The sequence below is a fragment of the Humulus lupulus genome, chromosome 1 (genome assembly GCF_963169125.1).
Source record: "Humulus lupulus chromosome 1, drHumLupu1.1, whole genome shotgun sequence".
In the NCBI taxonomy this organism is placed as follows: Eukaryota; Viridiplantae; Streptophyta; class Magnoliopsida; order Rosales; family Cannabaceae; genus Humulus; species Humulus lupulus.
The window spans coordinates 151,924,728-151,996,816 of record NC_084793.1 but is presented as its reverse complement, the minus strand read 5'-3'; the positions used below and the strand labels follow the sequence as shown (position 1 = coordinate 151,996,816).

Sequence of the window (72,089 nt, the reverse complement as noted above, 5' to 3'; positions counted from 1 at the left end):
TCTTAGGGATTGACTTTTAGATTGAGATAGATTTTATCGATATCTTAGTTGTATCCAAGATTGTGCTTGCTTATTTGTGTCATACATGTTAAGAATTAGGCCCCCGACCTGGCTATGTCCAGGGTTTTTAATAAACTTAATAGCATTATACCTGTTAGAAATCAGGCCTCAGACCTGGTTCTCTCTAGGGTTTTTAATAAACCTAATAGCATTATACCTGTTAGAGTTCAGGCCTCAGACCTGGTTATATCCAGGGTTTTTAATAAACTTAATAGCATTATACCTGTGAGAGATTAGGCCTCGGACATGGTTATATCCAGGGTTTTAGTGATTTCTCAAACTTAGTTCACGTTAGGTTTATTGAAAACTCGAGCTTTAAAAAGCCGTTGAATAATAAATTTCTCCAAACTCCTAAGTTTTTAATTCTTATCTGAGTAAGCTGAACTTTCTCAAAAACTCTCCTCGGTTATGTGCCCCCCAAGGAACAAGAACGTATAAACGTTCTTTGTTGCTTTTAAAATGTGAGTTCGTAATAATAAAATAAAGAAGTAGTTCTTTAATAATCCAAATATTATTGAATTAAAGTGGATTTTATAAACAAGCCTGACATAAACGGTAATACTATTGATAATGCTTTTTTAAATGGAGGGCATTCTAGGTCCGTGGCACTATTTCTCTATTTAGTCAGGCTAGCTTGAAATCCTTCATGGAGGACCTCTACGATCTGATACAGTCCTTCCCAGTTCGACCTAACACACCATCCTTGGGATCTTTATTCCCCAAAAAGACCCTTCAGGGAACCGGATTGCCTAATCTGAGTTTGCGTCCCTTGACCTTTGAATTGAAATAACGAGTGATCTTTTCTTTATAATGGGTGAGATGTAACTACGATGCCTCTCTTTTCTCGTTTATCAGATCGTTGGATGCACTAAGTAGCTCGTTGTTATGATCTTGATCAAATGTCCTTTGTCGTTGAGTAGTCACCATTGCCTCAATTAGAAGCATAGCCTCACTTCTAAAGGTTAGGGAAGAGGGGGTATGTCCAGAGGAGGTTCTATGCGAGGTCTGGTAGGCCCAGAGTACTTGTGAGAGTTGCTTGGGTCATAATCCCTTGGCTTCGTCTAATATTTTCTTCAGGCTTGCCTTCAGGGTCTTATTTATAGCCTCGACCTGCCCACTTGCTTGTGGGTATGCTATCGACGAGAAACTCTTGGTTATGCCATATTTTTCACACAAGTCTATGAAGAGATCACCATCGAACCGCATTCCGTTATCTGACATGATCCTTTTAGGGAGTCTAAATTGACATATGATATTCTTCATAATGAAATCCAGGACTCTCTTTGAGGTGATGGTAGCCAAAGGTTCAGCCTCTACCCACTTCTTGAAATAATCCACTACTGAATACTGAACCCCTCCTTTTCCCATTGGCAGGGAACCTATCAATTCAATTCCCCATGGATGAAATCCTTGTTTGCTCAACTGGAGTAGCTCGGGAAACTATGGTAAAATACTGGCATTTTTCGCACTTTTGCACATATAAGATCGAGTCATTTGTTAAATTAGGCAAAAAATAGTCATGTCTCAGTACCTTTAGAGCTAGGTTTTTCACCCCAGCATGGTCTCCATAGAAGCCTTCGTGTATTTCTTGTAAAATAGTTTTTGCTTCTTCAGGCAGAACACATCGCTGGAGGGGCAACAAATGACCTCGCCAATATATGATTCCCTCAACAATTACATACCGTAGAGCTCGATAAAGTAGTGTTCTCGCATCTTTCCTATCATTAGGTAGCTTTCCAATCGTGAGCTACTCCATTATAGGAGTCATCCAGGTCGGTATTATGTCAATCATTTTGACCTCCACCGTTTCTCTCATTACACACTGGCTTTCTAAGAACTCCACTAGAACTACATTCAATGTTTCGGCCTTTTTGGTGGTAGCAAGTCGAGCTAGAGCATCAGCAATGGAATTCTTCTCATAGGGTATATGCTCAACAGAGCTAAACTCAAACTCAGACAACTCGCCCTTTACCTTAGCCAGGTATGCCACCATCTTGATGCCTCCAGCCTGGTACTCCCCTAATATCTGATTTACCACGAGTTGGGAATCACTTTAGCATTGGATGGCTTTCGCCTTTAGCTCTTTCGCCACCCTTAGCCCTGCCAATAAGGTCTCATACTCTGCTTCATTATTGGATGATTCAAACCCGAACCTGAGAGTTGTAAGGAACAGATGCCCTTTAGGTGAAATTAAGATTATCCCAGCTCCCAATCCATTCTCATTTGACGATCCATCAATGAATATTTTCCATAATTCCTGTACTGGCTCCCTTATCAGCTCGTTCTGAAAACCAGTGCATTCAGCCAAAAATTCAGTAAGGGCTTGTCTCTTAATTGCTGTTCGTGGCACGTATAATTTCTCGAACTGGCTAAGTTCGATGGCCCATTTTAATAGACGTCCTAAAGTTTCAGGCTTTTGTAACACCTGCCTTAGGGGTTGGTCGGTTAAGACGATAATAGAATGAGACTGGAAATACGGCCTGAGCTTTCTAGAAGCCAAAATGAGATAGAATGTCAACTTCTCTATCAGTGGGTACCGTGATTCAGCTTCGAGAGGCCTCTTGCTTACGTAGTATATGGGTTTCTGCGCCCGGATTTCTTCTCGAACTAACACGGCATTGATTTCATTCTCTATCATGGCTAGGTAAAGAAACAGACACTCTCCAGACGTCGACTTTGATAGTACGGGGGGTTCAGCTAGATGCATTTTTCAGATCGTGAAATACCTATTCACATTCTTCGGTCCACTCAAATTTCATATTTCCCGTGAGCAAGTTGTAGAATGGTAGACACTTGTCAGTGGATTTTGAAATGAAGTTGTTTAGAGTCGCCATCTTTCAAGTCAGAATTTTTACTTCTTTACGCGACCTGGGCGAAGGCATTTCTTGTAGCAACCTGATTTTTTTTTAATTCGCTTCTATCCCTTTTGTGTTGAATATAAACCCCAGAAACATTCCTGACGCAACTCCAAAAGTGAACTCTTGGGGATTCAGCTTCATGTCATACTTTCTCAATATTCCAAAACATTCTTCCTGGTTAGATACATGGTTATTGGCAGTCTTTAGTTTGGTAATCATATCATTGACATACACCTCCATGTTTCTCCCGATTTGGTTAGCAAACATCTTGTTGACCAACCGTTGGTATGTAGCCCCGGCGTTTTTTTAGCCCGAATGGCATAACTTTTTAGAAATATACATTATGCTCGGTCATGAAACTGGTATTCTCTTGGTCTGCAGGGTTGATCGCGATCTGGTTATATCCATAATACATATCCAAGAAAGACATGAGCTCGTGACCGGCCATGGCATTTACCAACTTATCAATTCTTGGTAGTGGGAAACAGTCCTTGGGACAATCCTTGTTGAGGTTGGAGAAATTGCTACAAGTTCTCCACTTCCTATTTGGCTTCGGGTGTAGCACGGGGTTAGCAACCCAAATCAGGTATTTTGCTTACCTCATAAACTCGAATTTTAGTAGGCGAGGTATGTCTTCTTCTAACGCTTCAACTCGTACTGTCCCCAAGAGTTTCTATTTAAGAAGACTTTATCTCCGACTTTGAATTCCACATCTCGTCGCTTGGCATCTGCATAACTCTTTTGTCGACTCTGAGCAGCGATGACTGCTGAGTTGTAGTACTTTTTGTGAAACAACTCCACAAATCTAGCCCAAGTCATGGTGGCGGCGTCATGAGTCTGTTGTACCAAATCCCACTAGATTCTAGCATCCTTCTTCAAAATAGAAGAAACGCAAGATATACGATCCACGTTTCCGAGGTTCAAGTGTGCTAGAATAGGCTCTACATTCCTGAGCCATTCTTCTGCCTCGAAGGGGTCGGTTGTCCCTTTAAAATATGGAGCGCACTACTTATGGAAACGCTTGTAGACTGGCTCTATGTGTTGAGCTGGATAAGGCGCATAGTTTTCTATCATCCATCCCCCATATGGATATCCTACTTGCTGGGGTGCTTGAGCCACTGTCTGAGGCTGCAGCTAGGGTTGAGGTCGCAGTTGCGGCTATAGCTAAGGCTGTTGTCGTTGTTGCTACAATAGTTCTTCTACTTGTTGTCGTAGTAAGATAATTTCATCAGTGTTGTCAACCGAATGTGGTACATCTCTATTAGTAGAAACATTGGTAGCACGTGTTCCCCTTCTTCGAACTGGAGGGGCTTCATGATTCTTGTTGGCGGTGCTGGAGGCATTATCGTTCATGCATGCAGATCTTCGTAGCGACATCTTTAGCAAAGTTCTAACAGTTAAGAAAACATGTTAGAACTTACCCTAATAGGTTCTAAGGCAAAACTTAGTCTAAGCAAAAATAACTCGAACCTATTAGTTATGATTTCTTATGAAAAATTATGTAAGCCTTCTTTATAAATTAGGGTGTGTTTCTATACTTAGACTATTAAGCCGTCTTTATTATTTTCTAAGTCTGTTTCTAACCATCCTATATGACTTAATTCTCAGGCTTGAAACTCATCGCAGTTCCAAAGTTAACCATATTGAGGGAGGGTTGGGATCAGTAAAATCGTTCCCACTACTATGGCCCCCTAAACTCTCAATACAAAACCCAGTCCATTGATTTGTATCCACCCTCACTTAACTCAGTCATTATTCATTAAATCTATTCTACATTTATTATGATTGTAAAAAAAATCAAACTCATACATGCCATTAAAAAATGACAACTTTATTCATTTGGAAAAAGATTTTCACTAATTACAATCACAAATTCAAATTAAATAAGGATATTATACTGATAATAACTAGGGTAAATCTCTAAAAATTAGGATCTTCAACATCGAACCCTTCATCTAACATATCATTATATATTTCTTCATAATCATCATTATCATGAGCCTCGAAACTACCTCGAGGAATATTCATTAAGATATTATGCTTTTGTTCATTAGAGAATTGAAACTCAAACCTATAGGTAAACCTAAGTATGAGAAAATAATATCTCATGGCTACCGGTAGATCATCATCATCATCATCATCCATAGTCTCCCAGAATTCTTCAAATTTTGAAACTACAGAAGGAAAATCCTTATAAAGCCTAATTACTAGGACATATTGTTTCATGGCTCTCATCATAATTTGTTTAGTGGTTTGAAGGTGAACTATCTCCTTGTGAAATAGGATCAATCTTTGAGTGATTCTTTCTAACACTCCTATTGCATCCCTTAGTTCTCTAATCATTTTCAATGCCTTAATGGCTTGGATATCATGATATGTCAAAGCTCCATTCATTTTTAAATGAAAACATAATGACTGAAACATTAGCTATTAGCATAAACATAATAATCATAACATAAACACTTACATTGGCGATCAGATTCAGAGCTTTTGCGTGTGTATCAAAGAGAACATCATGCATAAGAATTGTGGCTCTGGTACCAACTGTAATGCCCCAAATAATTCTAAGACCTCAGACAATTAAAACTACTAAGACATAGCTACTTTTTTGGAATACATGCATATAATAATAGAACTTTATTATAAAAATAAAAAATACGGGATCCCATTGTTATTACATAAAAATCATAAAGAAAACTTAAACCTTTATTGTAATTGTTCAAATACTAAATGCAAAAATACATGAATACATAATTAAAAAGACTTTGAAACAAAAAAGCCATCCTTGATCTTTCTCATCAGTCCATTCAATCAGTTCTCGCCCAATACACATGCCAAAGCTGCTATGAATCTGTCCCACCTTCCAAGCTTATTTTCCTACACTATCTAACATAAAAAGGAATGATCCTAATTCCTAGCAAGGAAAATCTACTCAAACATATCATAAAACATAAGACTAAAAACATATTTTGTAAAACATATGACATATAAACGTAAATCATAAAGACATAGGACTACAATATTAATGGTCATTAACTCATTACCGTAGTATTTAATATAATCAATCTAGGTCCTCTTGCTACTATTCGAGGTAGGTTAAATCATAACTCTAATCTACGATAATGATAAAAATCTTGGGATTTATTTGTTATCTAAGCAACTATATTTCCCAAGTGACTACCACATAAAACATATACATACATATATACATAGCTCATAAACATAACATAGCATATAAACATATCATAACACATGCAAGATAACCTATTTTCCTTACCAAAAACTGGGATATTGGAGACAAGAACGGGATGGAAAACTCCAAAAACCAAACAGTAAGAATCATAAGTTTCTAAAGAAATGAAGATGAAGAGAAGATCTAAACCATCAAGAAAGAAACTTATTGAAAACCTTAAATTTCAAGAAACTCAAACACATAACCAAAAGGTCATAATAACAAGTTAGGATCTAAAAGAAAATGAAAGAATAGAAAGAACTATAATGAACTAAACATGACGATAAAGAATACCTTGGATAGACTAGAACATTGATCTACACCTCAATACTGAAATATCACTCTATCTTACTTCTCAAGTGTTTATATAAGCTTAGATCGAAAAGCTTTTAATCCCTAAACCCTAGTGTTTTTTTCTCTAGAATAAACTTAGCATCTTGGAGGCTCTGAAGAATGCTTGAATGATGAATGAAATGGCTGAGTGCAATGTTCTATTTATAGAGTTCAAGGAGTGAAACTAACCCTTTTCTAAAAAGAATAAATAAATAAATATTAATAGAATAAATTTGAGTTTTATGTTCAACAGATGCCCAGAACTCGGTCAAAAATGTTCAAGAGCAAATCTAAGTTGTTGAGGGTTGTTTCTAGTTCAGTTTCCACAAAGTTTTAAAAATACCATAAATAGCCGATATATCACCCTTATAGGCAATATATCACCTACCCCTATGTCCTGAGCCTTCGTGGTTTCATTCGTTCGAAGTCGATGTATTTTCCATATCAACCTTAGGCGATATGTAGAGTCCAAGAACTTTACTTAGCTAATTATTTAGTAGTATTATAGTATGTGTAGTATTATCTTGGTAACTGTGGATTTTTGGTTCAGACCGGGAATTATTTGGACGCTCATAGTAGTACTTATAGATTTTCTAAGTTTAACCTATAGTTTAAGAATATTAAGTTTAACCTAAGGTTTGATTATATGACTGATATTAAGAATAATATTTATTATACTATAAGGTTTAGATGAGGACCAATAGGATTTTAAGCACATGTTATGAATGGGTGATTAAAGATTAAGTATTTTGAGGATTAAATTTAATAAGGAGTAAAGTTTGAATGCAATAGGGTCAGTCAGCAGCTTTGAATACGTTGAGGGCTTAGTCAAGGCTGTTTCCTCCATTCAAACTTAGCTAAAAATGTGTAATTTCGTGTTTAATTAATCAGCGTGTGCCGATATATCGCAGCTATAGGGGGCGATATATCGCAGCACGTAGATACGGAAAACACGAAACGATGCACGGTCGCCTCGGGCATACTGGTCCAGGCGATATATCGCCTACAGGGGGCGATATATCGCCTCCTTCAGCATAATTCAAATGTTTTTTAATTCTTTTTCCTTTCAGCCATTCAACTTCTTCATAAGTCCAACATCTTTTGAACGAGTCTTCAGCCTCTACTGAACGATTATTCAAATTATTTTCACCTAAAAAGCTATTATTTTTATTCAAGTAAAATTTAGATCTTTTCATTCCTAAACTCTATAAATAGGACCTAGTACCCAGCCATTATTCACCTTTTACTCTAAGTTCAGAAGCTGCAAGTGCTAGGAGAGTGTGAGAGTTAAACACTTGGGTGGGGAAATCATAAGCTTAATCATCTTAAGCTTATCAAACACTTTGGGAAGTAAGATTTCATAGTATTTCGGTTCGAGGGTTAGATTGATCTACAAGTCCTCAAGGCATTCAACACACTCTAGTTCATTGGTTTTATGTTATGTTTCCCTTCTCTTAGTCTTCTACTCAGTCTTCTAACCTCATTCTTATTTTGGTTAGGGAATCTAAGTTCTTGAGCACATAAGTTTTGGTAAGTGTGACTTTCAATGGTTTAGTCTTTCCATTCCTTTCATTTCATCTCTTTTTCTTCATTAGACTCACCCTGTTATATATGGTTTTAGGAGTGTTCCAAAAAGTCCCAACGCTGTCCTCTTATCCCGGTAACTTTGGTAAGGAAAATATGATAGAATCTATATGTTTTATGCTTGTGTTATCTTATGTGATATGTTATGAAATATGTTATAAATATGTTATGAAATGTGTGTGTTTGTAGGCTTGGGCATATGGCCCATATGACTAACAAGACCCCAAAAAGATTATGGGCATATGACCTACTTAGCTAGTAGGACCCCACTAATCTCATGGGCATATGACTTGTTTAGTCTATGGGACCCCAAGTAATAATGGCCATTATAATAAGTGTATGTAATAAGTGTTATGATATGTCTTTATGTTTATTATGAAATTTTATGTTTATGACTATGTGTTAGATTTTCCTTGCTGGGCATTAGGCTCATTGCTTTTTGTTTTATGTGCAGGAAAATAGCTTTAGAGGCGATAAGATTCGTGGACGCTTATAGAATGTGTATCGATGGTGAATGGAGGCAAGAAGTCGAGAGTTCGATTTCTCGAGGATGTAGTCTTGTTTTACTTTTTTTATGGTTTTACATGTATTTTCTGCACTTTCTATGTAACTCCTTTTTACATTAAGTTATGTTTTGTTTTAAAGACAATGGGTACCCATATCCTACTTATTTTTATGAAAGTAACTTTTGTCTTTACAAGTTTCTAATAAATTTATGGTATTTTCGCAAATGTAAGTCTTATTAAGGTTTGTATGTATAGTTTCATTAATGGTCTAAAAGTCTAGAGAAGTGGGTCATTACACGATATATCGGCCCTTATAAATGCGATATATCGGGATATGCTGATATATCAAACACATTTTTGCACTCTTTCAGCATACTTGAAGTTTCTTGAAACAATTTTGACTAGGTAACACGTAATCCTAACAGTTGAGGGAAGGTTCTAGACCTTCTAGATCTATCTTTTATTAATTTAAAATGCTTAAATCCTTAATAAACATGCATGTGACAAGTGTCATGTTATTATTCTATATAAACCTTAGGTTATAATAAATATCATTTCTATAACTAGCTATATTAATCATTATGTTAAAACTAATATTTCTAAACTATAGGTTAAACTTGTAAAATCCATAACTATCTCTATGAGTTTCCAACTAAATCCTGGCTTGAACCAATAACCAAAAAAACTAGAATACTAAGCTACTACTACTATTATCTAGCTAAGTAAATTCTGAGACACTACATCTTCTCCTCCTCCAGGCGAGCAGCGCACTTGGCGAGTTCAGCTTGTTTTACCTGCTCAGGAAGATAATCGAATTTTTCATCTGGGTTGTTCTTCCAGAACATGTAAAAGTAGGTAAATGTCGCTCCTCAGAACTTCTCCAAGTTTTGGGAACTTTTCTCTTTGAGCAGCTTCACTCGATCCTCCAGGTTGTTGGCCTCCTTCATGCTTACCTCCAAATCTTCTTACAGCTTGACTGCCTCCTTATAATTTGTCTAGGAGGCTTCCTTGAATTTTTCCTTAGCCAGAATAGCCTTAGCCAGATCTTCTTGGCTCTTCTTTAGCTCCTCAGTTAAAACAACAACTTTGTCTTCAACTGCCTTAACATTGGCCTCCCATGCCTTGATCTCCTCGATATGCTTTATGTTGACCTCCTTGGCACAGCGCCAACTGTTGTTCATGGTCAAAATACCCTGCGAACAGTGGAAAGATGAAGTTGTCAAATCTAATCAAAAGAAAGGACCTAGATGGGTCTCAACAAAGGGAGAAAAGCAAAAGCCTCTTAGCTGCTACGATGCTTGACTATCTTTTGAAGTTTATCGTTTGTTGAGCAATAGGCATTGCTCAACAACTCTTTCGCCAAAGCCGTCTGGTCGTTGGAGGGCTCTATGAGAGGAGGAGGAGGAGGTGTAGTTGTTCTGGAAGGAGTAAATGTTGGAGGGTCTTCTGGTCGAGCCTTTTTCCTTGAAGGTTCCCCGCTAGCATCTCCAAAAAATTTCCTGCTCAATTTCTTTGAGCTAGCCAGTTTGCTTCCAAAGGTATAGATGTCAAACACATCATCAGTCTGCATAACTACAAGAAAAACAAACAAGCAGATATGTCAAGAAATAATTTTGCATGATAAGGAGACATACTAAAAGAAATTCTAAGTAATATACCCGAATTACAATTACTGGTCACTACATTATCTAAGGAACTACTACTACACTCACTATCTGTCTTGAAGAAGTCCAAGCTAAAACTACTAGTCATAAAATTAAAGTTATCATCCCTATCGAATAGATGATAAGGGATGGACAGTTTATCTAAGAGTAAAATATCTATATTGTTCTCGTCAGAGGATTCGAGTATAGGACCAACATATTCATGTAATTTTTGTTTTCCTCCCATATGGGGGAGGAATATTAGTTGGTCGAGTGTTGGGGTTGGGCTCTCGAATGGTCACTCCCGTTGGTCGACGCCTTTGGGGCTATGACACACCCTATTGCTGCTCAGGGTTTTCTTGTTCTTCAATGCCCTCTCCAGTGGCACTTCCCATAGTGGATTCCCTCACTTCTTTGTGAGGTTCTCAATGGCCGACCAGCCTCAAATTGTTCTCCGTGGCCAGCTCCTTGACACTTTTTTCTATATTCGTCATGCTGGCCAGGGTTGTAGGTCTTATCTCCATTTCTGGAGTAGAGTTCGGTCGGTTTTATGGACCTAGGCATAATGCAAACCGACTAAGACCAAGAAAAAGATGCAAAATTACTATAAGAATGTCGAACAAAGATTAAAGATTTTACCACCTCACGTGAAAGCCAAGTTGTTTGCAACCAGGTCGGTCGTGAGGAAGTACTCTTGAAAGTATTTTCCCATGTTTGATTTATAGGTTATTTCACTGAGGAATGTGCAACCAGATTCCTGGTGATAGAAGTGGAAGATCCCTGCGTTGCTTTGGTTGGGGTTGGATTTGAGATCGAAAAGATAGTTGATCTCATGAGGGGGTAGGCATAGGCCATTTTTTGTAATTATACAGAATATAGAGTGTTGAAAGTACTTTATATCTATTCGGAGTTATTTGGAATGGGGCAACCTTGAAATAATAGGCCACCTCTTTGAAAAAGTCGTGCAAGGGCAAGATTGTCCCTGCTTCTATGTGATACCGCGACCAGGCGCTGTAGGCACCTCCGAGCACGCTTGCCCTCTGGTCGAGTGTTGGCATGTATAAGGTAATACCAGGAAGCCCATATTTCTTGGGGTACTTAGCCACCATCTTGGTCGATATGACGCTCGGAAGAGCGATGTACCAAGATACTTCTTCTAGGGGGCCTTCATGAGGACGGGCCTTAGGTTGTATTTCTGGTGGTGTAACGTTGAAGGGTTATGGGTCATTTGAAGGACCCTCAGTATTGGCTACTCGCTGGCTGGTAGGTGACTCTGTGGCTTTTCTTTTTCTTTGGGTTGTATGTTTAACATGACCCATGTTTGGTTTTTTTTTGGAAGTTCTTGTAGAAGGTTGGTCATAGGAATTAAGGGTGGTGTCTGAGTCTCTGGAAAAGGCATAGAAGGTTGTTCTTGATCCACGAACAGCAGAGCGAGAAGATCGTTGTCTATTGGTCTCTCACCACCCCATAGATCATGCATGAATATCTGAGAAGAGTAAATGGGAAGTGAGAATTTACAACCAATAGATAGAAGAAAAATAAAAGTAAGGATAGCGGTGCTCGTGTATAAAAGTTAAGCTTTTATACGACCAGCATTATTCTGATAAAAACACAATAAACATCCAAGCATGTTGGAAAAATGGATCAAAATCGAATATGAAAAGTTTTTTCAGAAAAACGTTTCAACTCTGAAAATAGGCGGTAAATACCCAAATCAAATTTTCACTTCGATTTTGGACTCGAAATCAATTTAAATGTAACCCATACTCCTTCTACACATTGTTTTATACATTATATTGCCTAAAATCTCTATTATAGCATAGTTATTCTATGTATTTTTACCTAAACTTGATTCACCCAAAAACTTACCAAGAACAGTGTAAACCAATTACGAAAGTAGGTAAATCAAAGCAAAAATGCATAAAGATTGCTACAAAAATAAGAGTAGGGAGTTGCAAACTTACTTGAAGTATTGATTGTGGAATAAATCACTATGGTTTTGTTCGAAGTTACTCGAGGATACCTCAAATCGCACTGGACTCTCTAGGTTTCTTGGAGGTTTTCTCTGAAGAATTCTTGAAGAGAGAAAAGGTTTGGGTAAAAAATTAAAAGGGGTGAAGGGACTTATATTTATACTGCTCAGGGCATTAATGAAAAGTAATGATGGGAATAGGGTTTCGATATATGGTAAATCACAATAACCATCTAAAGGTGTCTGGGGAACCGAAAGAACAATGATTACTTACCTTTTCAAGAAAGTAAGTACGGAAAAATGTGATGGGTCAGCTTGATTGCTGGTCAAATAAATTTATTAAATGTTGATCGCATTAAAATAAACTTGGGAGCAAATGTTTTCCTAAAATATTTGCATGATGATGTAGAGTCCCAGAATGTTTACTTAGCTAGCTAGCCTAAAATATTTGCATGACGATGTAGTAGTTAGCAGTATGTTAGTTACCGTGGATTTTGGTTCAAGTCGGGACTTAGTTGGAAACTCATAGCAATAGTTATGGATTTTATAAGTTTAACCTATAGTTTAAGAATATTAATTATAACATAAGGTTTGATTAATATTACTGGTCATAGAAATATATTTTCTTGGGAATTGTGCCCTGAAAGCATATGTAGTAGACATTGTTTTATGAAATAAATAAATGAATTGAATTTGTTATGCATTTATTTTATGGACTATATTATTCTGTGATAATATTATGTAAATATCAGAAAAATTCCTAAGTTCATATATGTGATCTCAAACACGTATTGGTACCAGAGGATTGTGTTTGAGATAAATGAACTTGAATAGTTCGCAGTAAAATAAAGTTATGGAATCTTTAGATTAATTACTGCAAGTACGGTCCACTAGTATTATGAATACATGTGATCTAGATCCGGATCACTGGTGTGGTAGGACACTGTAGTGGAGGTGCTTTATATATTAGAGAATATATAGAACTGTACCATATATGTTTATTAATACTTAGTTAAATGCCGTTTCGAAGTATTAATTAAATATATCAACTGATGATCATATACAAATAAATCTTAATTCTGAAGTTACTATGAACTCCTGTTTATGTTATATGAGTTCTTTGATTCACTCGTTAGGTCTATTAGAATGATCAGGCTAGAAACATTTGTTTTGGGAACTCATTAATGTAGATGGCTAGAGACATAGTATACATATATGGAATCTATGCCTTCTCGCACGAGATTGAATGATGGTTCTCTTAAGGGTTTACTTTTGGGACTAAAAGGTTATTGAGCTCAAATTCATAATTTACTTATGAATTAACCTTCACTAGTAAAGTCAATAGTACTTAAGGAAACAAGAGATAATTAAAAGTGTAAGACAATAATTTTATTCCCAATTAATTATGAACCATTATTAGAGGGTCAATTTGTATGCAATGATTATATCAATGGACGCTTTATAATTATAAAGTACTCACTAAATGAAATGTCTATAATTACAAGAGTGCAGCCTCATATTTATAGTGGAATAATCATGAGATTAATAAATTAAGATTATTTAATTAAAGAGTTCAATTAATAATCTCAAATTTATTAGAGCTTGGAATTATAGGTCCATAGGTCCCCATAGCGGCTCTGTCAACACTATTCGATGTAAGAGTTGATATGAAGAGAAAAATAGTTTAAAGACATTTTTAAGAAGAAATTTGTTCTTCACGCCAAATATGCAATTATATGATAATAGTGATTAATTAATTAATTACAAATTAGTTGTAGTTAACAAAATTAATTAATATTTAATTATTGTATATTTTTTGAAATTAAATTAATTTTGAAATTTAATTAAATAATTAATTAATTATAATTTTTGAAATTATAATAAATTAAATATTTATTTTCGAAAATATTGGATATAATTAATAGATAGAATTAATTAAATGTCTTTATTTGAGTGAGAGATAATAATCTGATAAGTTCAAATTGGACTTGAATTTAAAAGATTAATGTTTATTCAAATAATTAATTATTTTTGATAATTAGTTAAAAAGATATTTAATTTACATTTTAATACAAATTTGACACTACAAGAAAAAAATGCTTTTACTAACACCAAAAATGTGTTATCAAAACATACCATAACACTTTTTGATGTGTCAAGACCGACTATGTTATCATAGGTCAGGGTACTTTACATAATACTTTATCATTGTTATACAGATGTGTTATTATACTGTCAACGATAACACACTTTCTATGTTATTTTAATAAATAGATAAGTGTTTAATTATATTATTTATAAATTTGTGTTATACTACACTTTAGTATAACACATTGTTTGTGTTATATAATGAAGTTTGCATAACAAAATTCTTTACATAAAAAGTGTTATTGTAATAGATATTATAACACAATTTTCGTATTATTTTAATATTTAGATAAGTTTAAATTCTCATTATATATTCATTTATATAACACTAATAATTTATTCTATTATATTTTAATTTTTTTTTATATAATTAAAATTAGCTTTCTAATATATACTAGCATCATCAAATGAACTTGATTTTCAAATAACAAAAAGTAAAAACATTCAACATTGTATTAACAATCCACAAATTAGTTTAAAACATTCAACAATGTCATCAACAACAAAATGTTCTTTAAGTATTCAAATAGTCTTAAATATTCAACATATTGAAAAGTTACTACTTTCAGCACAAAATATTCTACAGCTGCCCAACACAAAGCCTTCAAAATTAAGTATCATTTTCTATTTCGCTTGTCACATCTACAAAATAAACAAAGAAATATTTTATTGTTATTATCTAGCATCACAAATTACTTCAAGAAAAATGCTATGGAAATTATTTCCAAGAGAGGACACCACATACAAAATAATGAATTCACAATATTTTGATCCTAAATTATTATAAATTCACTCTTTATCAACATAACTCAAGAAAAATTAAAATTTAAGCATGTCATGTTGTTGAAAACATCTTCTCCAATATAAAATATCATCCAACAATGCCTACATGAGTGCAAGCATCATCTTAAGTCCAGCCATTATTCAGAAAGGAAAGTAGATATAGCATGGTGTTGTGTCTATCAAGAAATCAAAATGATCTATTTTTATTGCCTAAACTAATTAAAGTTCCAACTGTAGCTTTTAAAGAAAAAACAACAAGAACTCAACTTCTGATGACACGCATTATATGCAAGTACCAACAGACTTTGGAGGAAAACAGGATATCAAACCTTATGATCTGTCATTGTGAAAAAATAAATAATAAGGAACTAATTGCTACTATTTATAGAACTTAAGGACTTGATAGCTTTTTTTTAAGGGCTGAATTGTCAAACATTAAGAAACTCATTATGCATTTAGAGTTATTAAGCAAACTTTGCCAAAATGAAACAAAAACAGATGCAGTGTCATCTGTTCTTGGCTGCTTTAACAACAGTACTAAAACATTGTGCACCACACACACAAATAATCATAGCAGAGAATAGTGATTATTAATAGGGTCCTATTGAATATATTTTAGTTAACAGTTAAAAGAGCAAAGACAATGATGTCGTGGTGGATATGAAAACTGAGAATAATAAGAAGAAAAATATATTCTTCAATGCTTGATGCTTTGAACTATGAACTTATAATGTCTCTTGTGTGGTGTTTCTTGAATCTGTGAGCTAAAATGAGAATTCATAACCAAACAAAATCTAAAATTCCTTATCAAAATGTTTGACAAACACAAATCTTTAGTTAAGAAGAGGAAGGAAATTAGTATGTAAAACTATTACCTTTTTCATCAGTCTCTTTTTTCCATGTGTCTACCAAAGTGAGCAACGAGCAGCTTCCATTTCCTTTATCTAACCATCTATTTTCGCTTGAATTAACTCACAAATGGGTGAGAAATACAGTTTTTTCCTGCTATGATAACCATTAACAGCCATAAAATCTGAGTTATTGAAAATAATTAGCTTGGCAACAAGAAAATGAAGAAATAGTAGTGAAAGTAATGTAGCACTTTCTTGTAGTTATTGAAAACCATTTCAAGCAATAGCAGTGAAAGTAACTAACATATATATTAACATCAAAAGAAAATAATTAGATTAGCTTGCACTAAAAAAGCTTCCGCTCTTATCAATAATATTTAAAACCAAGCTAATTAGAAAAAACAAAACAAATTCCAAACACTATGTCAGATAAGTAATTTTCTAATTAAGTTCATATTAAAAACCCTTAGTATAATTAAAGTCTTCCTTAGTACGTACTATATATATATTTAAATTTATATATACAGAAATATAAAATAAGATTTTATAGGCATATTATATGCATATGTAGTCTATGGCATGCATGCTGTGTGCTCTTGTACCATTATGGTTAATCAAATTAAGAGAGAAATTCCTACATTCATGGATCTTCTTTCTTGTAAATATCTAAAAAAATCAACAAATGTTATACGAAATCATCAATTATAGCTGTATTAATGAAGCGAGATAACCCCATATATCAGAGATAAAATTATGGGATTGACATTATCCTAGCAATCAGGCCTGTATATCTATATCATCAATTGACCACCAATGAAATTAAGAGTGCCTTATCTTGAAAATCATAGATTTTGGTGTAGCTTTCCAAATTTTGTAGTTAGGTTCTATAAATAATGGCCTAAAGATAAAATCGAAGCTTAGTTGATATGGAATGAATGGCCTAAAGATAAAAAGAAAAGAAGGCTTGAGATTACCATATGATTATTGTAGGAAAACAAATTATAGATGCATGTTCCACCTTGGATTTTCTGTCAGCTAACTCAATCAGAGCCATTTTGATGTTGTCATCTACTAGCTTTGATGTTGTTATGTACTAGCTTTGATGTAGTAATTATAAAATATATAGAAGTGTCAAAGAATTTTAGAAATTTACTGACCAAAAGCAAGTTGTAGTTTCATATAACATTTAACATTTAAATAACAAAATTTATATGTAAAAAAGTGAAATAGAGAACCATATCCAAGAAAAACTAAGAACCATATCCATTATCATTAATTGTTGTATAATTATATAAATATAAATATTAAGTTTAAGCAAATAAGACTCAACGCATTTCCTTATCATGGTAATATATAAAAAAAATTAATGAAAAACTTAAATGAATCATTTTGCAAAAGCGAGATAATGGTAAAAAATGTCAAAGAAGGTTTGGTTTACATTTCTTAATGAGAGTACAAGTTATTGAAAAATGAAATATATGTGTAAGAGTTATTTAAAGACCCCAGAGAAACTAATTTAGTTTGAACAAAGGACCAGATAAGGATTACATTAATCCACACAATACTAACACAACACTACCCATGCCGCAATAATGGATGAAAATAAAAAACTTCATATACAGTAATAACATAACAAAGATATCCTAGAAATATGTGAAATATATGAGACACAATCAAAATAATATAAGGTATCCTAATCTTAGCTAGCCAATGAAATATATGAGACGTAATCAAAATAATAGAAGTTATCATAATCTTAATAGTTCATGTTTAAATGTTAGACACATCAGATACATAAGTGTTTTTGTTGCTTTACTATAAATCATATAATATTTTGAAAGTGGACAACTAAAAAGAACCAAACAAACTTGAGTTATGATCAACATCTACAAGCTAAACAGTGAAACAATAGCCACTAAGAAAGAAAGAAAAATAATCAATGGAATAGATTTCAGAATTGCAGCAGTACAAAAATTTCTCTAAATAAAAGAAAAATAGGAGAGAAATTATCTTGATGTTACATTTGTTGCTAATAGAGATGAAACATATGTACCTTTCATTGCCAAAGATGCATAGACCATAACATGACTCAATCTCTCTGCTTCTTGTCATTGTTCTTTTCTCAACAAACCATAATCTTCCAATCATCAGTCTGAAAAAAGAAAAGTGATATACTCTCTAGAAGAACAAAAAGAACTTTAAAGCAAGGTAAAAAAACGGAGCTGAAATGAAATGACTAAAAATCAATCAAAAGAAAATAGAGTTATACACAGTTATCCATGTATATTATATATATATATATAAATGCATTATCATATAAAAGTGGATAATGATTATAGAGAGAAGAATGAACCTAGCATTTGAGAAGATGATGAATAGATGAGAAAGACAAAAGAAGAAAAACAAGTAGAATGGCTACCTCAAAATCAGCCCCATCCCCAAACGCAAACTAAAAAAAATGCAAATCTCAGCTACACAAGACCAAAAAACAAATATCAGCCATAGATTGGATAAAATAGATATTGACTTTAATTAAAATGTTGATTTAGGAAAGAAAAAATCCCTAACATTTACTAAATACAAAACAATGAGAGATTTACTTACCAAAAAAGGGAAAGCAATTCACACAGGGAAAAGGTGGTTGCCAAAGTTGAGAGAGATGATTACAACAAAGAATAGGAAGATCTAAGATGGATGTCTACTTGATCGTGGGAGAGAGAGAGACTAAGTATTGTTATTTCTCTTTTTCTTTCTTGCTGAATATGCTATTCTAAAAATGGGTTCAAGAATTTAGCGGGCTTTCTCAAAAGTATGCTGCCTTTTTTTGTTTCTTTTTTTTTTCCTTTGTTTTTTTTTTTGCCGCTTCTTTAACCAAAGATATAATAATACTTTTTCAATAGCATTATATTCATGTATTATGGAATGTGGTGTTTGATGTAGTTTACCTATGTTTTCTAGTTTAGTTAAGCTTAAACATGAGAACTTTTCGTAATTAAAATATATCTGATGTAATAGATTAATATACAGTTCTAGCTATGGAAACACCAAAGTTTCCTCCCATAAGTATGTACTAATTCAGCTCCATAAGCTATAAAGCATTCTAATCTATACATACCCATGTAATTCTATGTGTGTATATACATGAGCCACGCTTACTAAGTAATGATGGCTCTATTGCCTAGTAATACAAGTTTTATTTTCCCTATTTTGGAAATACTTTGCACATCTCATCAATCTTTAAACTTTCCTAGTTTTGCTATCTCTATAATGACTAAAAGGAAAGCAAAGCTCTTAAAAAATATCCCTCAGAATATGAGCCATGAAAATGGCTACTACTAGTTCTATAAAGCTATAATCAATATCAAATCATGCATTGGCTTGATGACACTACTAGAATCAGAGTCAAATTATACATTGGTATGATTTAAGTTATGAGACTCAAATATCAAGAGTGTTGGTGATCAAATTCAGTGTTTACTATAAAAAAATAAAATAAAAAATTCTCAACCCAAATCTCCAAAATGATTTATCATTTCAAATAATTAGTTACCAACAACATTGATATTAACCAAAAGGGTTTCAAAAATATGTGATTCCCTAAAATATCACAACAACAGGGAATAAAGTTTTCCTTTCATTTTAAACACATCTCTCAGAAACCAAACAGTAGAAAGAAAGTTCTATGTTTAAAAGGAGCAACATATCAATTCAGTTGTGATCGACAACAATAAGTCGTGATTTGAAAGAAAAAAAAATATATCTACATCTTCGTTAACGAGACTCAAAGAAGACAAACAACAACAAAAATATAACCTAATTTAAATCAAACACAATGATCTAAGTTAAATTCTTATATATGTTTGCTTGTTTGTTCTTCAGCTCATGATTGTTCTTGGAGGATCACTTGCCTTTATCATAGGGACAACTATAAGTTGGAGATCATTAGCTCTAACTGGTAAATAGTGATTACAATTACATATTTTATGTTTTTCCTATATCACTATATATGTGTATGTTATGTGATTGAACTGAATTTTTCAATGAAACATACAAGAATTTAAGGGACTGACTTCTGAGTTTTTTTATTTTTTTATCTGAAGGACTTGTTCCATGCATTGTCTTACTGGTTGGTCTACATTTTGTTCCTGAGTCCCCTAGATGATTGGTCTTACGGGGAATGTGATTTTAGACTGCTGTTATATTCATGCATATTGCAATCCCAAGTAATTTGAGACACTATAATTGCATTAAGGTTGGTTATCTACACAAACTAAACAACAAATGTACTCTGTTTTTTCTGCTCCAATCATATGCACGGACATCTATTGTGAATAAAAATAAATACCATAACCAAATTTAAATATCAACAAGGCACAATTGGGACTTGAATAAAAGTTATTCAATAAAAATAAATACCATAACCAAAGTTACATCTTGAGTTATGAATTATGGAGCTTTAGGATCAACAGAAGGAGAAGTCTTTCCTTACATTATCTCTAAACTTCACATACAAAATGGCAAAATTTGTGTATAACTACAGGAAAACAGATCATTTCAGTTTCACATGTGAAAACTATCAATCCTCATTTTTCAAAATACACATATATTTTCCTCTAAAAATCCAAGCAAAAGAAAATAAGAGAAAAGTGAAAAAGGAATAATCTTTATAAAAAAATAATAATAATAATGTCACCAAATTATGCTTGCATTCCCGATAATATCACAAAGTTATTGTGACAAATATCCATGATACTGCTAATTAAAAGACGAAAACATAGAAACAAATATATATATATATACACATGTACAAAGAGAAAAGTCCAAACATTTCAAGCCTTCCATAAAAAAAAATATTTCAAACCAATAGACAAGAAATGCAAGATAAATCACAAAGCCCAAATCATTTCAAACTAGAAGACGAAAAATACAAGTTAAAATCAACTATGTGAGCAATGTATAAAGTTTCAGATTAAGAAAAAAATATAATTTCTTTTAGTAGAGAACGTGAAGACTAAACACAACAAGATTCTCTTTGCAACAATGCGAGCCTTTTGCAATGGCAGAGCATAACTGTGAAACAATGTTATATAGTGTGATCAATTGATACTATTTGAGAATAACCTTTTAGTGTTGAAAAAGAATAAATAAGTAATAGATTAAATAGCACAAATATTAACAGAATCTTCTACATTAAAATAATTAAAGATAATGCATTAAACTAGGGAAATGAATTACTCTGAGAAATACATTATATGTTATCCAACGTGATTGATGATGAATACATAAATAAATAGTTACCACTATATTTTGTAACCATACATTTATATATATATGGTTTGAGAAACATTTACACTATTTTGTAAGTCTTTTTCTATCTTTTGGCCAGATTAATTTATTCAGAAAACACATTACCACTAAAAATCCATTGTCATTGTCAACTACAGATTGGACATCAAATTAACCAAATTTCAATAGCTTAATTAGCCAACAAATAAAAGGGCAGTACCTACAAAGTCAACTTCTAATTCTAAATATAATGTTCTATTTTGATTCATTTGTGTGAAGTAAAAACTACTGAACCACACTACTGTTATAAAAATAATCATATTAAAAAACAAACTTAATTCTTAAAAAACATAGCAAAATTCACAAATTCCAATTGACAAAAAAAAAGACTAGATTTATTATTCAAGTATATAATTAAGCTTAACAACTAACAGAACACGTTTATATGAAGAAAAAGAAAAGTGCTGCCAATGTCATTATTTTGTATATGGGTTAATACAAAACTTACTATTCTTGGGCTCTTTCCATCTGTTGGTCGATGTAATTCAAATAAAAAAAGCTCTGCAAAATATTTGTGTTTCCATTATGAAGTTTGGCTGAAAAATATTTAGTTACCTTCCTACCTCTCATCAAATTGGTTCTCAAGTGCCGATAACCCTTTAAAAATGATACATGATTCTTAAATATAATAAATCAAGATATAACTTATTTTAACTATTCTAGGGCAAAAGAACCCCTTGAGTAGAAGCAATCTAATTTATTTAATCAGAATTTACACATGCATTTGAGAAACATATAATTTTGTATAGAAAAATAAAAATGTCCCTTATATCCCAACACCGTAACATAAAACACAAGAAACAAACCAAGGAAAAGAAAAAAAAACAAAATCAACATAAAATCTATGATATAAGCCTTACCCAAATAGAGAGCCACGTCGTATATGACCAGAGACGAACGGAGACGTTGGACACAACGGGAGGAGTTTTGTAGGAGCAGGTCTTTAATCCTTTAACACTGATTTAGGGAGAATAAATGAACCATTACATATCCCAAAAACAAAGCAATGAGAGTAATTATTTTCCCAAACAAAGAGAGTGATTTCAAGAGAGAAGTGCATTCGGAGTGAAGAAAGACCCTGAAGAATGAGATGAAAAATGCCAACATAGAAACGTGAATATGAGACTTTTGCAAAGTTAGACAAAACAATTTAGTATTTAGCAAGCATTTCCCAAAAGTAACGCCTACTTTTAGTTCCAATCAATTATAATACTTTTTCAAATTTTGACATTTTGTTTTAATTTACAGCCTTTCTTTAGTTACTTATCATAATACATTTTAAATAAACTTATAATCATGTGTTATAGAAAGGGTCATTTGTTGTAGTGTGAATTAGTTATCAGGTTGTTAGATCTTATCTGACAAAGAAGTTTGAATAAATAATTAAATAAAAATTGATAAAACCAACATCCCTAAAAATAGGGATGCTACATGTGCACACACAGTTGGACTATGTGTGGCGTGTACTGCTATTTTTAGGGATAGGTTTTTCATTTTTATTTATTTAATTAATTAATTAATGGATAATTCAAAAATTAGTTTTTGGATATTCTCATTAATAAAATCATTAATTAATTAAAAAGTAAATTGTAAGTTGGTTACAGATTTATTTTTTAAATTTGAATATTTTCTTTTAAGTATGACTTATTAGAAGATAATAGAGATAACCAACCAATCTCAGAAAACTGAGTCTAAGATTTGTTCTATGAAAAATAGAACGATAGTTTTCTCTCCTTGAAAAATAAAGAACCAATTCTCAGGCCTATTCTCTTGATCCCATGTGTTGATTACAACAAGTAGAATCACAAATAAAATATCCTTCAATCTCTAAGTGCCCACACACTTCTTGAGGTGTAGAGAACGCTTTGGAAGATCTTGGTGTGAGTACCTAGGAGCGGCTTGGATAGGAAGATCGTTCTAAATACGAAAAGATAGCAAGGACACTTGATAGGCTTCAAGAGGTATGAATTTTATTCTTAACTTGCTTATGATTAATGTATGTATATTAATGGATCGGCATATTTAAAGCTAGTTTAAATATGTTACAAAAATTTTGTTGTACACTGGGCTAACCCCACCACCATTCCGCTGCGTATTAGGAAACTTGTTCCTAACAGTTGGTACCAGAGCGGTCATTAATCTCTGCATACATTAATTATTTTGTGGGTGTAATATTCATTCTTATGTTATTGTAATATATGTGAATTGATGGATGTATGCATGATTATAGCTTATTCTTAAGGGTCGTTAATTATATAGTGTTTTGGGTTTAGGAAATGTTCGTAAAATTCTAGATGAAAAATGTAAGCCATTTTGGGGCATAGGAATTTTTGTAATTTTAATTTTCTGCGTTAAAATTATTTGAAAAATTATGTAAGGCCCGAGCACCGGGTTCCGAGCCCCGAAGCCCGAGCCTCACCCAGCCGCATGCATGCCCAGCCCCTGAGTACTGCCTGCCCAGCGCGCCATGCGCACCTCGCCTACGTGCCCCAGCACACCCCAGCACGCCCCTCCGCCTCGCCCAACCACACGCAAGCGAGCCCCTGCGCCTGCAGCTGCTGCACCTAGCCGTGCGCCCCATGCCAGCTGCACGCCCAGCACCTGCAGCGCACCCCGCGCACTATGTGCCCCAGCCAACTGCTGCCATGCCCCATGTCTAGCCACCTTATGCAGCCACCCATAGGGTTTCTAAACCCTAGGGCTTGCATCTAAAATTATCCATTTAAATTATGGGCTTAATTATTTTTAGCCCATAATTAAAATTGTTTTATTTTGAATTGATTGTATGAGCCCAAATTCAAAACTGGGCCTAATAAGTTATCGAGCATTAAAGCCCAAGTTAATTATTCTTAAAAAAAAATTATGTTAATTAAAAGTTATTTTAATTCAAAATTAAATTGATAAGTGGCTTAATGGATTAAGACTACTTGTGAAGGCCCAAAGTTAAAGATAGAGAGAGATCTCTTTAGGTCTTATTTAGTTTCTTACATTTTTTGTGTATATTTATGCAAGTGTTGTAATTTTTCTAGAAATACCCAAGACACCCAGCCCGCATTTATTTATTTAGTTAGTTAGTATTTATTTATTTAAATGTTTGAATGTGATTAAATTGTTTAATACTTTATCATGCATTTTTTGACATGCCATACATTTAACCCACACAGTATTTAAAATTGTGCATGCATCTCATATGAGTAGAAACATGCATTAGGATTGTCCTATGTGATTGTATGCTGGACCATATAATAATAAATCTAGTTTTTAACTAGTTCAAGAGCGAAAATATATTTTAGAAGTTGTTTAATTTCTAGTATTTAATAAAATTGTTTTATTAAATTATAAATGATATTCTTAGTAATTATAGAAAAATCAAATTGAATTAATTAGGGCATAGTTCTATAATTTTATTTTTGCTTGATTTGATTAGTAATTATTAGAATATCATTTGGTAAAAATAAATCACTTTATTTTTACAACCAATTAAAAAGCATAGGATGTTTTGAGAAAATACATATTCTAAAATAGTGAGTGGGAGAGGGAGTTATGACAATAAGTCTCATGGTCTCCATTATTAGTTAGAACCGAGGTAACATGGAGAGGTCCTTGCAGCACCATTGCTTGTGTCCCCCTAAGGAAGGCTTTCGACTGTGTTATTCTCAAGGCAAACTTCTTTTTCAAGAATAGGATTTAACGATGTATTTCAAGTTTGACTGACCCTAAGGCACACTCTTGAGTTAAGTCATTGATCTAAAATAATTGTTTACACTCACAAGGTACATTAGGCTTTCGAGCGGACTAGTGTATTCTTGACCAAACAAGCGTTTGTTTATAAGTCAAAAGAGAAATATTGATTTAAGTTTTCACTTATAAATTTGAGAACTTGTCTCAAAATTAATTTGGAATTAGTCTGACCTACCCTAAGGCTGGTCCATTAATGTTCAAATTAATTAATCGTGGAATTAGTAATTATTTTTTATGTGTTCTTTAAATTGTTGCATTCATACATCACGTTTACTATTCCAAAAATAAATGATATTTATTATATGCATAAATTCATTTTGTTCATTTATTTATTTCCAGCAATTATGTCTAGCTCAAATCATGTATCTTCTTTACTTGCTAATGAAAAGTTGACTGGTGAAAACTACATGAAATGGAAATCAAACTTGAACATTGTATTAATATGCGATAAGCCTAAAAAGTCATCCAAAAGCAAAGAGAACAAGAACACTAAAACCTCCAAAAAGAAGACCCCAAAAGGGACTTGCTTTGACTGTGGAGAAGATGGTCACTGGAAGAGAAACTGTCCAAAGTATCTCGCTGACCTCAAAGAGAAAAAGACAAGTAAATTTGATTTACTTGTGCTAGAAGCTTGCTAAGTGGAAGACAATTCCTCATCCTGGATAGTAGATTCAGGAGCCACTAACCATGTTTGCTTTTCTCTTCGGATTCTTAGTTCAACGAGGAAGCTTGCAGATGGAGAGGTGACTATGAGGGTAGGTAGTGGTCAGATTGTCTCTGCAGCAGCAGTTGGAATAGCCCATTTGGAATTTGGGAAGAATAAATTTCTTGTTTTAGAGAACGTTTATTATATTCCTAGATTTTCTAGAACTTAATTTCTGTTTCTATGTTGCATGAACAATATTTTAAAATCTCTTTTAATGATAATTCGATTGTTATTTCAAGATATGGTTTTAAGATATGTTCTGCAAAATATATCGATGGGATTTATAAACTGCAAGCTAAAGAGAAATCTGTTAATAATTATGAATTATTTAAAACAGCTAATCACTACAAGAAAAAATGCTTTTAATAACACCGAAAATGTGTTATCAAAACATACCATAACACTTTTTGATGTGTTAAGACCGACTATGTTATCGTAGGTCAGGGTACTTTACATAACACTTTATCATTGTTATACAGATGTGTTATTATACTGCCAACGATAACACACTTTCTGTGTTATTTTAATAAATAGATAAGTGTTTGATTATGCTATTTATAGTCGATTATATAACACATTTCAATACTTATAAATTTTTGTTATACTACACTTTTAGTATAACACATTTTTTGTGTTATATAATGAAGTTTGCATAACACAATTCTTTGCATAAAAAGTGTTATTGTAATAGATATTATAACACAATTTTCGTATTATTTTAATATTTAGATAAGTTTAAATTCTCATTATATATTTCATTTTTATAACACTAATTTATTCTTTTATATTTTAATTTTTTTTATAATTAAAATTAGCTTTCTAATATATACTAGCATCATCAAATGAACTTGATTTTCAAATAACAAAAAGTAAAAACATTCAACATTGTATTAACAATCCACAAATTAGTTTAAAACATTCAACATTGTATTAACAATCCACAAATTAGTTTAAAACATTCAACACTGTCATCAACAACAAAATATTCTTTAAGTATTCAAGGATTCTTAAATATTCAACATAGTGACAAGTTACTACTTTCAACAAAAAATGTTCTACAACTGCCCAACACAAAGCCTTAAAAAATAAGTATCTTTTTCTACTTCGCTTGTCACATTTGCAAAATAAACAAAGAAATATTTTATTGTTATTATCTAGCATCACAAATTACTTCAAGAAAAATGCTATGGAAATTATATCCAATAAAGGACACCACATACAAAATAATGAATTCACAACTACACCAAAGCAAACAAAGAAACCAAACACTAAATTATAAGACATTGGTTGTTTTTTGAGTATGAAAATGTACCTCTTATAAGAGTTTGGATTTAATATATTTTGGGTTGGTTTTCAGTCAATCCAAGTCTGAGTACGTAAAACCAAATGCAAAATACATTACATTCAAAATTAACTAGAAAAAAAAAAGATCAAAGTAAACAAGATAAAATCCAAAGCCTATATGGAGGTCATTTCAGAAAGCTTAAAAGAATATGGATATTTTGCAACATTAAAAAAAGAAACTATTTTCACCAATTAATCAACCTTTAATTTATCAGATTATAAATTGATGTAATCATCCAATGCACTTGGTTTGCTGAGATAGTTGAGAAATAGACACTACAAGAAAAAATGCTTTTAATAACACTAAAAATGTGTTATCAAAACATACCATAACACTTTTTGATGTGTTAAGAACGACTATGTTATCGTAGGTCAGGGTACTTTACATAACACTTTATCATTGTTATACAAATGTATTATTATACTGTCAACAATAACACAATTTCTGTGTTATTTTAATAAATAGATAAGTGTTTAATTATGTTATTTATAGTCGATTATATAACACATTTCAATACTTATAAATTTTTGTTATACTACACTTTAGTATAACATTTTTTTTGTGTTATACTATACTTTAGTATAACACATATTTTGTGTTATACTATACTTTAGTATAACACATTATTTGTGTTATACTACACTTTAGTAAAACACATGTGTTATATTAGCTTAGAGAAACATAATCTTTTTTTACTTACACAAAACTAGGAAAACAAATATGAAAGTTGAAGCCAAATAAGGTAACATAAATAGATTTTTATTAATTACTCAAGTGTAATTACAATATTTAGTCTACTAGTCTAGGCTTAAGAAATCATATTACAACATAATTTATGCCCAATTCAGATTCCTTTATCACTAAATACAAAACAAGAAATGTATACAAAAATTAGTGAAATACATTCTTCCATTCTAAAGGCCTCAACTACAAATGTTGTCAAGAATTGCTCCAAAGAAATCATCTCAATATACCTGCACATTGTAAAAAAAAAGTCCTTTTATTATTAAGAACATAAGACTTAAGCTAGTTTCCACCTGTAGGCATATAAATTTTAAATTAAATTTGTAATAACTCCAAAACTTGACGAAACAGCAGGGTATAGCAAGATGTACTACCATGCAAAACAACGATTGAAGCAACAAAACATGCAACTTAAAACAAGGCTTGTGAAATGTATCAAGATAACAAATATATTATTCTCAATAAATGTAAAGTAAGTATAGACTTGGAAATGTTTATCATATTAAATAGAAATAAAAAAGAGGAAAAATCAATCAAATGCGTGTTTCATATCTAATGGCATAATAAATGCAAATCCAAGAAGATAAAGATGATAATGATGGTGATTTGTTCCAGGACTTCACCTTTTCTAGAGTAAAAAAGATGAGCAGAGCAGGTAAATTTGCTTAAATAAAAGATCAATTTGTTACGTGCACTAAGCCAGATAATCACAATTGACAAAACAAAAGATTGTATCTTAAATTCTTCACACACGAAACTTCAACAGGAACAAAATTACCATTTACATATATTTATATATATATATATGGCTAGTGTCAAGTAATAAACCACACACGCACATAAGCCAGAACTTAGATTGAAGGGAAAGCATTGAATATTCACTATATTGAACTAGCAATCCAATTAAAGGCACATGACTAACATACACTACTGCAAATAAGAGCTCCACTTAGCTTGTCCTGTTTCTTTGTTAGAAATCACATCCTTCTCTTGGGTAGAATTCTTCATTTCATTATTTACTCTTTCTATTCCTATACATGGAGTTTTAAATGGTCTATATGATGATGTTTTAAACAACATCATAGACTTGGCAGATTTTTTGCGCAACTGAAAAGAATCAATGAATATAAAAACATAGAACCAGTTTCCATTGCTTAGAACTAAGAAGGATAAATTTAATGTGACATGAGATTTATACAAGTAACCAAAGATTAATAGTGATGGCCAGTCTCCACCTAGTGACCATCTAAAAGATACAAATCTGAAAACATAATACATACCATGGTTTGCAATTTCAGTATCTCAGCAGCCTGACCAATGAATCTCAATTGTAGCAGATCTTCGAAGGAAATCAATGACATCACTATTATATTCTGTCCATTTAACTTGTTAAAGCTCAAATCTCTGTAAAAAAAAAAGTGCAACTTCATGAGTGAACATGAAAAGTTAATAGTGTAAGTAGGGTAGTTTTGAGTATCTTAATTAACTTACAGTTTTTGTAACTGTTGGAGCTCTCCATTATTCGATGGAATTCTACCAGTGATATTGTTGTTCCTAAGTACTCTGCAGGTTTTTTTAATAGTTGTTAGATTATATCTCAAAACAGAACAGCACAGAAGAAAAAAGATATGTTTGAATTTGAATGATTTATTAGAAAGGGTGTAATAATGTGTTGAAACCATGTTACTTACAAAGTACTTAGAGACTTCATATCCTTGATAAATGAAAGAGAAGAACTTACATTAGATATTTCACTTAACCGCCTACAGATAATTCACACTAAAGATTGTTAGCATTAAAAACATACATATAAATATGAAAATGATTATTAAATATAGTACTCACAAGTCTAATAGGGAAGTCAAATTCGCGATCGTTGATGGTATAAATCAGTGTATGATAAAAACTGATTCAAGTATCTTATGCACACCACACCATTTGCTGAATAATTTCTTTGGAACAATCTATGCACATATGACTCCACTCTTAGATTCTCAGTACACAAAAGGCCTGTCAAAACAAAGTGAACAATTTTTTTTATTATTTTTGAAGCCAAAAACATACACAGAAGAAAAGGAAATTGGTAACAAAATAAGAAAGACAGTGAAGATAAAAATCATAATGCAGCATGTGGACATGGAATTCAAACTTTCAAAATCATAATACAGTGAAAAAATGTATTGTATTTTTCCAAAAGAAGACAGTACAATGATATGTATTATATTATATGCTTTTTTTTTCTGTGTAATGATGAAAGCCATAAAAGCTATAAAGTATAAGGCTATATATGCACATATAACACATTTTATAATCCACAACAATTAACAGATCTTGCATAATTTGGATATCTTATAAAGTATTCCAAGAAAATGTTACAAGACCCTCATATTTGATAATTTATAGTTTCCTGATCATTAGAGAGAAAAATACATATAGAAAAACACATAAGAAGTGATTTACCAGTGTGAACCCAAACTGTAAATAGTAATTAAACACACCTGAAGAATTTAGTAGAGCATAAAACTTGTGGAAAGTAGGCATTTAATGAAACTCCAGTCAGTCTTCCAAAACAGAGGCTTCCTTTGCAGCTGTGCCACATCATCATCATCATCATCTAAAATCATAATTGGGAATCAAGAGCTTCTTTCAGAAATATAGAATTCTAAACAATTCCAATCTTAGATTTTCAGTGTACATAAAGCCTGTCAAAACGAAGTGAGCAATGAATAAGAATATCAACCATAACAAGCTATATATATTGAAAATAATATGCAAAAAATTGGACTGAGTTCATATTATAATACCTCATATAGAAGAAAAATGTGCAGTTGAGCTGAAGCTTTAATTGAAAAGAAAAGAAGAAGACAAAACCATCTTTAGAGATGTAAAATAATCTAAAATTACTACAGGTCCTACCATACTATTATTATAAGTAAATATTTTTATAAAAATTGAATAATATTCAAAGACGTAAAACAAACCTGGGATTGTGGTAAGCCAAACTTGGAACAAATATGGATTGGTTAGTTGGTGAAAGAATGGTGAAGCTGGAACATGCAAATAAGCAAATCATAAATAGAGAGAATAAAACTAAACAAAATAAGAAGATCAAACACATACTTCAATAAAAAAAAGTCTTAGATTTGGTAGATCAATTAATGCCCTGAATGATAAGACTGTTTCTTTTTTTTTTCTCATGTACCTGTCCTTAGAGCCCTCAGAACATTGCTTGTTTCATGTTGAGAAAACTATCTTCTTCCTGCCTTTCTGAAGAACCTCCCTGCATCATAAAGACATTAAAATTGTCATAAATTGAAAGTGAAAAGCATGTTTTGGCAAAAGGTGTCAACCAAGATAGCAAAACTTACGTTAGTTATTGATGAATCGTGGTTGCCCTCGGCCTGAAGTTATGCCCCCAATGCCTTCCAAGGAGGATATAACACCGCTTTGCATATTGAATATCGTCCCAATCTTATAGCTTTTCCAAGTGTGACTTCCATCTCTTGAATTGAATCCATAAACTTGTGAACTTAAAATTACTCCCTGATAGAAGTTGATCTAGCTGTGAATATATTGTTCTGCAAAAGTAAAGATATATACACATAAATTTTATCATGGAGTATTAATGATCATTCTTTCAATTTAAGTTGATTTTGGTAAGAACTTAGATCTGAAAATAGTATACTCTTTTAACGGTATAAAATCATTATGATGGCAAAGATTAAAAAAACTACCAATTCATTATACATAAAATCAAAACAAAAAGTGCCACTTGACATATGATCGAGATTCAAAACCATTGCAATATTGAGAATTTGGGAGCAAAAAGAGATCAATTCTTTGAAAATGCCCAACTCAAAAGCCATTGCCTCGCCCTCTACCATTAATAATTTTTTATGTCTCTTTTATTCCACAGCTAAACTCTCAACAGAAATTTAAAAAAATAAATGACAAACACGAGATCACTTCACATGAGTATATGTAGAAAGCATAAGCTTAGATATGACCACGAACAATGACTTTAGATTATTAAGAAAACATGTAAACAAAACCAGAGAACTATATAAATGATATTAGAATGTCAAACTAGGAATGCATTGTAAGAGAAGGGAAGCTTATAGATTACCCCTAACAATGTGACCAAGATACGAGCTCCATTGCATCCTAATGGGTGTCCCAATGATACAGCCCTACCATGTACGTTAAGGCTTTCCTGAGATATTTGGAAATTGGAAGAGTAAAAGAATGTGGATAAGGATAGTGACAAAATGGAGGAAAGCTGAAATGCATTGTGGACAGATGAATGACTATACAAATTGCAGAAAATGGAAGAGTGATCACATTTAAAATAGCATACATTTCAGACTTAAGAGTAAATCAACTTGAAAGAAATTATCTAGTTTTCTCCAAACTCACAGTATAGGGATTACAAGTACTAAAATCTTACAGAAAACGCTTCATTTATTTCATAGTAATCAATCTGTTATCCAAAAAATTAGCATTTGTGACGTGGCGAATAATCTCTTGACACGTGGCTGACACCTGGAGCGTCTGCTAGAGTATCGACCAGGAGACACACCAGAAGCAGGACAGACCTGTTTTTACCACGACCATACTGGTCGGTGGTTCCGCTGGCAAAGCAACATTTATGGAAAGATCTTATGTATCCCGAATTTTTTTCATGCAATCTTCTGAATATCCCATGATTCAGGGGATAATATCTGTAACAATATTGGGCAACCCTCCATGAGCCTATAAAAAGCAGGAGATGGCTCATGGGAAGGGACTTTTGGAGCCCGGAAATCATAGAGACATAGAAATTATCTGTGAAAACTTGTATTGTTTATGAGGAGTGTTGAAACTCATTGAACCCAAGTTCTCTGATCACACTTTTGTTCCCATATCAATATCATTCTAAGTGGACGTAGGTCATTACCAGATTCTGGGGCCGAACCACTATAAATTACTGTGTATTCATCACTTTTGCCATTACGTTATTATCTATACATATTCGTCTATATCATTCATATTTTGACTCCGTGTCAGTTGGCTAAATCAAGGGTCAACACAATCTGAGAAGCATCTAAACCAACATTTGAAATAGCTTTTGGTATCACAAGGGCTGGAGCAGTTGTAAAGAATTCAGGTGCCTGCAAAGATAATCTTCTTTGAGCTATGTTTCAGCAACAGTAAAATAGAACTAGGAAGCCAATTCATTGGAGTACCTGAGCTGCATCGGCATAGCCCTTAATCTTTGCAATTACTTGCAATCCAAGTTGAAGTGCCTTCTCTCCACTCACTAGGACTAATGCAGCTGAACCATCACTATTCATGATAAAAACCAAACCATATTAAGGCAAGTTAAAATTTGAAACCCTAGTCACACACACATAAAAATAAGAAAAAGGCTGCCCACAGAAAATAAACCAGTTTTGTTGTAGCATAAACTACAATAAGTGTTGCACACTAGTTGCTTAAATGTACAAGAAAGTAAATGAGTATTTAGATAGTACAAGCCTCTAAACAGAAGGCACAGGAAACAATATATCTGATTGCATTACCACACTAAGTTAATAATTTTTTTTCAGCATTGGCGGCGGGGGGAAACAGAGAGGTGGGAACCTTATGATTGAAGCATTGCCAGCAGTAACAGAGCCCTCGTTCTGCTTGAAACTTGGTCTAAGCTTTCTTAATTTTGCAGCATCAAACTATGAAGAGAGACAAAAACAAATTAAAAGTACTGAAGCAAGTATTGAAAAATCTGACTTAAAATCTACTTTTAACTAGAAAACCTACTATGACATAAATATTAATAATTATACAAGTTCACAAAATTTAGTATATAACATTTAGTATCAAGATAACCCACATCCACATATTTTTTTTTATAAAATGGACCTCAGAAAATCCTAGTACCCTAGAAGCAATCAAGCCAATAAATTGCACCTGTAGAAACTTCTAATTATGGAACAAAACTGATTTCCAAATGAGCAAGCAAGAAACATTCACAACTAGAGAAGAAATATGGATTCTGAACTGACTCTAATTTTGATTTTTGCATTGTGAAAAAAAAATTACAACAGTGATTTATGTAATTTACTGTCAAAAGAACAAATTTTCTAAAGTAAATTCTATTTCTATTAGATGTGCATACCTTTTCTAGACCTTCATCCTTGTCAACAATTTTGGATGGCTTCCCTCGGCCCCCAGGCACTTCAACCTACAGTTACAAAATTGTGAACCAAGATGGATATTGTAATTAACTTCAACCATAAAACTAATCTTTTTATAAAGCAATATATATATTGTAAGAAATGAGAAATTTAATAAACTAATGAATGGGAATAGTTATATAAACCAATATAAAAAAAAAAAAGTAAAATCTATAAAGAGGAGAAATATGGTGTAGGCATAGAGATGGATAAGAATTTGTCTGTATGTGTTCTCTTGTACAGATATAAAGAAGAGCTCAACAATTATCATTAAAAGACAAATGAATTTCTTATAAATACTGTCAACCTTGAGAAATCTACATTGGAAACAACGAATGTTTTATAAAATCTTTACACAAAAAAAACTTGCTTAGCAAAACAATACTGCAATGGAAGTGATAAAATCTGACATATACACACAAACTAATGAATAAAAATTAGAAAGCAGCTTCGGGAAAATGACCAAGTTAAACTGGAGAAATTACACCTTGGAAATACCAGAGGGCGGTTGAAGAGATTATGCATGTTAGTATAGCACTCGAAAGAAAATGAATATACTTTAAATCCTCACCAGCATCCTCTTCAAGTGGAGCTCTGTTGCTATCCTCAAATAAAGATCCCTTCCTAGCGAATTATGGTAGGTAACAAATGGTCTTGCTTCTACTCCACCAGCTGCTCCCTAGTTGATTAAGTCAATTAAAAACCAACCTTCAAATAGAAACAATACTAATGTATGTAAATTAAGGCACCAAAAAATTGTCATATACAGAAAAAGTAAAAACTATTCCTGGAAATGAATACAGTTAATCAAAATTTATAAAATATGAACCAAAAGAATTCCCAGCTAAGTATTTCAACAATTCAACCTCCAGTCATCTTTACAATAAACTAGACATTATCTTTTTAAAAAAATTCTAGAATAGGGTATTCTATAAGTTGTATCTTGGCCAAGAACAAAAGCTAAGCAATTGAACAAGCATCACCAGAAGTAACGGTAATCTTACATAAGAACTCAGCCAAACTATAAAGTCAAATTCCATTATAGAAATGCTAAATCTTGATATGAACCATATGACCATAAAACGGTTAGAAAATCCACAAACCTGTAGAACTGGAGTTTCAACTTTGAGAAATCCAAAAGATTCCACTATCTTGCATAACTCTGATACAATCTAATCCACCAAAAAGAAAAAATAGCAAAATATCTTTAATGTATAAACAGCAAGATGCCTCAACCACTCTATCTAGGGAATAATATTGAATTTATATATGTATACTTCAAAATGCCCAAACTAGAAACAATTTGGTATACCATCCTTCTTTTGCTCAAGTTTTCAACAACTCCATAATTGTTAAATACATTCAACCACCGTAAGCACTCTAATATTTAGAGCAAATTTGTTCAAAAGAAAGATAAAATATCCATAACTTGCATAAATAAATTATCTCCTTAAGTGTTAATGTTGTTAAGGAACTTAATATAGAAATTATAACCTGTTGACTGTGTTTTTAGCCAACGATGTGAGAACGTCACAAACGATGAACCTTCAAGAGAAGTTAAACGACACAGACAGTTTAATCAAGAAAAGTAAATAACACAAGAGATTTTATAGTGGTTCAGCCCCGATCAGTCGGTAATAGCCTAATCCACTTAGAGATTTTATTTTTGATCCACACTCAAGATCAGATGAACCAGTGTCAACTGAGTTTCTTCAGTGTAAATAGGAATACAAAAAGGGTTTCTCTCTCAAGAAAAACGTACTTTCTCTCTCTAGAACTCAGACCAAATCTTAAATTGCCAAAAAGTCCTTTTCTGATCCCATTAACCCTCTATTTATAGGCTTGGGATCCTAAACTGATATCCCCTAGGATCGGGATATTTTATTATTTATATTATATGTAAATTACACAAAATATTCAAAATAAAACAGATTCCTCAATTTGAGTGAGGAATGAGAGATTCCCGCGATGCCCAGACCGATTCTTGCTGAAGCCGTTTCTAGAAATTTGACGTAATCTAGTCTATTTTGTTGATGAATATCGTCTTCTGGTCGGACATATGCACGTTGGACACCTGCATACGGACCATACCCCTTACTCTCCTCGGACCAAGATCTGACCACACCTTCCTTGGCTCTCCTCGGACTAATGTTCGAGCCACATGCATTGGCTCTCCTCGGACCAAGGTCCAAGCCACTCTCCTTGGCTTCTCCTCGGACCATGGTCCGAGCCACACCTCAAAAAACTTCTCTTCGGATCATAGTCCGACCAGACTACATGAGGCTTCTTCCTCGGACCAAGGTCCGAGCACATCACTTGTGCCTCTCCTCGGACTAGGGTCTGAGCCCATCTCTTGAGGTGCCAAGGACCAAGGTCCGACCGGACCTAATGTGGCCTCTCCTCGGACTAGTGTTCGAGCCAAACACTTGGGCTCCTCGGACTAGGGTCCGAGCCAAGCATTTGGGCTCCTCGGACTAGGGTCCGAGCCAAGCACTTGGGCTCCTCGGACTAGGGTCCGAGCCAAGCATTTGGGCTCCTCGGTCTAGGGTCCGAGCCAAGCACTTGGGCTCCCCGGACTTTGGTCCGAGCTAAGCACACCTTAGCCCAAGTATTCTCCTCGGGTGCAATTGGCTTGGTTATGATATCTTTTAAGCAGTCCAAACTCTTTACTGATGTACTGGGCTACTACTAAGCTAGATCGCCCAACTATTCCATGCCACTTGTCACCTCTATTACCACGTCATTGATTTCCAATTTTTGGGGATAACATAACCCTATAACCTTTTTTTTAGAAAAAAAATAAAATCCAATGAACCATGCTTCTACTCAGGAAAGGTTATTTAATGTTATTTTTGTCTATTCAAATACTTCATCAGAAGCGAAGTACACTTGAAGCAATCATGTAAGATAGTTCTAAGGTCCTCAAGTTAATAAAAATACTATTTCTGGAAAGAACATATACTTTAAATAACTAAAAGGCCTTTAATTACTCCTCAGCCTAACTTACCTTTGCTCTCTTCCGAAATACATCTGCTACTTCAGGATTGGAAATCATATCAATGTAGCTTTAAAAGAAAAGTAAAGTTCAGTTATAACCAAGTATACCCCAAAAAATATATATTTTATTTAAAAAGCCATTTAGACAAGTCTTTTGCAAGAACCACTGCAACGAATTGTGGGCTATCATCATCCAGTAGAAAACAATTTGTTATTTCCCATAAGAGACACTCTCAATCAAACTGTGAAAAAGAAACAGAAAACTCAACTTACTGTTGCCGGTAACGGTTATCCACATGAGTTAGACCGTGATATTTTTCTGGCAAGGGCAGTAGAGATTTTGTAAGAATTGCAAAAGAGTTCACATAGACAGAAAGCTCCCCTAAAGAAACAAAGAAATAAGTTCAATTAGTTTCTCACCTCAAAGGGAAATCACAAAAAAAGTAAGAAGCCAATCAAAGGCAATGGCATTTTTTATAAATGGAATTGGTTTATCTAAATAGCTTCCAATACAAATAGGGTAAGAATAGCTTCACCCAGAAGTACCTATAAATTCAACAATCAGCACCTAATCGCAAATAGGTGCAAAAGATAAATTTTTTTAGTACTTGCCTTTCCCAGTTCGCTTAATTGAGCCACTTGCACCAATATCAACAAGATTGTTAAGCTCGTCAAACTGATCACTTAAAAATCTCGCCTTTTCACAATAAAGCTGTTTCAAACATTGAACAACTTGAGTGAGGATTCTTCCATACTAAATGTGAGCAAATATTTATAGAAAGTTTCTGAAGAAACCATCCCTACCCGCCAAAATTTACAACCTTTGGAAAACACCCCATTTTTTGTTTAAAAAAAGGTAACTAACTTATATATTTTAGATCAAGCATCCCATAAAATAGACATACTTTTAAGAACTAAACCACCTAATCACATCTTATTAATATATTTTTTCTTTATTATAAGTATCCATCTAACAAAGAGATGTCAAGATCATTGTAAGGACAGAAAGCTGAGGTGGGGATACCTGAATTGTCCCAGAATCATCTCTTAGAGTGAGAAATGCAAGCTTTCCAAATGCTCGACGAGCCACAATTCTTCCGGTTATTGATACATTATCTTGCTCACCATTCATTTCTTCGCCATTTTCTAAATTTTTATAAGTCTCTTACAGCTGATTAGCAGAGTGAGTCCTGTCCCACTTATATGCATACGGTTCCAACCCTTTGCTTCTCAATTCTTATATCTACACAAAACACATCCACACAGACCTATGTTTATTGAGCAGTATTGAAATAACAATGTCCCTCTAACACACATTTTGCCAAACAGTTTATGGGCATTACTTAATTGCCTCAAACAAGGATACGTAATCAACGTCTAATTTCAAAACCTAGAGTTGGGAGTTAATCATCTTCACAATTTTCTCAAACAAAAAAAAATACATATATATATAATAATCAATTATCATAGAAATACCTCAATCAAAACTTTGGAGAAACCAATTCAAAGAAGAATGATAAAGAACAGACCTTCTGCAAGCGAATAGCTCGAACTGACTCCAGACTAGAAGTAGTAGAAGAAGAAGAGGAGGATGAGCGGCGATTATGGGCGTTGGGATTAGTAGCGGTGGCAGCGGAAGAACAAGAGCGAATAAGCAGCGGAGAAGAAGAAAAAGAAGAGGAAGAGCGTCTTACTCTGAAGGTGGTGGCGGAGGAAGATGAGGTTTTGAAGAGGTGCTTGAGGGATGGTCAGAAGCATTTAACGGTTTGGAAATAAAAAAGTAGAGGCAAATAAAAAAGTAAAAAGTAGAATACTTTACTAAGACGCGGGCTCCAAAAATTTGTACCGCCAATTTTTTTCCCACCAATTGTTTTATTATTTGATGTATGATAATACTTTTTCAATACTATTATATTTATATGTTATGGAAAAGGGTATTTGGTGTAGTGAGAGGATTATCAACCAACTTAAGCCAGCCTTCATACCACAAAATCACCACTTTTGAGTTGATTACTAAAATCTGCTACTAAAATTAAAACTCATTACAAAATCTATATGATTAAGTATTATTATACTCAGGGTGATGTCCACGAAAACCAGAAGTTTACCATGATGAATCCATGTAGTATAAAGAGCAAAAATTCATCCTCCAGTTATTCTAAAATCATAACCTTTTCTCAACTACCTGTCATGTAACCACACAAAAAATAAGCATAATAGACAAAATAAGCCAAAAAAGATCATTTAGATATGAGAATTAACACTAATACAGTTAGTGTTAATTCTCATATCAAGAAAAGCCAAAAAAGATCATTTAGATAGAAGAAGATATGCATCAAGTTGTGTAGTTAATAATGAAAGCAATATCGTCATTACTTTACTTCAAGGTTTTACAAAAACTTCAGTTCTTAATTTCTCAGACAAAATTTCCTTTAAAACCTATTTTACAATTACGACTCAAATCAGTCTAATAATCTTCCTCACTCAATACAAATTCGTTAAATTTATACATCTAATGGGCATTATCTGATGAGATACTTTAATCCCTTTGTGTGTGGCCCATTCAACCCAGTACTATGAAAATCGAAATAAAAGTTTATTCTCTTGTCAATTGTCACTCTCTCTCTCTCTCTCTGTTCCATTTTTATTTCTCTCTTTTCAAAAAATTAGCATAAGGGAACTTATGGGGTTAATCTTATCATGATTTCATAACTAAGTCTAAAAACAACTCCTAAGTAATTTGCTCAAACTTTAGGCAAACATATATTAGCAAAACTAGCCCACAAGAATCACAGTAACACAGTAAGAAGAATCAAATGTAATAATGCACAATAATCAGAGATTACACCATTAGTCTTTATTAAGCATCAACAATCTGAGATTACACCCTATATGTAACGACCCGAATTTGCTAATCGGGCTTAGGGCCTTGATTAGTATGCCTGGAGGGCAATAAATGATTTAATATGCTAATATGTGGATTTATGTGTATATATGATTATGATGCATGTTTAGTTAAGTTAAATATGCATGTGGACCCCATCTGGATGTTAGGGGTATAAATTTGATAAATGTTATATATATGTGATATGTTTGTGTAGCACGGTCCGAGACAGTCCTCGTGAGCGGTTAGTCAAAAAATCACAACAGGGTTGAGATTCGGACTCGGGGCGAGTCGAGGGGTAATTTGGGTACTAGGTGTGTTATGGGATTATCGGGACATGAAAATAAATATTTGGAGATATATTTGAGGATAGAATGTCTAGGCGGGAATACTGGGGAAATTTACCATTTTGCCCCTGAGGACGTTTTGGTACCCTGAGCCTTGACGTAACCCTTTAGACTTAAGTCAAATAAAACAAAAAGAGGAATTACTTAGAAGCTTTGGGGAAACCGACATATACAATCTTCCATAACTGAGATAGCTCTTATTCTCTTCTCTTCTCTACTCTCTAAGGCAAACTCAAAGGAATTGGCTAGAAACTAAAGGGAATTCAGCTGTGATATTTTAGAAGCTTGAAGCTTAAGGATTGAGGATCAACCCAGGGATTGAGTTCAGCAAAGGTAAGCTCTCATTAGTAAGGTTTAGTCTTGGATTTCTACTGGTTATTGGGGATTGCATGTTAGTCAAGATTGGTTTACTTTTTGAGAATTTTGGCTGAGTTTTGAAGTAGGATTCAATGGAGTTTTGGTGCTGTTACTAAGCTGAAATAATTGTGTTAGTTATCTGGGTTTAATAGATGATTTTTGGGTGAATTGGCTTGAGGAAAGGTGTGGAAAAATGGTGGAAAAATCTGGGTTTGGAGGTGAGAGCCACGGCCCTAGGAGGGGTGCGCCGCGACCCGTGTACGCGTGTGGCCATGGGTGGCCGAGAGGTTCATGCGCGCCGCGGCGCTTGGTGCGCGCGCCGCGGCCCGTGTGGCGGTCAGTGTGGTGCTAGCCTCTGTTTCAAGGATAGCCGCGGCCCTTAGTGCCAGTTTGAGTTTTTAAGGGTATTTTAGGCTTGGGAACTCAAGGGGGTAAGGCTCGAGATGGATTTTATCACCTGGATTGATAGAATTCAAGGTCCCGGAGGTTAGGGTTATGGCTTGAAGTTGTTTAGTGGATTAGAATTTGATGGATGGACATTGTTAATGTGTTGTGACTAGGGTTTCGGCGAGGCTCATGTTAGAGGACTGTGCTCGGGGCATCGGTGCTCAGAAAGCTTGGAACTCAGGTAAGAAAACCCTTGTTCCCATAGAGCTTGTGGGCAGGGCTGAGGCCAATGTATTTGAATAGAATTGATATGCAGGGTTGAGCCCAATATGTTAGAACTGCGGGGCGTAGCCCTTTAACTGACTATGCTAGAATTATGTCCTTGCTTGCTATGCTATATATATTGTGATGTGAATGATCGGCAAGAGCCGGGAATGGTGTAGGCCGAGAACGGCGAAGGGCCGGGAACGGCATTGGGCACGTTGGGTGCAAGGCCGAGAACGACAAGGGGCCGGGAGCAGCGTTGAGCACGTGGAGTGCGAGTTGCCAGGGGGAGTCCCTAGATGGATACCTGGGATATCCTCATGGCGTGGTCCGCGAATCCAGGGCTTGGTAATGCCTGGGACGCCTAGGCCGTATGTGTTTAGCCAATTGGTGGCCTGTTTATATGCTTGATATATGTGTTGCATATGTTATCTGTTTATGGGTTTTCTTGCTGGGCTTCGGCTCACAGATGCTCTATGGTGTAGGTAAGGGTAAAGGGAAGATCAACCAACCATGAGTACAACAGGCGCGAGGCGGCGTGTACATGTTTGGCCAGCCTGGCTGCCACAGCCAGAGGATTTTGGGAGATGCTTGTAAATGAACTTAGATTTTGTCGTTTAGCCAACTTAGTACAGTTTTTATGTTGTAAATATTTCTAAACTATATTTTGGGATCCCAGGAGTCAAAATTTTATGATCTTCAATAATATGGAGTTAATTCTACATTTTTCCTCTGTTTATGGCTTAATTACAGTGTTTGACTTAAAACCTCGATTAGTGAGTTGAAAGCTCGTTTTTAAACTCACTTAGTAATGGCTCTAAGGCAGTAGGGCGTTACACTATACACAGTTGAGAAGAACTAGCACACTCAAATTATAACAGTTCACACATAATAGAAGTCCTGAAGAAACTCTCTCACAAACCTAGTTCTCTCTTTCTTAAAGTCTAATCTCTAAAAAATAATGTATTATAGAATGAGGTATATGCCATTCTCTTTGGTTTTCCTTTGTCAAGATTTTTAGAGAACTTTTCATCCTCTGAAAAACAACTAGCAGTGTAATTTACTATTAATATAGTTAGAAGAATAGTCTATCAAAAAACTTGATCTTGAACAAATTTCCATAAAACAAATATATATGTATTATAATAGAAGAGAAAAGAAGAAGCAACACTTTTAATAACCCATGCTGCTAAACAAGCTCATTATCCAAATTCATGTCTACAGAGTTTAAAGGTTCTAAAAAGCTTGTCTCTCTTATATGAAAGCTTCTGCAGTTCACTTGTATTGGCAGTCTATGCACATAGATAAAGCATTAAAACGAACATAAATAAACCATTAAACTAGTTGCGACTACAAGAGCCCCACGTGGAACACTACAAGAACAAAAAAGTTAATATCCCAATGAAAAAGGATTCACAAGACAAAAACAAAAAAAAGAAAAAAAAAAGAAAAAGAATCATTTAATCATTAGCAAAGCAAAAAGTCTATTGTTCCATTAGAAGCAAAAACATACATGAATTTAATGAGACAACTATAGTTCACATAGTTGAAGCTCACAAACTTAAAGAGAGAAATATGGTAGACTATTATTTTACTTATTAATAGATATGAGTAAACAATGTTTCCAAGTGTTCAAGAGAATTGGAACCCTCCCTCCCTAAAGTTGAAGCTCACAAACTTACTAATATAAAATGCCTAACTCTGCCACACTAACACAGTCAATTGCCACTCAAATATTTATAAGACATGAGAACAGTAGAGAATCTTTCAGAGAGAAATTTATATGTTCTTTTATCAAACACAAAAGTCATAAATTTGCACTACACCCCAAAAATCAATTTCGAGTAAAAGAAGCAAACAAACACATAGGCATTCACATGATAGTTCTATTTTCAATATTAATCCACAGAGATAAAAAGATATATGAATATCTAGTCAATCATTTCAATGTAAACAAAGATAAATAAAAGTGATTTATCCTACAAACAATGAAGGCACTAAATTAGAGTAAAAGATTTTAAGCTAAATGTACTGTGTATATTGTATACTGGGTCTCAAAGTTTTCACCATTAAAAATGTAAAATATATTATGACAATTACATGAAGTATGTCTTTCTCCATTAACAAAATGTAGTATTACAAGAGCTTAAAAACAGGTTCTCTGTATCACAAATATGCATACTTACAAAGTATTTATAAGTGCTGAATTTTGGTTGGTATTAAGTAATTTGCTCAAAAGACTAACCTTTCGAAAGGGTGAAGTACTCGAGTAAAAACAAGGGCAGCAGAGAAAGTACACCCCTTGTGTGATCAATAATCACGAGTTTGCATTTCCACCCATGAGCCTAATAAATAGACCAGCAATCATTTACCGTACTAAACAACAACTAATAACTGCTTAGAAAACATGAAAACAAGAAAAAATAAAGCCAAATTTGACAAACATACTTGTGGTTATTATATTTAAACTCAAAGCCAAGAAAACATATTCAAACCCAGAGAAACTTAAAATACAAATTTAAAACGAAGAATATATTCAAAACAAACTAAAGCAGATAAAATATGCCCAAAAAAGCATCATTAATTATACAAAAAAGGGAAAATGAGAAATCAGAGGAGAGAAGGAGAGGAGGACAATGACTATAGTTTTTTTTCCTAGGTCCAAAGAGTTGGAGAAGAAGATAATCTAATCAGAGTAATAGACTTCTCTTAATAATAAGCCATTGATTGAAGGAAAATAGATGATAAATGTCGTATAAAAATAATGATAAAGATTTAAAGATGCAATCAAAGTCTCTTCATATTCTTGGAGCTTCACAATTTCGATTTTCACAATAGGCTTTGAGTAATGAGTAAGTCTCAACATGATATAGATAATAAAAAAAATTACTTCATAACCTGATCAAGATACAAGTGGAATTAACTAAAAGATGAGTATTGTCCTTGGGACAGAATACGGCTCTTCATTAAGGGAATTGTGGTGCAACGACTCAAGAAAATATGAGCTAAATATTAAGCTAACTAAATGCAATGCTACAGAGCACACACTACAGAAAAAAAAAATAAAGAAACAAAACAGCAATAGCAACATCAATCAGTTTCAGATTAAGAGCTACATAAGAAACGAATTAGAAATATCTCAATCAAAGCAACTCAGTTAGCGAAATCTTGATACAACTCATCATTATCAAGAGAATCAGAAACAACTTCATAGATTATTATGCAAACATGTGTTTATGAAAAAACACACATAAATTTGTATAAAAATATGCAGTAAATTCAAAATAAAAGATTTAACATAGTCAACCATAGATAAATCTTTAAAAATAATTAGTAAACTCAAAACATAAAGAAATATGAAACACACAAGTTATTCTCAAGTGATAATCTAGTTCATTTGGGGCATATTGGTATTCAAATTGAGTGAGTTACCACAATCATTTTTTACCAAATTGAGTGAGCTTATTTTAACCAAATTGTAAGTATGTTTTAAGTCATTACCTGTTAACTATCATTCCCTCTCCTACACCAGTGGCCAGACACAGTGAACCAGCTACTCGCGTAGCCATTTTCTCAAGTGGAAGGGTCACCATTGGAAGACCAGTCCATAGAACATCAATGCCTGTGGTGTGCGCATTGCATAATGGCCTACTCGGACAGAAGCCATAACATCAAATGTCAAAATAAAGTTACATATTGTATTGTACTAAGATAAATACACTTGAATAATAAAAAAATAGAAAAAAAAAGTATTAAGCATGCTTACGTGTCCAAGAATAAATCTGCTAAAGCACTGCGCTTGATATGTTCACCCTTCATGGCAACATCTGTGAAAATAATCTGATCTGGTTGTACACCTCTTTGAACAGCATCTGGAACACCAATAGTTTATCAGTTACTAATTTATCTTTCCTTTGTAAGATAAATACCCATTACTACATTATGAAATATAAATAACAAAGAAGAATTCAAATATTATGCATGTAACTGATTTATCTTTAGAAATGGTAAAATGGTAGTACAATTGCAGAGTCTCAACTCGCCAGCAGCAGGAAATCTGAGAAGCCAAAGTGCATTATTTGGTACTCGCTTAAGGATGTTGCACCTGCATTTATCGACACATGAATCAGTATAGTTATTGTTGTGATTCAATCAATTCAAAGTTATGCAAATATAAACACTCAACTAACCATGTATTGAAAATATCAGGATCCATCTTGTATAGGGTTGTTAAAACATGCAAATATAAATTTGTCCTCAGGTAACCCATAGCTAGATCTATTGGGTTGGCAGTTCGGGTCTAACACATCACCATTTTTCTGCAAGAGAAGCATGAAGTAGTGTTGTCACACATGCAAATATACATAATAAATATTTTAAAAAAATGTGAAGAGAATATTTACACAACAAACCTGCTTGTAATCATTTACAAAGTAACATTGAGGAAGATGGACAATCTTTTCTGAATAAATATGACTGAATTGAGAAGGTTACACAAACTGTAATTGGGAATGTTGAAGTTAGACATCAAACAGGAAACAAAATAAATTTCAATAAAGGTCAGGGGTTACAAACTCTCCAACCTCATCAGTAACCAGGTAATTTATATTGCCCGCGCCTGTAGTTCCAGGAAATCCCATGTAAGAAATCTGTATAGGGGCCAGCAGCATGGCAAATATTTCATTTCTTTCCCCCTGCACAACATAGAGCGTCAATTCTGAAACAAACTAAACTGATGCATCAAGAAAAAAAGAGTGAATTCATACTAAATCTTAATAATTATGTTTCAAGGTTCGTTGACCCAATGTCACTGGCTAACTCATGCAATACTATACCTTAGTATAACCATTAAGATTGACAAGGATATGTATTTTATCCTCGTTAATCATCCTGGCAATCATATCAGATGACATGGATGAGACATCTATAAAATGCTCCACTTCTGATTGGATATGTAGCCTCCATTTAGATCCATCATTTGCACTTAAAGCATAGCAAAAGACCTGCCAACAGATTTGTTTAAGTGCATAGTAGTTGAAGGAAATGGGAAAATTCATTAATCTTTGGAACAATCAACCAACCTAAACATTCTCTCTATCATGCATACCAAAGACAGAACCCATCAGATGAGACAGAGGATGGTTACCAAAGTCGCTGCTAACATACCTGAATTCGAAACCAGTAACAGCGAATGAAAACAGGCATAGGAAGTATGTACATACAAAGGAAGAGAGAATATATATCTCAAACTTACCCGACCCTTAGCCTTTCACTTCCACCTTCGCTCTTTATGGGCAAGGTTGCTGGATAATTGAACGAAGGAAGAGAATAACGAGATGCAGTGACAGAGTAGTGTGCAGCATATTTACGACTACAAGACCAAAAAGATAGTAAATAAAGTGAACATACTACTACAAGACCAAAAAAGACAGTAAATAAAGAGAACAGACTAATGCAATATATAGGCAATAGAATACTTACCTTGTCTCCATTGCAAACATTGGATCAATTGGATAGGCTATTGCATGGAAAGGTTGCACACTAGGAATAAGAGACATCTAAAAGCAAAGATTGAGTGATTTAGAGTGGAACCTGACTGGTAAAGTGGTAATTAGCATCAAATTAAACAACACAAAACCTTTACCTTTATCTGTCTTCTCAGAATTCCTTCAACTTCAATAAACTTATTTTCATGATCATCCCAATCACAAACACACTGGAGAGTGGCACAAATGCAAATATCAGATTAGATAAACCAACGGCGAATAGTAATAAAATCTAGACAAAGTTTCACATAGCAATATAAGAGTACAACATAGAAACTATAGGCTAAGTCAATAATGTGTAAAAATGTACACTATTGAATTAACAATGCATTTTCCAAACAGCAAAAAGGAATGGCTGTTTCACAACACATTGCTTCAAGGAGAAAGTGAAAACTCCGCTAAGTAAAACTGAAATTCCCCAACAAAAACATATAAATAAATTGGGCAAAATTTACGGATATTGTACAGACTAATGCAATATACGAATATTCCCCAACAAAATTTACGAATAAATTGGTCGTTGCTGAACCGGCCGGAGCTAGCTGGTCTCACGCAGGGAAGAAGAAGGCTTGGCCGCACACTGGGAAGAGGAGAAGAAGAGCTGGCCTCCGGTGTCGTCATTCGCCTCTGGTGTCGTGTGAGGGCTTAGGCCCGCGTGGATGAAGATTCAACGGCCTCTGAAGATCCCTAGCCGGCGCGTGTAGGGGAAGGTAGAGGTCGGTCTCCACAAAGACAAAGGTGAGAGAGAAAGAGTGAAGGAGAGAGGTCTGGTGGGAGAAAGAGATCCGAGAGAGAGGAGAGAGAATGATGAGGAAAAAGGAGAAGGAATTGAAGGAAAGGAATAGGGTCTCACGAGTCTCACAAATGAAAAAAAAATGCTAAGTGGCGGGATGGTGTAATTATTACCGCCCTTTTTTCATAAAGTGGCCCCAACATATTACTCTAGCTTAATACTTTTTTATTAATATTATATTCATGTGTTATGGAAAGGGGTATTTGGTGTAGTGAATCCTAGATCTATTAAACGACAAAAGATTGATTCCAATAGTGAAACATATCTGTGGCATTTGAGATTGGGCCATATTGGTCTAGACAGAATAAATAGGCATGTAAAGGATGGTCCTTTAAGAGAACTATCTATTGGATCTCTCCCTGTTTGTGAATCTTGTCTAGAAGGCAAAATGACCAAGAGACCTTTCTCTGCTAAAGGTTCAAGAGCCACAGAACCACTTCATCTAGTACATACGGATGTTTGCGGTCCACTGAATGTACAAGCAAGAGGAGATTATGAATACTTCATCACTTTTATTGACGATTCTTCAAGATATGGTTGCCTATACTTAATGCAAAGAAAATCTGAAACTTTTGGAAAGTTCAAAGAATTTCAAGCAAAAGCTGAAAAGCAATTAGGTAAATCACTAAAAGCTCTTCGATTTGATCGAGGAGGAGAGTACTTGGATTTTGAATTCAAGGACCATCTGCGTTAGCATGGAATTTAATCCCAACTCAAAGCATCTAGAACGCCACAGCATCTAGAACACCACAGCAAAATGGTGTTTCAGATAGACGGAATAGAACGTTATTAGATATGGTTAGATCAATGATGAGTTTTTCATCATTACCACTGTCATTCTGGGGCTATGCGATTCAATGTGCTCTATACATATTAAATGTTGTTCCATCTAAGTATATCCAAAAGACACCCATAGAATTATGGAATGGTTGTAAACCTAGTTTACACAATTTTTGAATTTGGGGGTGTCCTGCACACGTGCTTATAGGAAAGATCGGGAAGTTGGAATCACACTCTGAAGTGTGCATGTTTGTGGGATATTCCAAAGAGACTAGAGGTAGAATTTTCAATAGTCCAAAAGAAAATAAAACATTTGTATCGACAAATGCAACTTTTCTTGAACATGATTATGTTAATACCACAAACCTCGCAGTAAGGTTATTTTGGAGGAGATGGTCTCGAAGAAAGTTGTAAAGTCACCAGTAATAACCAATGAAAAACGGCAAGAGGAAACTACTAGTTCTAGTCAAAATAGTAGAGAACCTCGTCGTAGTGGGAGGGTTAGTAAGCAACCCACACGCTATGAACACAAAGCTCAAATGCTTGTGTCTAACACAAACAAAGATGATCCATTGACATTTAAAGATGCAATGAATGATTCTGACAAGGAAAAATGGCAAGAAGCCATGAACCAAGAAATGGAATCGATGTATTCCAATTCTGTCTGGGTTCTTGAAGATCCGCTTGAGAATATCAAACCCATTGGTTGCAAGTGGATATTCAAGAATAAAAGAGGAGCGGATGAGAAGCAAGGCTTGTAGCCAAGGGTTACACACAAAAAGAAGGGGTTGACTATAAAGAAACTTTTTCTCCTGTAGCCATGCTAAAATCCATTTGTATACTCTTGTCCATAGCTGTGTGCGTGGATTATGAGATTTGGCAAATGGATGTCAAAACATCTTTTCTGAATGGTTACCTTGACGAAACCATTTACATGTCTCAACCAAAAGGGTTTGAATTAAAAGGTCAAGAGCAAAAGGTTTGCAAGCTTCTTAGGTCCATTTATGGACTCAAACAAGCTTCTAGATCTTGGAATCTTAGATTTTATGACACAATTAAAACGTTTTCTTTTGAACAAAACGTTGACAAACCTTGTATCTATAAACAAATCAAAGATGGTGTAGTAGTATTCCTCGTTCTTTATGTTGATGATATATTACTGATTGGAAATGACGTAACATCATTATCAAAAGTAAAGAACTAGTTAGCTGAATAATTCCAAATGAAAGATTTGGGAGAAGCCAAGTATGCTCTGGGCATTAAGATTCTTAGAGATAGACAGAACAAAACTTTGGCATTGTCTCAAGCAACTTATATCAATAAGGTGCTAGAACGCTTTTGTAACGCCCTAGATAGCCAAGACCGCTACACTGTGTACTTATAAAGGTGCAAGACTTGCTAATCAAGTCATTAGTTTAAAAACGTGTCACTAAACATGTATGAGCTAGGGTTAAAAAGGTTTTGGTCTCAAAAGTTTCATTTTATATATTTAAATTGTTATTTACATGGGATCCCAAAAGAAACAGAGTTAAAAGTTGGTTTACAGACTTCCAAAGGTACATAAACAATTATTAGCCATACTAAGGCAAAATAGACAATCTTTGGGTCTCGTGTCCCTACTTAAACCTCAACCGTGGCGGCTGAGCACCTGTCCATGTACATTCCACTCGTAGAGCTCTCCAATCAAGGCTGATCAAGCTTGCCCTTGCCTTTACCTGCACCACGTAGCACCCGTGAGCCAAGGCCCAGCAAGAAAACATGTGCAACACAAACAGTAATAACAGATAGCAAACTCGCTAAGCATGAACTCTCATCAAGTAATCCACATTAACCATTCATCATATATTCAGAATCATGGATGCAATTAAACACTTATAACATTCATATCACATAATAAGCAGGGCCGACAACATAGGATGAGTCTTGAACTAAGCCTCAAAATCCAGCCTCATTCCCAGCAATTCCCAGCTCAAAAGTCCCAGAAATTCCCTGTTTTTTCCCTTCCTTGTGCTTTCCTTGAGAGAGAGGAAAGAAGAGCTAAGAAGAAAGTCTAAGTCGGTTTATTTCTTTAGTCTACAACTTTCTATTTTTAGTAAGTTATCCTTATCACTTATGTCAACCTAAGGCTCGGGGTGCCGGAAACGTCCCCGAGGGAAAAACGGTAAAATTCCCCAATATTCCCGCCAAGACTTCCTAACCTCAAATATATCTCCATATATTTATTTTCATAACCTCGTAGTCTAAATAAATACCCGATACCTAAAATACTCCTGACTTATCCAAAGTCAACTATTAAGCCCCGTTGTGACTTTTCCCGCTATCTAGCTCCCTAGGATCGCCTCAGGTCGCACGCTGCAGATTTACCCACATAATAATGTGGTTCTCACATTTATAACATTTAATCACAATTCAACATTCATATAGTCACACAGGCATTCTTAACATATAATCATGTATTGAATCAATAAATTCACACATAAACCAATTATGCCCTCCCGGCACACTAATCAAAGCCCTTAAGCCATATTAGTGATTTTGGGTCATTACAACTATCCCCTCCTACTGAGAATTTCGTCCTCGAAATTTACCTAAATAGCTCAAGATACTGATCCCGCATCGCTGTCTCTAACTCCTAGGTCGCTTCCTCGACCTTGCTATTTCTCCACAACACTCTTACTAACGGTATTGTCTTATTCCGTAAGACTTTGTCTTTCCGATCCAAAATCTGAACTGGTCGCTCTTCGTAGGACAAGTCTGTCTTTAACTCTAAGTCCTCATACTTCAACACATGTGTTGTATCAGATACATACTTCCACAACATGGAGACATGGAACACATCATGAACTCCTGATAGTGACGGTGGCAAGGCCAGCCTATAAGCCACCTGTCCAATCCTCTCCAGGATCTCAAAAGGTCCAACAAACCGAGGGCTCAACTTGCCCTTCACTCCAAACCTCCTCACTCCTCTCAGTGGTGAAACTCGCAGAAACACGTGGTCCCCAACCTAGAACTCCACGTTCCTACGCTTAGGATCAGCGTATCTTTTGTGTCTACTCTGCGAAGCAAGCATTCTAGCTCGAATCTTCTCAATAGCCTCATTAGTCCTCTAAACCATATCTAGTCCTAAGTACCTCCTCTCACCCATCTCATCCCAATGTATGGGTGATCTACATCTCCTCCCATATAACATCTCATAAGGGGCCACTCCAATCGTGGACTGATAACTGTTGTTATATGAAAATTCGATCAACGGTAAATACTTACTCCAAGACCCGTTGAAATCAATCACACACGCCCTAAGCATGTCCTCTAACACCTGAATCATCCTCTCAGACTGTCCATCAGTCTAAGGATGAAAAATTGTGCTAAACTTCAACTGAGTCCCCATGGCTCTCTGCAGAGCTCCCCAAAACTTGGAGGTAAAAATAGGGTCTCGATCAGATACAATAGACCTTGGAACCCCATGGAGACGAACTATCTCCCTCACATACAACTCTGCATACTGTTCAGCTATATAGGTCGACCTCACTGGTAGAAAATGAGCTAACTTGGTGTATCTGTCCACTATCACCCACACCGAGTCATGAAGTCCAACTGTCCTGGGTAATCCTCCCACGAAATCCATCGTAATATCCTCCCACTTCCACTCTGGGATACCCAAAGGCTGAAGCAATCCCGTTAGTCGCTGATGCTCAGCCTTAACCTGCTGACATGTCAAACATCTAGCCACATACTCTACCACATTCTTCTTCATCCCGGGCCACCAATACAATGTCCGTAGATCCTGATACATCTTCGTGGTACCTGGATGAAGCGAGTATGGCGTAGTGTGAGACTCATCCAGTATCTCTCGTCTGACCCCCTCATCAGCCGGAACACAAATCCGTCCTTGATATCGAAGTAAACCTGTCTCAGAAACAGTATAACGGCTGCAGTTGATTGAACAATTCATCAATCCTAAACCGCTCATATAACAACTCCTATCTTTTACCAACCTCCCCAGACTGCACAACTGGTACCACTGCCGGTGGTACAACAGGGGCAGCACTCCCCGATGGAGCCTGCTGTCGCAGAATACGGATCTGCTCGTCCTGACTCTGTAATCGAGCTTGCATATCAGCCATTAACTGCTGCCAGTTCTCAAGGACTGGCGGAGGAGTCTGGCCCTGGTCATCACCCTCGGTCCTGGACCTAGTGCCGGCTAGTCGTGTAGATTTTCTTGGACGATAGCTATCCAAGTCAATCTGCAAGTAACGACTCGGCAGTCAAACCATGATGACATGGTAAAAACTTCTCCAAGATCCACCAATAGAACATAATCAATCACAAACAATCAACATATAAGCATCCATCCTCATGAAGTGGCTGCTAATAAGCACGCCTCCAATCTCACTACACAATAGCTATAAACAGGCATTCATCCATGTACAATATACAATTAATCATCCAAATATTCTTTTACATGCATGGCGATGCTAATAAAAATGCCTCAATATTCTCACACAACAGTCAAGGGTCAGGCCCTATCAGTATCTCATGCTTCCTATTAACCCAGTAAATAACAGCTTTCATATTCATTTCAAGCATATAAGCATATAAACAAATATACACATTACCAAACCTTGATTTGAGCTTGTCTCTAGCAGCGAATTTACATGTCCAGCCTGTCTTTAGGAACCCTTAAACCTAGGATGCTCTGATACCAAGTTGTAACGCCCTGGATAGCCAAGACCATTACACTGTGTACTTATAAAGGTGCAAGACTTGCTAATCAAGTCATTAGTTTAAAAACGTGTCACTAAACAAGTATGAGCTAGGGTTAAAAAGGTTTTGGTCTCAAAAGTTTCATTTTATATATTTAAATTGTTATTTACATGGGATCCCAAAAGAAACAGAGTTAAAAGTTGGTTTACAGACTTCCAAAAGTGCATAAACAATTATTAGCCATACTAAGGAAAAATAGACAATCTTTGGGTCTCATGTCCCTACTTAAACCTCAACCGTGGCGGTTGAGCACCTATCCATGTACATTTCGCTCGCAGAGCTCTCCAATCAAGGCTGATCAAGCTTGCCCTTGCCTTTACCTGCACCATGTAGCACCCATGAGCCAAGGCCCAGCAAGAAAACATGTGCAACACAAACAGTAATAACAGATAGCAAACTCACTAAGCATGAACTCTCATCAAGTAATCAACATTAACCATTCAGCATATATTCAGAATCATGGATGCAATCAAACACTTATAACATTCATATCACATAATAATCAGGGCCGAAAACTTAGGCCGCACCCTCTATTTATCCCACTGACTCCAGCCCGCTTAAACCGAGCTCAATGCATATTAAGCTATCCTCGGCTACCAGTGGCCAAGCCGCGCCCTGTGCGCTAGTGTAACCCTTGGCACCCTTAGGCCGTTGGTTCACTTATTATCTTGCATGGCATAATACCATCTTTTCAAGCATTTACAATAGGGAGCCCTTAGTCCTGTTACAAATATTCAACCAGGTGCAATTTTCTTACCTTTAATCTTTACGGTTTCGGATTACGAGCGACGCTCCTCAGGCACGATCCATTCCCGAGCCTAAGCCTTTATCACCTAGTCACAACCAAGGTAAAGGATACCATCAATAAACTTAAATGAGCTTCTAGACAAAGTTTTAATCTTCGGAACATTGAATTTCACCAAACATGGTAAAAGATTCAATCCCGAGCACCCTAGGTTAAATTCCCAAGCCTAGAATCTCAAAATCCCAAAATCCCTTAAGGGCCGCGGCATTAGCCATCCATGCCATGGCATGGACCCAATCAGAGACCACCCAATGCCCAAAAATAGGTAAGGGTCGCGGCCCTACTTAGACCATGCCGCGGCCCGCCCTCCTTCCTCAGCATCCATCAGCTTCGAAGGGCTGGGGCTCACCAAGAACTATGCTGCAGCCCAACCCCTTCGAACCAAAAAAAACCACCATTTTTAACTCCCAAACCTCATGCAAAACCAACCTAAAGCTTCCCATTTTAACACCGAACAACCCCACACTTCCAGAGCAAGTTAAGCCACACAATTCAACAGAAAATTCAACCTAAAACTCATAGAAATCACACACTTAATTCTTGAAACTTAAGAACATAAACACTCAAAGCTAACCAGTCAAAAACTCAAGTTCAAACCTCTAATTTGTGAATTATAGCTTACCTCTTCAGTTGGATCCTTTCTCTAATCAAAACCCAGCTAGTTCCCAAAGCTTTCCAGCTCAAATTCCACCCTAAACATCAATGGTACAAACACCTCAATACCCAGCTGAAAACTCAGAATTTTAAACCAAAGAGAGAGAAATCCCTGCTTACCTTAGTGTTGATTCAATTCCTTGGATGAGTCTTAAACTAAGCCTCAAAATCCAGCTTCATTCCCAGCAATTCCCAACTCAAAAGTCCCAGAAATTCCCTATTTTTTCCCTTCCTTGTGCTTTCCTTGAGAGAGAGGAAAGAAGAGCTGAGAAGAAAGTCTAAGTCGGTTTATTTCTTTAGTGTACAACTTTCTATTTTTAGTAAGTTATCCTTATCACTTATGTCAACCTAAGGCTCGAGGTGCCGGAAACGTCCCCGAGGACAAAACGGTAAAATTCCCCAATATTTCCGCCTAGACTTCCTAACTTCAAATATATCTCCATATATTTATTTTCATAACCCGGTAGTCTAAATAAATACTCGATACCTAAAATACCCCTGACTTATCCAAAGTCAACTATTAAGCCCCGTTGTGACTTTTCCCGCTATCTAGCTCCCTAGGATCGCCTCAGGTCGCACGCTGCAGATTTACCCACATAATAATGTGGTTCTCACATTTATAACATTTAATCACAATTCAACATTCATATAGTCACACAAGCATTCTTAACATATAATCATGTATTGAATCAATAAATTCACACATAAACCAATTATGCCCTCCCGGCACACTAATCAAAGCCCTTAAGCCATATTAGTGATTTTGGGTCGTTACAGCTTTAATATGCAAAACTCGAAAAAGGGTGATATGCCAACCCGTTTTGGAGTATTCCTTTCCAAGGAGCAGTGTCCTAAAACACCTTAGGAAGAGGAAGACATGAGACAGTATCCCTATGCCTCAGCAGTAGGCAGTCTAATGTACGGCATGTTGTGTACAAGACCTGACATTTGTTATGCAGTAGGGATAGTCAGCCGTTATCAATCCAATCCTGGATTAAGTCATTGGACTGCAGTGAAGAATATTCTCAAGTATCTTAGAAATACAAGAGATTATATGCTTCTATATTCAGGTGGAGACCTGAACCCCACTGGTTACACTTATTCTGATTTTCAATCAGACAGAGATAGTCGGAAATCAACTTCTGGATCAGTGTTTACTCTTGGAGGAGGAGCGGTAGTCTGGCGAAGTATTAAACAAACCAGCATTGCAAACTCCACCATGGAAGCTGAGTATATAGCGGCTTGTGAAGCAGCTAAGGAGGTTGTGTGGCTCAAAAAGTTCTATTTCGATCTGGAAGTTGTACCAAATGTGGATAAGCCACTAGTCCTATACTGTGACAACAATGGGGCGGTAGCTAACTCAAAGGAATCACAGAGTCACAATAGGGGAAAGCACATCGAGAGGAAATATCACTTGCTAAGAGAGATAGTTCATCGATGAGATGTTGCAGTTATGAAGATAGCTTCAGAGCATAATTTTGCAGATCCTTTCACAAAGACTTTATCCATATAATCTTTTAAGGAGCATGTGAGAAACATGGGAATGAGATAGATGAATCATTTGCTTTAGGGAAAGTGGGAGATTGTTGGGAATTGTGCCCTTAAAGCATATGTAGTAGACATTGTTTTATGAAATAAATAAATGAATTGAATTTATTATGCATATATTTTATGGACTATATTATTCTGTGATAATATTATGTAAATATCAGAAAAATTCCTAAGTTCATATATGTGATCTCAAACACGTATTGGTACGAGAGGACTGTGTTTGAGATAAATGAACTTGAATAGTTTGCAGTAAAATAATGTTATGGAATCTTTAGATTAATTACTGCAAGTACGGTCCACTAGTATTATGAATACATGTGATCTAGATCTGAATCACTAGTATGGTAGGACACTTTAGTGGAGGTGCTTTATATATTAGAGAATATGTAGAACTGGACCAGATATGTTTATTAATACTTAGTTAAATACCGTTTCGAAGTATTAATTAAATATATCTACTGATGATCATATACAAATAGATCTTAATTCTGAAGTTACTATGAACTCCTGTTTATGTTATATGAGTTCTTTGATTCACTATCAGGCTAGAAACTTTTGTTTTGGGAACTCATTAATGTAGATGGCTGGGGACATAGTATACAGATTTTGAATTTATGCCTTCTTGCAAGAGATTGAATGATGGTTCTCTTAAGGGTTGACTTTTAGGACTGAAAGGTTATTGAGCTCAAATTCATAATTTAGTTATGAATTAACCTTCACTAGTAAAGTCAATGGTACTTAAGGAAACAAGAGATAATTAAAAGGGTAAAACGGTAATTTTATTCCCGATTAATTATGAATCATTATTAGAGGGTCAATTTGTATGTAATGATTATATCTGTAAAATCCTTTTTTGGCTAAACTTTAATTTAGACAAAATATTTTTATTGTTTAAAAAAAAATTAGTAGCATATCTCCATATTGATTTTCGGTTTTATTAGCAATATTTTCAGCTGATTTTGTAATGTGAAAATATCTTGAAGTGTGAATATATTTGTTGCCTTATTTATCTCAAATAATCAATTTTTGGTAAAAATATATTGTGCAAATATCTTGAGATTATTTTCAGGGATTATGTGGGATTATGTCTATTCTGGAATTAAGTTGGTGTCAAAAATGAACATGGTCAAAACAAATGACCATGTTCGTTCTGTTAGATAAAACTGATTTCGTTGCTGACTCATCAGTTTCCTTTTCTGTCAACACAGAATGCATCTGGCTGGCTGATTTCCTAAATCAAAGGAATTCGCAAATTGATTTCAAAGATACCAGAAAATCATGGCCTTGGACGATTTCCCTGCCTATAAATACCTTGCCAAGGCCTTTGGAATTTCTACCTCTTTCATTTTGAATATTTGTAAACGTTATGTTATTTTGAAGAGTGTCTTTATTTGTAGAGATTAAGTTTGTTCACCTTAATCTTTGTGAGAATGCTGAGTGTACTTGTGGATATCTATCTAGTCCATTGTAAACAGATAGTGTCTATTGTGAACGTGTTCATAAGGATCTTCGGGAGAGGATTCTATCTAAGTCTCACTTCGGGAGGAAGTGTGCACTCGCTATTCTTTGAAGGGAGTTCAAGAGAATCAGCGTTTCATCAAATCAGATTCGTAGAGAAGAGTACAACAAGATTGCGGCAATAGTTTAAGAGGGAGTCTTACATTGTTTAAGTCAATGCTTTTGTACACATTGTTTCTTTACTAATTGGTTTATTCTCTGGGCGTAGCCCCAAGGAGTAAGTTATCCGAAAGGGTTTCTGAACCTTGTAAAAATTCGTTGTGTTCTTTAATTTTTGCATTGTCTATTTATTGTGTTCAGTTCTGTCGTGACAAGTTTGGATTCTATTCCGACAGAACTACTATCTGTGTAAACAATTAATTACCATTTCGCATTTTAATTAATTCATGGTTTAATTAATTTGGTAATTACTAAAAACAGAATTTCAATATCAATGGACGCTTTATAATTATAAAGTACTCACTAAATGAAATGTCTATAATTACAAGAGTGCAGTCTCATATTTATAGTGGAATAATCATGAGATTAATAAATTAAGAATATTTAATTAAAGAGTTCAATTAATAATTTCAAATTTATTGGAGCTTGGAATTATAGGTCCATAGATCTCCATAGCGGCTATGTCAACACTATTCGAAGTAAGAGTTGATATGAAGGGAAAAATAGTTTAAAGACAGATTTAAGAGGAAATTTGTTCTTGAGGCCAAATATGCAATTATATGATAATAGTGATTAATTAATTAATTATAAATTAGTTGTAGTTAACAAATTAATTAATATTTAATTATTGTATAATTTTCAAAATTATATTAGATAATTAAATTAATTTCGAAATTTAATTAAATAATTAATTAATTATAATTTTCAAAATTATAATAAATTAAATATTTATTTTTGAAAATATTGGAATTAATTAATTGGTAGAATTAATTAAATATCTTTATTTGAGTGTGAGATAATAATCTGATAAATTCAAATTTGATTTGAATTTAAAGGATTAATATTTATTCAAACAATTAATTATATTTGATAATTAGTTAAAAATATATTTAATTTAAATTTGAATACAAATTTGAATTAGTTATCAGGTTGTTAGATCTTATCTGACAAAGAAGTTTGAATAAATAACTAAATAAAAATTGAAAAAAACCAACATCCCTAAAAATAGGGATGCTACACATGCACTCACAGTTGGACTGTGTGTGGCGAGTACAGCTATTTTCAGGGATATGTTTTTCATTTTTATTTATTTAATTAATTAATTAATGGATAATTCAAAAATTAGTTTTTGGATATTCTCATTAATCATTAATTAATTAAAAATTAAATTGTAAGTTGGTTACAGATTTATTTTTTAAATTTGAATATTTTCTTTTAAATATGACTTATCAGAAGATAATTGAGATAACCAACCAATCTCAGAAAACTGAGTCTCAGATTCGCTCTATGAAAAATTGAACGATAGTTTTCTCTCCTTGAAAAATAAAGAACCAATTCTCAATCCTATTATCTTGATCTCATGTGTTGAACACATCAAGTAGAATCACAAATAAACTACCATTCATTCTCTAGGTGCCCACACACTTCTTGAGGTGTAGAGAACGCTTTGGAAGATCTTGGTGTGAGTATCTCGGAGTGGCTTGGATAGGAAGATCGTTCTAAATACGAAAAGATAGCAATGACACTTGATAGGCTTCAAGAGGTATGGATTCAATTCTTAACTTACTTATGATCAATGTATGTATATTAATGGATCCACATATTTAAAGGTAGTTTAAATATGTTACAAAAATTTTGTTGTACACTGGGCCAACCCCACCACCATTCCGCTGCGTATTAGGAAACTCGTTCCTAACATATTTATTATAATCTAAGGTTTAGATAGAATCATTAAGAGCATGACACTTGTCATAACCATGATTATTAAGGAATTAAGTATTTTTGATGATTAGTTTTAATAAAAGAAAGATCTAGAAGCTCTAGAACCTTCCAGAAACTGTTAGAACCGTATTATGACTCAGTCAAAACTGTTTATCAAATTTAAATTATGCTGAAAAAGTGCAAATACATGTTTAATATATCCACGTATGCCGATATATCGCAGCTTAGTGGCTGATATATCGCCTACGAAAGATACGGAAAACACGTCGACTTTGCACGAATGATCGAACAAGCCTCAAGAACACTGGGGGAGGCGATATATCGCCTATCGGCTCCATGAGTATAGTTTTGAAAGTTTTACTTTTTAAATTTTAAAAATACCCTTAACCACTTAGACCTTCCTTTGAACGATTTTGACCGAGTTCTGGGCATCAGTTTAACGAAAATTCAAATCTTTTTCATTTTATAATCATTTATTTATTCAAATTAAAATGGGTTAGTTTCACTCTTTGAAATCTATAAATAGGACCTAGTGCTCAACCATTTTCTTCATTCTTCAAGCATTTGATCAGAGCCCCCAAGGTGCTAGTGTTACTATAGAGAGATACACTTGGGTTTTGGGTTAAAGATTTAACATTCTAAGCTTTTATAAACACTTGGGAAGTGAGAAATAGAGTGATTTTGGTATTGAGGTTTAGACCAATTCATAAGGTCATACAAGGTATTCCTATTCCTTAAGTTCAGTTCTATGTAATTCTTTAGTTTTCTTTAGTTTCTTTTATTCAGATCCTAACCCTTGTTATTGATTCTTGATTAGGTGATGGAGTTCTTGAAACTTAAGGTCTTTCTTGGTAAGTTTCTTCTTGATGGTTTAGTTCCCATATTCATCTTTATTCTTAAAAGATTCTCACCCTTTTCTACTGTTGGTTTAGCACATCGAATATTTATACTTCCCAATGCCTCCATTGGTCCTTTATGTGCTTTCAATCTTCAAGGGACACCCTATGAAATTCTTGCCCAATGATTTACCCACTATTACAAGTTTTTTTATCCATAGTGCTATGGGGAACACCCCTATCTCCACTAGGGATATTATCTATTTTTTCTCTATATACAAATCCTCCTACAAGGACACTTATGATCTTCGCATTCCAACTTCTACTTTCATCTTTAATTACTATGAGATTAGATGAGAGCAACAAATTTAAGAATAAGTTATGTGAAAGTGAGAAAAAGAATAACGAAGAAAGTAGTTCACCAGAGTTACAAAAGTGAAGGATTGGGAAAATCCTGAATGTCACCTAACCTATTGATGTAATACTCCATATCAAAAATATTAGGGATACATCACACTCCTCGCGAAACGACATTAGCCATAATTAGAGATCCTCCTTCATAATACCAACAACACTAATACCATAGTGAACAATAACACATTGAAACAACAGAACAATAGAGAAGAGAGGATGTCAAATTTTTTTAGTTTTCTCTCGATCATGGAGCCTATCTTTCAAGGTTTTGAACCAATTCTATTGCGCTTAAAAAATTATATATGCTCATAAGATAAAAACAAGCGAAAAGCAAGAGTAGATGACAAGAAAAAGGGAGAAAACACATACAACGAATATTGATGCGACGTCTTGCTCTAATTAAGAGATTTGTTCATTTCACCTTGAGAAGAAAAGTGTCAGGTTGCTTCTTTTGACTCTCAATTGCTAATAATTGGCATTGGAGATCATCGATGTGGTACTTTGTAGTCCATTACAATCTTCATAATGACTATGTTTCTTGTCAAAAAGCTTGGCTATTTGAAGGTGAAGTTTCTGAATTAATAGAACTTCATCTTACAATTTGACCACGACATCTTGATAATGATAAAAATCTAAAGAATGTGCTTCTTTATCAAAATAAGAATTATATCCTTCATTGTTCGAACAATCAATTCAAATTGCAGAACTAGATGCATAGTAAAACTCAGGACAAGCAAGAAAAAGCATAAGAGCAGGGGTGATTGGTCAAAACAAATATCATACAACACCACTAACCCAAAAAGATGCTCTTAAATGTCGCTTGTCAAAAACAGAAAAAGCAAAGGTCTTACCAACCCGCAAAACAACATCACTAAAATTTTGTGAAAGATTAATGATGACTTCATCCTCGAAAAAGAGAGATGGTTTGAAAGCCTTCAAAATAACTTTGTTAGGATCAGAAGAAAAAATAGGATTGAAAGGGGAAGATGGATTAGAATGGCTAGAAGACGAATTGCTACCTCCAAATGCAACATTACAAACTAGATTAGCAGATATTTTTGTTTTTGAAAATCTAGTAGTGGGGCATTTTAGTATAGCATCAGAAGAGGATCTGTTAAGAATTGAAAGACAGCCAATAGAAGGCTCAATCAGCGAATTGGGAGCTATGGGCATAAAAGAGGTGGGCTTAGGGGAAAAAGTGCCAAGGTCAAGGGATAATTGATCAATTCAGTGTGCAAGCCTTTTTTTGTAATTCTCAAGAAGAGAGGAAGCGTCGAAGGCGATCTTTATAAAAGAAAAAAGGAACCTTATGTTTCCTAGAAGAAGAGTGAGACTGATCACATACCCTATTTTTAGAAGTCGATAGCCTAATTGACTCAAGGTGAGAAACAAGATATAGAGTGTTTGAAGAAGAATGAATGTTAAGATTGGGAAGAATATTAGTCTCGGAAAAGTACCTTGAAAAGGCATAATTTGGTCTCAGAAGCGTTTCTTATCGTCAGGACTGACCGTGATAAGAAAGGGCGAACACAAAAGGTTGACATACCCTTTGAGATGGTCAACACATTCATTGAAGCTATTGATCACATGGATGTGCAGGTCTTGATAAGAGCAATATTGAAAGGCACTCTTGTCAATAATGGTTGGGAAAGTAAGTCTCAGTTGAACCCTAAGAACTTCAGGCAAGAAAATTGCTTGAGAACTTAGGGCCCGTTTGGTTGATGGTAATGGGCCAGAAAGGAAAGGAATGGAATGTTAATGGGTCGGATTCTTTTGTTTGGTTGGAAATAACAAATTTGGAAAAGAATTCCATTGTAATGCTTATCCCTAAAACTAACGGAATAACTTTTCCAATTTTGAGTCAGTGGAATTATAATTCCATTCCACTGCTTATCATCATCTCTCTCCATCATCTGGGTCTTCTTCTCTTCTTTCTCTCTCTACAAAAAAAATGGGAACACTGAAATTTGATATCACGAATCTCTCCATGGTTTCTCTGCCTCGTTCTCACCACCGCCGCCGATGAATCCGCCGTTATTTCGAAGCTTTTCGCCGCAATATCTCCAACTCCGAAGGGCTGGTCGTCCACCGCCAACTACTGCTCCGCCTGGGAAGGCATAAAGTGTAGCTCTGGCCAAGTCACCACCATCAACTTGAGAGATATGTCTCTCACCGGAACTCTACCTTCCGATCTCAGTACTCTCTCTCAGCTCACCACCCTCTCTCTCCAAGGCAACCATTTCAAGGGTGCTTTCCCTTCCATGGCCAATCTTTCTCTCCTCGAAACAATCTACCTTGGCAGTAACAATTTCACTTCGATTCCTTCTGGTTTTACCTCCAAGTTTCGCTGGATTTGGGATTCGGAATATATGGCTTAATAATCAGCAAATGGGGCTTTCGGGCACCATTGAAGTGTTGGAGAACATGACTAGTTTGTACCAAGTTTGGCTCCATAGGAACCTATTCACTGGTCCAATTCCGGACCTTTTGCATTTGGATACACTATTCGATCTTCAGCTCCATGATAACTTGTTAACCGGCATTGTTCTGACTAGTTTGTCATCAATTCCGAGCCTACGAAACATTACTTTGGCGAACAATAAATTGCAGGGTCCTATGCCTTCATTCCCTAAGTCTGTCACCAATGTTGAACTCGACGGAACGAACAGTTTCTGTAAGGACACTCCCGGACCTTGTGATGCTCAGGTGTCAGCTTTGCTTGATGTTGCAGGATATTTGGGCTATCCAACGGTGTTAGCAAATTCATGGAAAACCAATGATGCTTGCTCAGATTGGAGTTTTGTTATCTGTGATTCGGATGGGAATGTTATCACTGTGAATTTTCAAAAGCAGCGTTTTGTGGGGACGATCTCACCGGCTTTTGCTAATCTTACATCTTTAAAGAATTTGTACCTGAATGATAACAGTTTGACTGGTTCGATTCCGAAGACCTTGACCCTTTTGCCTCAGGTTCTTGATGTTTCTAATAACAATCTTACTGGAGAAATTCCCACTTTTCTCACCTTCAACGTTATTATATTGTTTTATTTTTAAAAAATATAAAATAGTGTTTAGTGATAATTAAAGTAAATTGCATTTGACATTAAAAAAATATTTCACAAAAATAAATTCTTATTGAAAATTTTAATATTTTGTAGTGTTCAAAAGTGGAATTATTATGCTTAAAAAAAGTAAGATTATTAAATATTATTTTGTAAAAAAAGAATATGAAAAAAAAAGTAACGTCATTGTTGGTAAATCTATAAATATATATTTAGTATGTTTATTTTAATTTATTAATCTATATATACCTATTCTTATGTTTGGTTGACTATGGAATGGAGTGGTATTTTTGTCCAAAATAAATTTATTCCACTCCATTCCATAGTCAACCAAACATAAGAATAGGTATTCAATCATTGATTCCATTATTCTAACCAAACAACATAATCGCATTACCTTTCTTATTCCATTCTATTACTATTCCTATTCCTATTCCATTGTTTTCATTACCTCCAACCAAACGCTACCTTAAAGCTTGCTCAAGGCACTTATGAATAATCCTTTTTGTTGAAGACTCTAGAGACGAAGAGGATTAAATGTGATGGGAATCATTCATCTAGGAGTTGAGATGAAAACAACAAAGCTATGAATAAGAACTGCAAAAATGAGAAGAAGAATAAGGGGGAAAGTCATTCACTTGAGTTACAAATGAAAAGGATTGGGAAAATCTTGGAAGGAAGAAAAGAAGGACACCACTTGCCTCCATGTGAAGGATTGGGAAAATCTTGCAAGGAGGAAGCAAGTTATATGTGTCCTTCGCGGAAGACGGAATCAACTTGAAAAGATGAAAGATATCAACCACAGTAACAAGGGTAACCTTGAAAGCGCCAACAAGAGCTGCATTATTCAAATTTTGGTGGGCTTCGACAGAGAGTTGCATGGGGTGGTGCAAATAATGGATATGATATAAACCAATAAAGGTGAAATAGGAAATCCAATGATTCTAATATGGTTAAATCCCATAACTATTTCTCCCTCAGGAAGAGTATCAGCAATTTTCCATTGCAAAGCCTCTCAGAGAGTTAGATCCTTGATAGTGACATAGTCAGGGATGAGTTCGGTCTCTAAGATCTAATAAGGTTTGGTGATAAGAAGACTCATAACAATTCTCCTTTCCAAGTTAAAAAAAGGGTGGCGGAGAAACATTTGAGTAGAATGGTAAAGTTGGAAGCAAAAATGGACTCTCGGTGATGAGATTGAATTTGAAAGGGGATTCTCAAGTACAGAAACCAATAATAGTCAAAGGTATATTGTTAAGGAGTAATGATTATGAGTAGCAACAGAGCAGTAGGTAAAAGGAATAAATTTTGATCATAGAACATTGTTCTCTGTTCAATATCCAGAAAGTAACTAACAAAGAATAAGGAGCAATTGTGTGGACCAGAAGTATATGTATACCTTTTTGCATTTAATTTTATATATTACCGATTGATTCTACAAAAGATTTAAAGCTAAAGCTAAGCAAGTTGACCATGTGAATACTTAAAAGATCGAGGAATAGCACGTGTGACCCTTTGAGGACCGAGTGAGCTTATCTCAAAGGTTTGAAGAAGCCTGATAGGATCGAGCGAGTCATATGACGATAGGATTGGAAGAAAGAGAAGGTCCATGATAAAGGTCGTTGAAACCCATTATTTGTTCCCTTTGGAAAAATGACACGGGCCAATCAAGACAAGTCTTTGGTTCAAACCGTGATTTCAAACAAAACCAAACCGCAAGTAATAAGAGTAAAATTACACCACTACAATGACAAGAATCTACACACAATAATACTTGACAGAGTCCAATAAAATATTGAGATAGAGAGATGCAAATCATAGTTATAGAACAAACACTTTGTATGCCATTAGTCTCTTTTAGTGTTCCCACAAATTCTTCTTCTTTTGAATTTACCTTAGGCTCATTATTGTGGCTCCTCTTAAACCTACAATTTCTTGCAAAGTGACCATTCTTGCCACACACAAAGGAAGGTCTTTTGGAACTTTTGAATTGGCATTCATTCTTCTTAGGTCTCAAGGGTTTGTAACCCTTGCCTTTAGGCTTACCAACTCATGTTCCTTTGTAGCTGTTGGGAGGTTTAGCCACCACATTGGCCTTAGAAGTTTCTCCATTAGACTCTTCCACGTTTTTATCTCTAGAATGGGACTCCCCTCGATCCTCAAATGTTTGAGAATCTACTCCAAGAAAATCTCCTCATTCTTATGGATGATTTTCTTTTTATAGCCCCTCCAAGATGGAGGCAACTTGGTTATAATAGCACCAACAAATAATTTTTCCGGCAATACAATATTTAGAGTAGATAGTTTAGTCATAATAATTTGCAATTCATTAAATTGGGGAAGAAGGGGTTTCACATCAAAATAATGAAATTCCATATATTGAGAAATAAAGAATTTCTTTGTACTTTCTTTTCAGCTTTGTATTTGTTTTCCAATGCCTCCCAATTCTTCTTGGTAGTCCTTTTGTTAGTATAGAGATCATACAATCAGTCTGAGAGGGCATTAAGGATGTGAACCCTAAAAATTAGTTTATCTTCTTCACGCTTCTTTCTTTCCTTGATGAATTCTTGAGTGTTATCCTCCTTGGCAGGTTCTATGGCATTTAGATCAATGTCCAAGAAGTAATACACCTTGAGAGTAGTAAGTAAAAACCTTATCTTGTCTTGCCAATGCCCAAAATTAGTTTTATCAAATCTATCCAATATAACTAAGTCTTGTGTCATAAATCTCAAAGCCAAAATTGAAGACGATTCTTCCATAATGACGTAATTAACAGAATAGAGAATTTTATTGTTCAGAGAGAGTAAAATTACACCACCACAATAACAAGAATTTACACACAATAACACTTGACAGAGTCCAATAAAAGATTGGGATAGAGAGATGCAAACCCTTGTTATAGAACAAACACTTTGTTCTGCTTGTAAGCTTCAAACTCTAGGTAAAACACCACTTGAATTATTTTGATTAAGATAATCAAACACAAGGCTTATACATGAGAACTATCATTGTTCTAATTCCCTTTTTTCTAGCCCTTCATGAATGCTTGAGACTTTCTCTAGTAGGAAAGAGAATTGTGATTGAACAAGCCTTGAAATTCACAAAAAATAGCACTTTCTTTATGAGTTTCTTGGATAAAACTTATGATCTTGAAAGCTAGAGAGAGGTTAGAGAGAGATTTTAAAGAGTGATCTTAAACATCTTCTTAAAAGTAACCTTAAACATCTCCAAATACTCCCAAAAAAAATTCGGCATTCTTATATACCTCAATGTATCACTTTGGACCCAAAAATACAATTTCTAAATGCTTCAAACAAAAAATCAAATTTCACATCTTCATTATGTGAAACCATTAGGGTTTTACACCTAGCGTGTGGAATATCCAACCGACACTACAATTTTTCTGGTTTGGTTTTCAATTTTTACAAAACCGCACCCTTCTAAACTTTGCCACTAGCTCGAAGAGAGTACACTCTAAAAAAAGTCTACTTCCCAATTCTACCATTTCGTTGAGGATCTATATTTTCATCACTTCACAATCACACTCTTCAAACAGGCTATTTCGTTTCATTTTTGTAAAGCCCTTGTTTTGTATTTGAACAATCTTTCTTCTATAAATAGGTTGTATTTATGCATTTTTTTTTACATAGTTTTCACTACTACCACACTCCTCTGTTTTTTGTTGTTTTGTTTGTTTTTTTTTTTTTTTTTTTGGATAATATACTTCACAAGACAAAGATTGACCATTTCCCTATCTTCTATCTTAGCTTGGATTTGTGCCTTGCATTGGCAGGTGTTGACTCCTACCCTATTAGTTATTTCCCTTTTGACTGAAATTTTTGACACTTTCACTGCCAATCTTAACTGAATTGCATAGATCCTGTCAAAAGCTGCTTTTTTTAATACAAATTATATTCCACTTTTAGAATGTGATGTCGATCTTTCAATCTTCTTTCATTAATTTCCTTTATTTTTGCGTGAAAGGAAACTTAACAATCCCCTTCTCTAACCTCTGCTTTATCACATTAATTGAGATTTTATGTTAGCAAGGCCCAAAAAGCTGGCCCAATTGAGTTGGATTCTATTGCAATACAAGAGCATATGGGGAGCTCTGAGTGGGACTCGGGTCAGCCTATGGAAGAAGCCCAAAGGAATGGAGAAGGTACCTGCAACATGCCAACAGAAGAGAATAACACCAGCAGCAAAAGAGTAGAAGGAAGGGCGTGTAGCAAGAGAGAGCGTGTGTGTCCTCGATGGATGAAAGATTTTTAGTTGAGGTTGGAACGTTAAGGGATTGTAATGATGTAACCAAATTCAGTTGGCAAATTGTCTGTTAGCTACTGAATATAAATAATAATTGTAATCTTTTGAGAGGTATGAAATGAGAATTGCATTTTCTGGAGACTAGCTCTGTCTCGAAGAGAGCCTTATCCTAACATTGGTTCGTTCATTGATTTTTTTTCCTCAGGATGAGGAACGACGAGATTGCAGTGCTTCTGCAGGCGTTGGACCTCAAGTGGGAACAACGAGAAGAAACGCAATTGGCGGAGCTTAAGTCCGTTATCAATAAGCGTCTGGCTCACGTCTCTCCTCCGCCATCGCCGGGCCATGGTGGTGAGAACAGTGCGGTACATGAGCATAATCGAGTGTCGGGTAGACGTTCAGAGACTGATGCTGATTGTCGAGAGCTGAATTCCATACTCAAAACCCTCCAGGTGAAGGCCCCTAGATTCGATGGGTCTGAGGCGGACGACTGGGTTTACAAGATCAAAAAATTCTTCGATCTTCATCGTGTTGACCCGACCGTGAGACTTTCAGTGGTTCCGTTCCATTTGGATGAGGAACCATCGACATGGTTTTAGTGGATGGAAAAGGGTGGAGGATTTGTGGATTGGGAATCATTTATTCGAGCTCTGCAGCTCCGTTTTGGAACCTCCATTTATGATGACCCACTGGGGCGTATTTCGAAGCTTACGCAGACTGGCACAGTGTCGGCATTCCAAGCTGAATTTGAATTGTTAATGCCAAGAATCTCAGGGGTAGCTGACTCTATGTTTTTGAATTTCTTCATTTGGGGCCTCAAGCAAGAGATTAGAAGGGAGTTACTATTGTTGAAACCAGTGGACTTAGCAGATGCAATGGCCAAAGCCCAATTGTTTGAGGATCGTCATGCTGATCAAAGCATTCGCCATCGCTCGGAGGTCAGCCGTTCCAATTGGTCTCCACGTTCTAGCTCTTCCAGTCAAGGTACGGTCAGTTTACAACAGCCTTTAGGTAGGCCGATTACTTCCCCTATGGTCTCGGGGCACACGGCTACTTACTCTGGCAATTCATCCTTACCCATTAAACGTTTGTCCCCTTCTGAAATGAAAGCGAAAAGAGAAAAGGGACTATGTTCTACTTGTGACGAGAAGTATCGTTATGGGCATAAATGTAAGAATCGTATGCTCATTTTGTGTGGATATGAAGATGAGGATGATGATTCTCTCAAAGAAATAGAGTTCCAAGAGGCAGAAGAAACATTGGAGGAGGAGGTGAGTCTCAATTCTCTTTCTAATTCGCTAAACCCACGAATTTTTCGACTTATGGCAAAACAGGACACTGAAACTTTGGAAGTGTTGATTGACACGGGCAGCAATAACAATTTCATTCAGGAATCCTTAGCAACAAATTTGCGTCTTCCGTGGGAGGACACCAAACGATTCAAGGTCTACATGGGTAATGGTAATTTCCTTCTCTGTTCCAAAATTTGCAAGGTGGTTAAGTTGGTTTTACAGGGACATAGTTTTGTCGTCGATCTGTATGTTCTCCCTATTTGTGGTCTGGATGTGGTGTTGGGAATGCAGTGGCTACAAACATTGGAACCTTGTGTTCATGACCATAAGGCTTTGACCATGGAATTTTCTTGGCAAGGGAATCTAGTGAAGTTAGCGGGTTCTAAGGATATCTCGGCCCACCAGCTATCTTATACTCAGTTCAATGCCCTGTTACAAGAGGATGAGATCAGAGGGTTGTATCGTTTATCTGCTATCAAGGATGAGTCGTGCAAACCAATGGATGAGTTACCCGTTTTGGAAGTTACCCGTTTTGGAAGCTACTTTTCCTTCACAAGCCAAGGGAATTCTTACTCAATATGGTGATGTCTTTGAGGAACCCAAACAACTACCTCCATTTCGGGATGTGGATTATAGAATTTTCCTCCAACCGGGTTCCCAACCAGTCAATGTGAAACCCTATCGGTACCCATACTTTCAGAAAGATGTCATGGAAAAAATAGTGCAAGATATGAGGGACATGGGCTTTGTACGTTCTAGTACTAGTCCTTATTCATCTCCGGTGTTATGGGTCAAAAAGAAGGACGGGTCATGGTGTTTTTGCGTAGATTATAGAGCTTTAAATGGCATTACAGTGAAGGATAGATTTCCTATCCCTACCATTGATGAGCTTTTGGATGAGTTGGGCAAGGCTACGGTTTTTTCCAAGTTGGATCTCCGGGCTGGTTAATACCAAATTCTCATGGACCCTGGAGACATTCATAAAACACATTCCGCACTCATGAGGGGCATTATGAATTTGTAGTTATGCCATTTGGGCTTACCAATGGTCCCTCAACATTTCAGGCAGCAATGAATCAAGTTTTTCATCCTTGCTTGAAAGATTTTGTCATTGTATTCTTTGATGACACTTTAATATATAGCAACAGTGAAGCAGAGAATGTGGAACACCTTCAGCGGGTACTGCAACTTTTGAGGCGACATCGTTTCTTTGCCAAGGCAAGTAAGTGCCAATTTTTTCAGCAAACCATTGAGTATTTAGGGCATCTGGTATCATCACAGGGAGTACAAGCTGATCCAGCCAAAATTGTCGCCATGGTGGAATGGCCAACACCTAAGACGTTGAAACAGTTAAGAGGCTTTCTCGGTCTCACGAGGTACTATCGAAGATTGGTCGCTCATTATACTACCATTGCTGCACCACTTATGAAATTATTAAAAAAGGATAGCTTTCAATGGTCGGCTTTACCAGCTAAGGCGTTTGAGCAATTAAAGAAGGGCATGACGAAAACTCCTGTCTTACGCCTACCTGATTTTTCTAAAGAGTTCGTGATCGAGACTGATGCATCTAATGTTGGAATTTGAGGGGTATTGATGCAAGAAGGACATCCTTTGGCATATTTCAGTAAGAAACTTGGTCCAAGGTTTGCTGGCGCTTCAACATACAGCCGAGAGATGAGAGCAATTATCGAGGCTGTTTCCAAATGGCGTCAATATCTGCTGTGGTGACATTTTGTCATTAGAACAGATCATAAAAGCCTTCAGGAGCTCTTAACACAGGTGATTCAGACCCCGGAACAACAACACTTCATTAGAAAACTCTTGGTATTTCATTTTTCCATCGAATATAAAGTGGGTAAGCTAAACTCAACTGCTGATGCACTGTCCAGACAATCTGAGGGGTCATTTTCTTATCTTTACTTGGCAATCAGTGCAGGTCATTTTGATTTTCTGGAGGAGATACGACAGGAAAATATCTTCTGCCCTGATCTTTGAGCTCTTCATGCAGAACTACAACAAGGGCAGCTCAATAGCTCTTTGTATTCAATCCGGGAGGGTTTACTCTATTATCAACAGAAGCTCTTTATCAGTGCACATTCGAATTTAAAACGACAGCTACTACAGGAATTTCATGCTTCACCTTTAGGGGGGCACGCTGGAATAGAAAGAACCTTCTTACGATTAAGCGCAAATTTTTTCTGGCATGGTATGCATAGGGATGTCCGCCACTTTGTTTCAGCTTGTTTGGTTTGTCAAACTATAAAATATTCGCGAACAGCCCCTTACGGCTTGCTCCAGCCACTGGAAATTCCGGAAAGAGTTTGGGAAGATCTAGCTATGGATTTTATTGTGGGACTGCCTAATTCACAAGGACTTACTAATATATTGGTAGTCATTGACAGGTTCACCAAATATGCTCATTTTGGAGCATTACCGAATCACTACTCAGCTACTAAAGTGGCTGACCTTTTTTCTAACATGGTGATCTGCCTCCATGGCATGCCTCGAACTATCATTTCAGATCGTGACCCTATTTTTACTAGCGCATTTTGGACAAAGCTCTTTGAACTGATGGGCACGACTTTGAAAATGAGCTCGGCTTACCACCCACAAACGGATGGTTAAACCGA

At 35.1% G+C, this 72,089-nt stretch overlaps 1 protein-coding gene, 3 long non-coding RNA genes and 1 pseudogene across 4 annotated transcripts; 1 reads left to right on the top strand and 4 right to left on the bottom strand.

Annotated features, from left to right (window-relative positions):
* Window positions 1-14,761: 14,761 nt before the first annotated feature.
* On the bottom strand, window positions 14,762-16,077 carry LOC133820352 (uncharacterized). The gene is made up of 2 exons (XR_009886772.1): window positions 15,995-16,077; window positions 14,762-14,978 (listed from the first exon to the last, which is right to left on the bottom strand). It is a non-coding gene; the product is annotated as an uncharacterized LOC133820352 (long non-coding RNA).
* Window positions 16,078-30,829: 14,752 nt separating this feature from the next.
* On the bottom strand, window positions 30,830-32,059 carry LOC133820341 (uncharacterized). The gene is made up of 4 exons (XR_009886761.1): window positions 31,979-32,059; window positions 31,221-31,430; window positions 31,055-31,132; window positions 30,830-30,899 (listed from the first exon to the last, which is right to left on the bottom strand). It is a non-coding gene; the product is annotated as an uncharacterized LOC133820341 (long non-coding RNA).
* Window positions 32,060-33,508: 1,449 nt separating this feature from the next.
* Window positions 33,509-35,216, bottom strand: LOC133820330 (uncharacterized). Its single transcript, XR_009886752.1, has 4 exons — window positions 35,168-35,216; window positions 34,636-34,743; window positions 34,007-34,072; window positions 33,509-33,560 (listed from the first exon to the last, which is right to left on the bottom strand). It is a non-coding gene; the product is annotated as an uncharacterized LOC133820330 (long non-coding RNA).
* Window positions 35,217-44,760: 9,544 nt separating this feature from the next.
* LOC133823475 (probable UDP-N-acetylglucosamine--peptide N-acetylglucosaminyltransferase SEC) lies at window positions 44,761-46,792 on the bottom strand (annotated as a pseudogene).
* Window positions 46,793-63,230: 16,438 nt separating this feature from the next.
* LOC133823467 (receptor-like kinase TMK4) lies at window positions 63,231-68,766 on the top strand. Its single transcript, XM_062256271.1, has 2 exons — window positions 63,231-63,883; window positions 68,373-68,766. Exons 1-2 carry the CDS (start codon window positions 63,231-63,233, stop codon window positions 68,764-68,766), a joined length of 1,047 nt encoding a protein of 348 aa, XP_062112255.1.
* The last annotated feature ends 3,323 nt before the right edge of the window (window positions 68,767-72,089 follow it).

Coding starts and splice junctions, on each gene's coding strand:
- LOC133823467 (XM_062256271.1), top strand. CDS start 63,231: ATGGGGCTTTCGGGCACCATTGAAGTGTTGGAGAACATGACTAGTTTG. Junction 63,884..68,372: donor ACCTTCAACGTTATTATATT/GTTTTATTTTTA, acceptor TTTTTTCCTCAG/GATGAGGAACGACGAGATTG.